The sequence below is a fragment of the Coptis chinensis genome, chromosome 2 (assembly GCF_015680905.1).
Source record: "Coptis chinensis isolate HL-2020 chromosome 2, ASM1568090v1, whole genome shotgun sequence".
In the NCBI taxonomy this organism is placed as follows: Eukaryota; Viridiplantae; Streptophyta; class Magnoliopsida; order Ranunculales; family Ranunculaceae; genus Coptis; species Coptis chinensis.
In genome coordinates this window covers 101,485,431-101,550,231 of record NC_141457.1, presented here as the reverse complement: position 1 = coordinate 101,550,231, position 64,801 = coordinate 101,485,431, and the positions used below count along the sequence as shown (strand labels likewise).

At 35.4% G+C, this 64,801-nt stretch overlaps 4 protein-coding genes across 4 annotated transcripts in view; 2 read left to right on the top strand and 2 right to left on the bottom strand.

Annotated features, from left to right (window-relative positions):
* The first annotated feature begins 4,938 nt into the window (after window positions 1-4,938).
* LOC147519701 (Methylthiotransferase) lies at window positions 4,939-8,395 on the top strand. Its single transcript, XM_086591257.1, has 3 exons — window positions 4,939-5,323; window positions 5,930-6,987; window positions 7,723-8,395. Exons 1-3 carry the CDS (start codon window positions 5,070-5,072, stop codon window positions 8,214-8,216), a joined length of 1,806 nt encoding a protein of 601 aa, XP_086447383.1. The 5' UTR covers window positions 4,939-5,069; the 3' UTR covers window positions 8,217-8,395.
* Window positions 8,396-16,209: 7,814 nt separating this feature from the next.
* Window positions 16,210-21,894, top strand: ROT3 (Cytochrome P450 superfamily protein). Its single transcript, XM_086591256.1, has 9 exons — window positions 16,210-16,904; window positions 17,369-17,693; window positions 18,071-18,220; window positions 18,309-18,560; window positions 20,271-20,360; window positions 20,464-20,542; window positions 20,677-20,783; window positions 21,148-21,281; window positions 21,602-21,894. The coding sequence occupies exons 1-9, from the start codon at window positions 16,678-16,680 to the stop codon at window positions 21,690-21,692; spliced, it is 1,455 nt and encodes a 484-aa protein (XP_086447382.1). The 5' UTR covers window positions 16,210-16,677; the 3' UTR covers window positions 21,693-21,894.
* Window positions 21,895-31,086: 9,192 nt separating this feature from the next.
* DIM1B (Ribosomal RNA adenine dimethylase family protein) lies at window positions 31,087-32,588 on the bottom strand. Its single transcript, XM_086594878.1, has 2 exons — window positions 32,017-32,588; window positions 31,087-31,938 (listed from the first exon to the last, which is right to left on the bottom strand). Exons 1-2 carry the CDS (start codon window positions 32,431-32,433, stop codon window positions 31,195-31,197), a joined length of 1,161 nt encoding a protein of 386 aa, XP_086451004.1. The 5' UTR covers window positions 32,434-32,588; the 3' UTR covers window positions 31,087-31,194.
* Window positions 32,589-63,624: 31,036 nt separating this feature from the next.
* The window catches only part of LOC147519698 (cytokinin dehydrogenase 5-like), a 4,498-nt gene continuing 3,321 nt past the window's right edge, over window positions 63,625-64,801 (bottom strand). The window contains exon 5 of the mRNA XM_086591255.1: window positions 63,625-64,542. Coding sequence (XP_086447381.1) covers window positions 64,206-64,542 — 337 coding nt within the window. The 3' untranslated portion in view covers window positions 63,625-64,205. The remainder of the gene's footprint in view (window positions 64,543-64,801) is intronic.

Below are 64,801 nucleotides of genomic sequence, written 5' to 3'. Positions count from 1 at the left end.
ACCCAAAGGTCCCAGCTCCTTCAGCAAGACACCCATACCCAGAACGGTTCCTATTCCTTTTTTTCCTAGTAACAATTCCACTGTTTCCCATTTCCATTACCAACTCAGTAGACAACTCACTATCAATTTGACCGCGATGCTCGCTTATTTTGGTTCCTTCTCTTCAAACGTATTTCCCGACCTCCCCTCTCCACAAAGTAGTTCGCTACTTCAGGCAGCCTTTTTTGTTTCTGTGCTCAACTTAGCTTAGCGAACTTCTCAATAACCCCACACGAACTCCCCCTTGAAACAACGACCTCTGCAAAACATCAAAGAAATGAATCAAATTCAAAACCAACTACCAAAACATATGAACAACAGACAACAAACCGATACATACCAGCAAAATTACAAACCCTAGTTTCAACACTAAACCTAGGGGCACAATAATTTCCAACCACCAACAACGGTCTCTTTTCCTAGGGTTCGTTACTAACCCCATCCAAGACGCTCGACTTCCTGGTCAGTGTCTGTAAACTAAAATTGTTGGCCCTAGACTGCTTCACAGTAAAGTGTTCCACGATATTAGCGACCTCAATACGATACTCACCACTCTCGTTCAACAGATCAAATACCCTTAACAAATGCCACGTATTGCCAACGAACTGGCAGGGCACTTTCTCATAAAAATTTAAAAAATCACAGGTTAATCTGGAGAACGGTAACCTCATTCCAGCCTTAGCTGTCCCTCACAAACCACCCCATAATCTCTAGGAATGAACTCTGTACTAAAAACGTTCTCTACATACCCCAGCTCGTAAATAGCTAGTTCGCTGACCGTTATACCACAAGTTTTCCTTAACTCTACAAAGCTATTTACAGCATTTCTATCTACAATTCTAGAAGGTAAACCACTAGAAGAAGAAGATGCCATAGTAGAATTGGAATTACTCGCTATAGCTATTACAGATGTTGATCTCATTTCTACCTCCTCACTCTCGAAACCTACCGACTATGCTATTACTTCATCAGATTGTGTGTCATCTGAATCAGACATGTTATGGTTGTTGTTTTTTCTTATGAACAAAGACCTACACAGAACTACTAAGAGAGAAAGAACACAAAGTAGGAGAAACAAAAATGGCAAAGAAACTAACATGGTACTCTAAAACCTTTGCAAAGTTATGAAAAATGAGGGAACGGTGGCTCTTCAGTTCACCAGCAACATTTTTGTGCAAAAAACCTTTCAGTTCCCAAGGCAAGTCATGATTTCACTCAAACCCTAGACGACATGTCACCTTATATAACATCTTTTTGAATTCCACAAAATGAGGTAGTTGCTATTTCTCCTCATACCTATTCGCATCCTCACATGTGCTAAACACATGATATCGTTCTCTTTCAGCAGGTCGCTCCTTTGCAAAAAAACGATCTACTGAGATGGGGCTATGTGAAGGAGTAATATTCACATCCAATGAATATCGCACACGTGTCCAACATATATAGACTACCAACAGACCTCATGTTCTCGTTCTCAGAGCTCGCTTTATAGTGACTCGACTCAGGCAAACAATCTATTCAACTCGCGCCCAGAGCGATGTCACCATCAACCGATCTTACGTACTTGTCCTGCGAGTTTGCTTCGAAGCGACTTGAGTCGAATAAGCGATCTCACCCATTAGTGACTTCCATAGCGCTTAATCCTCTCGTCCACAATGGCTCGTAACATAAGCCTTTAATACAACCATCAAAGCCGAGGTTTCAGGCATGCTTCACAATAAATGTTGTCCTTAACTCGTCGTCATGGCTCGCAACCGACCTAGATCTGACCTAACACAAGAGAGCAAGAGGTGCGGGCACCTTACCTATATAAAGAGGATGAAGAACTACGTCTGACCTTATTCAAGTCTTCCCCCAGTAGAGAGAATTTGATACGTAGGCAGTTCATCCACACGAACTCGGTCAAACCTAATCAAACAATCCTTTCTCCCCCAATATGCCTACATCAGCAAGGTTAAACGAAATATAACCTTTACAATATGATACGATAGTTACATACCAAATTTGTTATATATTTGCCAGTATAATATATGCGAAGAGGATTTCACAACAATAAGCAGTGTTGATATTTTGTCACGTAGGTTTGTAAACATATATTACACATAACAAATGCCTCTTCGGACACAATGTATTAATGTGTCTGTTCTCAGTTATATATTGACATCTTTGTGTTTGAACATGCAAAAAAGAACATAATAGACGAAAAGAAAAGTGGCAAAATAGAGTTTTTATTGTACTCATTAGGTTTGTGTCTCTCGCCACATTATAAAAAAAATATGGAATAGGAATGGGTGACATCAGAAATTAAGTGATTTTTTTTAGAAAACACAATGTTGAATTTGTGATATATTTGCCAGCATAATATATGTGAAAAGGGTTTCACAACAATAAGTAGTGTTGTTATTTTGTCACGTAGGTTTGTAAACATATATTACACATAACAGATGCCTCTTCAGAAACAATGTATTAATGTGTGTCTATTCTCAGTTATATATTGACATCTTTGTGTTTGAACATGCGCAAAAAAGAACATAATAGACGAAAAGAAAAGTGGCAAAATAGAGTTTTTATTGTACTCATTAGGTTTGTGTCTCTCGCCACATTATAAAAAAAATATGGAATAGGAATGGGTGACATCAGAAATTAAGTGATTTTTTTTAGAAAACACAATGTTGAATTTGTGATATATTTGCCAACATAATATATGTGAAAAGGGTTCACAACAATAAGCATTGTTGCTATTTTGTCATGTACATCACGTTGGTTTGTAAACATATTTTTTCGATAATTAAATTTTATTGCTAGAAGAGAAGAGATTACACGAGCCATTACTATAAGTAATGGTATTTTTTTTCCGATAATAATAAATAATGGTATGCTACGGTGAGAGAGAGAGGGTCACCAGCAGCATAGTAATGATACATACAACCTCTTGAAACTCCAAACCACAGTGGTTACACTATGCTCTTGATAATCTCATACTAGTTGAGAACCAAGTCTCTAAACGATTGAACTTGTAAGTATTCCTTTCCGGTGTTATTGAAGACAAATACCACAATAACGCCTTAACCTCCACACAAGCTCTTTCCGCATTGAACACCTTGTTTTTGAAGATTTGGTTATTCCTTGATTTCCATAAAACCCAAATAACTGCATAAGGTGTCATTTTCCATAGCTTAGCACAAAGTCATTCCCTCTAAGTTTGTAAACATATATTACACATAACAAATGCCTCTTCGGAATGAAGCAATGTATTAATGTGTCCATTCTCAAAAGGAAAATAATAGACGAAAAGAAAAGCGAACAAAAATAGAGTTTCTATTGTACTCATTAGGTTTGCGTCTCTCGCTATATATACATAATGAACTAAAAGCTGATTTTATGGGGTTGTGGTCTCCACAACATGGAGATCTGAGATCATCTCCACAAATAATCAGTTCCTTTGAACATGTCTACTCTACTAAAAGTCGAGTTCAAATTAGAAATTTATCTGACGGTCCAGAATTTTAACACTATTTTGACAAGATTAGACACATCCGATTGAGCTTATTTTTAGTAGAGATATTATCCATAGTAGGGAGATAATATCTACCAAAAATCAGCCCTTAGAGTAATGTGTAAGTCCGCTTTTGAATTGCGTATGTCAATTTCGTATGTCATTTTTGTATGTTGACGTAGCCAGCCCGATATATATATGAAATCAAGTGATTTTTTTTTAGAAAACACAACGTTGAATTTACAATACATAAGAATTTACACATAAAGAATTACACTTTTGTACCCAAAGTAATCTATGGTAGCAATAGCATGCAAAGGTAATTTTAGCTGGGTTGACAACCATTATTGAGATAGCAAGAAAAGCTTGGAAATCCATTTTTTGAGGGATATCTTGTTCACCGATCCTCCTCACTGGCATTGTAATAAATGTTTATTTTTTGTTAGTTAAACTCTACTTCTCTCACAGTCTCACTATATGGGAGAGAGTTTTTTTTACTATTTTTAGTGGCGAGTTGTTTCTAATTTCTAATTTCTAATTTCTTCCGCCCACATAGCCAATAGCAATTAGCAAGCCATTTCATAGTGTAAAGCGTAGACATGCTTTGGTTTGCAATCTGTAAGAGATATCCCACTAGACACATAATGTGTACAAGGTCCACATACAACAACTCCTTCAACATAGCTCGACTTCAGACATATGGATACCCGTTATACTCGAAGCAGACTCCAAGCACTCGCCATACTCAAAGACTCGCATACATATTAGCACTAGCGACTTGTCACTCGGCTCCATCTCGTGACATCATCATCTGCCACTGTCATCATTACTACTATTATCTTTAAGTCTCATTCCCGTCGTAATACATAAACCATTATAGTCATTCACCATTATTACGGAGTACTCACCATCATTACACCTTATGCCAGTTCAGACAACCCTGAACACTTACGGCTAATACTCACGTGCCTCTTTTGGAAGCATGCCACTCATCTCGACTATATATTTGTACCTATCAGTACACGTGTTGCATCCAATGCACACTTTTATTGCTTATAAAAGTCACTCAAAAGAACTACGTGTGGCTTGATTCCGGTCTGATTATTGATCGCAATCTGAGTTATTAACTTAAACTTCACCACCACTTTCAATACACAGATTGGATACGTAAGCATATTTATTTTCACCAAGAGCAGCCATTAACAACAACCAAAACTATCTCCTTATTTTATCCTAACTTAAGAGCTAAGTCTTAATTTTGTGTAATGTCCTAATAACCCTTTACGATAAATTTGGACATTTACTGATTTACACAATCCAATTTCTAACAAAAAAAAATTGGAATCCAATTATGAGGGTGCTAAATTGCTAATAATACTCCCGCCGACGGTTTTGCATTCAGGGGTGATGGTTTGGAGTTTCAAGTTTGGACTTCTCTAAGCAGACCCAGGTTTAGCTAGAACCAGACCAAGTGGTGCACCCATTTCCCACCCTATCCAAATCCAATAACACTCTCTCTTCACGCACATCAGTCATGGCACATCTCTTAAACCAACCCCACTCACCATCTCTCTTCGCTAAACTCACAAAATGCTGTTGTCTCAACTTATGCTTTACTTCCAACAGAATCCATTTCCCTTCTTCTCCTTCTTTACGTTCACATAGATTAGCTTCTTCTCTCAGAAACTTGTCTCATTCTCATTCTCCTTTTTTCAACAAGACTGATGTTCCAAGTCTACGTGATTTCATGTCTAAAGCTGTTTCTACTTCGGAAACACAGCAAGTAGAGTGAGTTTCTTATACCCTTCATTGGTATTGTATTGTTACTGTAGTTTTAATGGTTAGAATGACGTTTTATTCAATTTTGTTGATTTTAAGGTAATGGCCATTTTGTTATGCTATAATTAAATTTGTATTATTTCTTTCGCTCATTTATTTACTTACATAATTGTATAAGGCTCATCAAGTTTTATGCCAACGCTAGTACCATTTGATCTGCAGAGGTAGTATTACATTGAAGGCAATGTAATAATAGTCCATGGGAGAAACCATTGCTGGCCATGTCACCACACATTTTGGTAATTGGGGATAGCCACAGCAACTAGTTTTAGTTTGGAGTGAGAAGATTCCTCTTTGCCTTTGCTTGCTTTTTACTGCGGATTCCCCCTATATGCTCTTGACATTTGTACATCCATTTCTCCAAAAAGGCCAACCTAACATAAAATAATTCATAGTTCCAAATGATACGAAACTTTATGGAATGAAACTTGCAATAATTACTGTCCCCTGTAACCATTGCTCACATATAGTTTGCATGTTTAACTTACATGCTTGGATCCTCTACATTTTGTATTGGTTTCCTGGGTATTCAAATCTTTTTGTTTATCTGTGTAGCCCTGTATCAGCTTCAGAGGTTCTTTCAAAAGGCCGCATATACCATGAGACTTATGGATGCCAAATGAATATTAATGACATGGAGATTGTCCTGTCAATCATGAAGAATGCTGGATACAGTGAGGTTGCTGAGGTTCCAGAGAATGCCGAGATCATTTTCATAAACACTTGTGCTATCAGGGACAATGCAGAGCAGAAAGTGTGGCAGAGGCTAAACTATTTTTGGTTTCTTAAAAGACGGTGGAAGAGTAATGTCGCTATTGGAAGATCCCAATCTTTGCATCCTCCTAAAGTAGTAGTTTTGGGATGCATGGCTGAAAGGTTAAAGGATAAGATACTTGATGCAGATAAGATGGTTGATGTTGTCTGTGGGCCTGATGCATATAGGGACTTGCCACGTCTGTTAGCAGAGGTCGATTATGGTCAAAAGGGGATCAATACACTTCTTTCACTTGAAGAAACTTATGCTGATATCAGTCCAGTTAGGATATCAAAGAACTCAGTTACTGCATTTGTTTCTATAATGAGGGGTTGCAATAATATGTGCTCATTTTGCATAGTACCTTTCACCAGAGGCAGAGAACGATCACGTCCGGTGGATTCAATTGTGAAAGAGGTAGGTGAGCTTTGGAAAGAGGGTGTGAAAGAGGTTATGCTTCTTGGTCAAAATGTGAATAGCTATAATGATGATTCTGGGATAGCAAAGGATGTTGAACCAGGAGAGAACTGGAAACTTAGTGAAGGCTTTTCCAGCAAGTGTAAGGTCAAAAAAGTGGGCCTGCGCTTCTCTGACCTACTGGATCGACTTTCTTCTGAATATCCGGAGATGCGGTTTAGATATACATCCCCACACCCAAAAGATTTTCCCACTGATTTACTTTATTTAATGCGAGACAGATACAATATATGCAAGAGCATCCATCTACCTGCACAAACAGGGAGTTCGACTGTACTTGAAAGAATGCGTAGGGGGTATACTCGCGAGGCGTACTTGGATCTTGTACACAAGATACGAAGCATCATACCTGATGTTGGGATTAGCAGTGATTTCATATGTGGTAAGAGCTTGCTCTGTTCTGTTTCTACTTGATATTCCTTGTACGATTGGCATGTTTACATATGTATCTGAGTAACATATAGTTATTATTACTTAAAAGCATATAATACTTCGTTGGGGCATCATTTTTGGGGACCAAGCAGGAACATCTTATTGATAGTACTTCGGAGAGATGATTACAAGCTCGTGATTAATGGACTTTTAATCTGATTCAATTGCATTCTTTTTTTTCCTCATTATATCTTTAGTTATGAACATCCATTTAACTTGATTATTAATGCTGGACATCTTAATTCTTGTTGGATCCATGAATGCTTAAATTTGAATGGTATCTGCTTCGGTACTCCAGATGTATTGGACTAGTGAAGTAGTGATGATATCTATCATAATTTTTCATAAAGTTTTCTTCCCCAGCTTGATTTTTGATATTCAACTTGTCATTTAATTTACTTTTATGTACTTCAGCTGACGATGATTTAATTGCCTCGAGATCATCTCACTTACTGTTTTTCAGAAGTAGTTTATTGTCTTCATCTTGAAGATCAACACCCTTTTTTTTGGATCTTCTAGGTGAGGGCTTTCGCTATTGAACTTGAGTATTACCAAATCTAATTCTAACTCTTTTTATTGGGTTCATCATCTTTTCGTAGGAACTGCCTGCATTTTGCATGCTGTTTGACGATATGAGACAAGTAATCTTGTATAAGTGTATAACACGTGGTGTTACTTTTGACAGGATTTTGTGGAGAAACAGAAGAGGAACATGCTGACACCTTGAGTCTTGTAAAAACTGTTGGTTATGATATGGCATATATGTTTGCGTATAGCATGAGGGAGAAAACACATGCCCATAGAAATTATGTAGATGATGTTCCCGAGGATGTCAAGCAAAGGAGATTGGCCAAGCTCATTGAGGCCTTCCGTGAGACGACTGGTCAGTTTTATGATTCTGAAGTAGGAACTATCCAACTTGTGTTAGTTGAAGGACCCAACAGGAGAGCTCCTGAGACAGAGCTCACTGGTAAGACTGATAGAGGTCATAGAGTATCATTTTTGGATGTACCTGTCCCTCATTTTGAAGAGAATGACAGGAGGTTGAATCCTAAAATTGGTGACTTTGTGGAAGTACGCATACTAAAATCATCGAGGGCATCACTGTTTGGAGAGGCACTTGCTGTAACTAACTTGAGTTCCTTCCATAACAAAGTTGATGCAGCCGTTGCGTGTTGAAACAGAATCTACTAGTTTGTTCGTATTCTTTTTACAATAGCAGTGCAAGGGCATAGGGTATTTTCAGTTTGACATTTAACTATTGTAATTATATCTGTGGTGGGATTAGGGCTGTCAATGTATCGGTCGGATTTTAGAAAATCAGAAACCAAACCGATAATATTATATTTCATCCAAAATTGAACTCACTCGAATCAAAAACTATAAAAATCAATTAAATTTTAAATTAAATTGATTAATTTTTGCAACATAATTGATAAAACCTATGCATAATTAATCGTAAATATTACTAAAAGGTTATCTTATTGGTTCAGTGGAAGGCAAATCTGAAACCAAACCAATATTTTATTGAAACTCAAAATTAAAACCATTACCGAACTGAAACCGAAATTACCAAAATTCAAACCGTTTTTTATTGGTTTGGTTCGGTCGGTTATGAGTTATTGAAATCCATTAACAGCCCTCTGGGTGGGATGTTTAATCCAGGGTGGTAGTTGGTTTGCTTTCAATGCTGGCCAGAAATTTTGGTTGGAGCGTTACTTGGATTTGGACCTGGAGTGCAAATTGGGTTGTTTGGATTTGAACCTGGTAAATACACATACCGTAACATTGAGACATCAATACATGAAGTTTGAGTCTTGTATTTGGTTTCAGTGGTCTTGGGCCAGCCATTTTCGATGTACTGTGTTGGGCAAGCGCGTTACTGTGACGGTGTGACCTCAGTTTCATGCCAAGGCCAGGAGCCTACCTACAGCTGCGCAGGCCCCATGGTTCCGCTGAAGTTATAAATTGCACACTCACCTCCTTGTGAACATGCAAGTTGCTTTATACGTGCACATCTGGTCGTACAGAGTGATTTTAGAAAGGTTCTTTGTGCGCAAGTTGATGTTAGCCTGTTAGGTGCGTAATTCTGTTTCTGCATTAATAATTTAATACGTCCATAAATTGCAATGGTCCAATTGTTGGTGAACCTAAATGTGAGTAGGATCTAGGCCCACAAGTTTAGGGCCCCAGTGGTCTCTAACCGCAGTTACTTAGCCCTTCACCAAAGGTCCTTACCCTACAGACTGGATCAGTACAGCTAGAGTAGGATCTATTATATTAGGGTCCATACCCTACGTCCAAGTTAGAACCTAGTCTTAGGAAGGTCCCATAGCTTCTTGATAGATTATCGAATTCAGTTATATTTTTTTTTTCGATAATATCGAATTCATATATTATTATTTCTTAAGAGCATCTCCAAATGTCAAGAAAAATCTATTCAATGGAGGTGTTAAATCGTAGATAATAGACTATTAGTTAATAGAAAAAATGAAAAATTTTCTATTTCGCTATCAGTTGATAAATAGCCTAGTCGACACTTGAACACACGTCTGAACAAAAAAAACGTTGGGACGTCACTCCCTATCTATTTCTAAAGTTACAATTTGAAAATTAAAGAGAAACATCACTTCAACGTCTTCAAGTGTCATTCGAGTTTAAAATCAAATTTTTTTACACTTTTCCGTTGAAAACAATAGAGAGTGAATATTTATGAACTATACAATAATTTGTAATTATAATTGTAAAATCCTAATAGCACCTAAGTAAAGTCTATGTGGAGGTGTAATTTTACACCCCCATAGAAAATGCCTTAATGATTGTAAAAAAAATTAGATGGAAATACACAAATTAAGGCATCCAAATTATTGGAGGGAACTGATTTTTCCACGCACTAAATTGATGCATCCCCGGATTTATAAGTGACTTGACCCTTGAAAACAAAATTGAAGTACTGAACAAAGAGAGAGAAAGCCTTTTTACTTTTTGCATTTTTCTTCTCTTCCAGAAAACATGGAGAACTAGGGAGAGGAAAGTTTTGCCAAAAACCAAATGAATTCACCGCTGTTTGACATTAGGAATATCCTTTGTGGGATTTCTAACACTAACTTCATTTGAAATATTTGAATATTCTTAGATAACTATTGAATTTTTGATTTAACAGAGAATCAGAGATGACCACCATGATTTGTGGAGGAGCTCAAAAACGTATAATCTTAATTTATTTGGTATTAGAGCAAAAGGAAAGCATATATTTAATTAAAAATTTACCCAAATTACTATTACATATGAATTACCATACTATAATGCTGATATCGAGGTTGGGGTGGTGTTGAAGTTGGTTTGTTCTCCTACCCTGAAGAAGATGGAGTCCAAAGTCCCACCAATTTTCTTTTTATATTTGTCTTTTATTAGGGGTATATATGGCAAACTATTTATAAAATCGGAGAGCTAAAATCAGTCCCTTTTGAGAAATTCAGCATTGAAATTTTTGTAAACAATAATTTTACCAGGCTCTTTGATAATTATGGCACGGAGTGCTGACCATTATATACATTCCTCTCTAGCTTGTCAGGCGCTTAGTTTGGTTACATGCACCATATGACAAACAGGTTGACAACTTTCTTCGGCAGTTCTCAATCAAGTCATAATCAACTAAGCATAATTATCGGAAAAGAAAACGTAATCATCTAAGCATTGGAGTATGCAACAATGCAACATGCAAGTGATGCTGAGGCTCTGAGTAAACATAGCCTCCAAATTCTGAGTAAAAATAAATAAATAAATTAAAATAGCCTCCAAATTGTAGGAATGTCTAATTCTTTCTCAAATTATCTCTAATCCTAAACAAATAGCATATTCGTTGTGACTATTTGGCTATTTGCAACTTTAGAATTACCGACCATTTGATAACTTAACTTCAAAGTTCAAACCTTAATATCTCAAGGATACAAAACTAAAAAGAATAAAATTCTGAAATAATGAACCAAAAAACCCACTCGTATTTCAAAAATATTCTAAAAAACAATAGTTGATTTTTGTCCGAAAAAGACAATAGTATCCTGGTATGCACAGGTGTCGGTGCATACTACCTTAGTATGTTACCTTAGGTATGCACAGATGTCAGTGCATACCAAACATCAGAAAGAAAATATTATGCACAAATATTAGTGCATACTATCCTTGGTATGCGAGGTATGCACAAACGGCAGTGCATACCAAACATTACAAAAAAAATGGTATACACAAATGTCAGTGTATATTATCTCTTGGTATGCACAAACGTCATATGCATACCAAACATCACAAAGAAAATTATATGCACAAGTGTCAGTGCATGCCACTTCTTGGTATGCGCAGTATGCAACTATGCACAGATGTCAGTGCATACCAAACATAGAAAGGTAAAATTGGAAAGAGTAAAAAATAAAAAAATAAAGTCTGTCCTTATTAATAATTAAAACGTAAAATCTGGTTTTTCTAGTAGTTATAAAAAAAAAAAAATATTTTTATCAATAGTTTTAAAACCCAGTTATTCTAGGCTATGATTAAAATTAGAAATTAAACCTTTTGGCTTATTTCTTGATATATCAAACATAACAACATATAAAAAGTCATCCATTCATTCCAAGCAAAAAATGAAGAAAAAGTAGTAGTCATCCACTGATCCACAACTAGGGGGTGGGGGTGGTACTGGTTCTGGCCGTTCTGCTACTCTTGGGGCAATCTAATTGACTAGTTATCATAAACATGGAATTTGAACTTGTCGGGGCGCCGTGGTGCATCTCCTTAGTGTGCGAGAGGAGTTGACATAACTAAATTTCTGGCCATGGTCAAGGCAGAGAACCATAGGTGATATAGTGCTATGCTCATACAACAGGCAGTCTTCCACCTTTTCTCAAGCGAGAACTTAGTGAAAACTAGTCTTGCATTGCAAGATTAACTTGATAAAAAAAAACAGTCTTGCGTTGCAAATTGTCCTTCCAAGTGGTGGTGAACTGGTAATCGATCCAGTCCACTCCAAGACTTCCAAGCGATGGGGATCACACCAATAATTAACACAATCTACTGGCGTATTATAACATCCCGTCTTTTATTTGATTTTCCTATAATAATAATAATAATAATAATAATAATAATAATGAAAATAGATAAAACGGATAGATGATAACTATTAGCTTAGGGATAAAAGTCCCGTAAATAAGTAGATAAGTTTCAACCCTTGTTTTTCAGTGAGGTTTTAAAAACTAGAAAAAAAAAATAGTATTCTCACGTAGAGATTTTGAGGGAAAGACAACGAGAGTTTTAGAAAAAAAAAAGGAGTTTTACTGAAAGAAGAAAAAGTTTTGAACGAAAAGATCGTCCTTTCGCGCAACAGTCGATTTCGGTCTTTCAGGATTTTTATCGTTGTTCGGTTTATAAACAGTGAGTAGTCTAACTATATTTATTTTGTTTAATTATTTGTTTCTACTAAACATATCAGTAATACTGTTTTACATATTTGAGATTTTGTAAACTCTGTAATGGTGCCGATGGTCAGATACAAAACTTTGAAATACTACAGTAAATAAAATTATGGCGAATTTGAGAATTTAAACTGTCGAATCCTTGACACCGGTTGTTAATGGCGTCGCCATCAAAACCAACTCGTCCTATATATATTTTGGTTGTGTTTGACTGATGTGTTTTGTTTGATTGTGTGGTGATGTTAACTGTTGTAGTTATAATTGAATTGAATGGTGGTTGTGGTGGGTTTTACTTGGTTGTTAGTCGTTGGATGGTGAAGAATAGAGTGGGTGCTGGAGAATGAAGTTGAAGCTTCGGAACCGACGCATTAATGGAGGTCAATGTCGATCCAGTTATGAGGGACGAATTTGATAAACAATGATTTGGGTTTTTGGTAGGAATTAAAGTAGTAGGGGTTTTGTTATATGTTAATTTCGGTTAGTGGAGAGTTGATTTTGTTGTGGTTGGGGCTGTTGAAGCTCCAGAGGAGCCATTAATGGAGTCGATCTCGATTTACCTAGTATAAGGGAATCACGATTTGTTAGTATAGATAGGTAGGGGTTTGAAAAAGGAACCAAACTGCTGGGTTCACTTGTGGTGGCGAGTGGCTAATTGGTGGTGGCTGGAGGTGGAGGCACTGGTGAAGGTGTTGTGAGGAAGGAGATGAACAGTAAAGTTCGATTTGGGCTTGGGCCAAATCGTGGGTGGGCTTATGGGTTTTAAATTTTAGATTTTTATTTTTAGACTTAAGTTTAGACTATTGGCCTTAGGCTTTGGGCTTTCGGGGTTAGAGGAGTTTAAGTCTGGTTGACTGCTGTTGACCTGGCTGGTTGACTGTGGTGGACCATTGGCAGGTTGACTTTGACTGTTGACCGGACTTTGATTAGTTGACCCAAATTTGACTTTTACCTCGGATTATGATTCGGTCTATTAGGATAGGTCTAGGACTATTAGTATGTTTGACTTTAAGCTAAGACCTTTCTAAATATACTTGTGTACATGTATTTACTACTCTGTGATAGTTCAGTCTTTTATGATACACAACGTTATGACACTTATATATCCATGAAATTAATAACGCGTAAACCAAAAATACATGAATCAAGATACTCATTCATTCTCTAAAATAATATATGTAATAAATTTCAATAATGCTTAAACAAAATTACCTCACCCTTTTAGAACTCTCCACGCCTCAAGTTTTGGAATTGAGTTTTATGACTGTTGATGTCATATATTAGGTGGGGATTTATTGAATGTGACATAAATGGCCCGTTAGCGTTATATATGGGTATTCATTGAATGTGCCATGAATGACCGTGATTGTTTGGATCGCCACCAAAAGAGGAACTAAGATATTCGCCTTGCGGGTTAGTTGTATTCCTTGAGTGTACGGGAATGTAGGGTTGTGTATTCCTTGAATGTGGCAGGAATGACCCAAGGCATTTATTGAATGTGCCATGAATGACCCGTTAGTAATATGATAGGTATTCCTTTATTCCTTGAATAAGCCATGAATGACCTGAGTTTTGTGCCAAAGAGGTTGTGAAATATGTGTATGAAAGCCCAGAGGTGGCTATGATATGGTGGTATTCGGTGGGAGAGAGGCACACAGGAATGTATGATTTGGCAAATGTGTGGAGTGCAAATCGTGGAGTAGGTACTAAAGGGTGGGTGTATAAGAAAAGTAATTGAGTAATTGATAAGAGAAATTGATTTGATTATGCGAGTGTGTTTGGGCTTAATTTTGAATACATATAGGATATCTACATATGTTATATACAAGTTCTAACTTTCTTTTGCAGGAGGGTAGGACTAAATAATATTTTGTCTTGCGAGGGGCGCCGGTCCTACCCTTATCTGGCAAAGATGGATATCGGTAAGTTGTAATTCAATTATTTAGATATTAAAACGAGTTAATATAATAGAAGTTTTGCTTGGGAAGAAACTATGTCGGTTGAGATGACGGAACTACCTGTCTTCCAAGCTGAGAATGATTATGTTATGATATATTTAAAGTGTTAGTTGGGATAAGTAAAATTGAATATGTTTATATGTGGTTAGTCTACTCATACCAAAGAAATTTCATTTTTTGACCCATGTTTGCTTTGTTTTTTTTAGCGTGGGTGTGTTCTTAGGAACATAGGTGGAAGGCGATGGAACCGTGGGCGTGTGGTGAATGGATTCTTGCACGGAGCAAAATCCGTTAGTTTTGTTAGGTCTGATTCTTATTGAAAAGATGTAATAACGTAGTTATATTTTCAGCATGACATGAGAACATGGTAGTAAGGACTATTTCTTCAGAGAGTCTGTTTGATGTTTTGTTTGGACGGGATGATATCTTAATTATAAAGTAATGGCGGATAATTGTTGGGATTATTTTAATTTAAGTTGATTCTTGTATGATATGGCTGTTAGGGTTTTGTATGTGTAGTATCCCCGTCATAGTCTGGGTTTTTAAACAAGTGAACATAGTGATGTTTGAGATATTTATATTTCAAATATTCACTTTGTATTGTTTAGAAATTCGGGCTGTGACACGTATGGTTGTTCGTCGCATAATATTTTTCGCGTAACAATCATGAGCTCATCGGAGTAGCAGATCACTAGTTTTCCCGAATTCGAATTTATTGACCCAATAATAATACATTCATTAGTTCATATATTTTGGAAAAAAACAAGGGAAAAAAAATAGTTCATATTTAGGATTTACTGAAATAGAAAGTAATTTACGAGATAAGATCTGATGAGATCCTCCACATTAAAACAAGAGCGATAGCAAATTATATGCTCTCTCTCTACCGAGCAAAAGAAAACTCTTGTATTAATAGAATACTACTAATAAATAATAACAAAAAATATAATATTTTTCCATTTTAATTGATTTTTCGGGGAGGGGGGGGGGGGGGTGTGGGGTGGGCTGATCTTAGACACCCATAAAAATACTCCCGTACTCCAACTTTAAAATAAATAAATAAAATTATTTAAGACATATTTAGGTCCCTAATTTTTTTTTATTAGGTGCATGTACCCAAGACAAAACAAGTCATTTCTTATTTTTATATATATATATTATTATATTTATTTATAATATATATATATATATATATATGAATATTTTTTCCATATATTTTTCTTGAATTTTTCTCCAATATTTTACCTCGCTCGATCTCTAGCAGCATTTCTCTCACCAATATTGAATTTTGAAGTGCAAGATTACAAAGTCGTGTGTTGTTGCTGTTGTTGTTATTGTGTTTTTTTTTTTTTTTGCCCCTATTGGAAATACCACAAATAAATTTAGGAGATATTATTGGATTGAAGCGGTTATTGAGGGTATAACAAAAATTTTAGTTAGTTATGGGGTATGTGAGTGGTTTTATGGGTGTGTCCAAGATCACCCCTTTTCGGGAATAATAGTTTATTTATTCGGTGACAATGATATACCACATTGAGAATTATGATGATTATGAGAAACAAATCCAGATTATTCAGATAAGTATAGAAGAAACAAGAAATTGATTTTGTTGCTAATAAAATAGAGGAATGGACTAAAATTAGTCTGGTTTACCAAATACAGTTAAGAAAAAATGAATAAGCGTGGGATGTACACCCAACTCAAAATAGCTTTTTTCCATTAATAAATAGAGGACTTCTCTATATCTTCAGAATCTGTCTCTCTCTCTCTCTCCATAATACCAAGAACATCATAGATTGATTTCCGACTTTCAACTTTCTTGTGGTACGGTACGGTGCATGGAGGTTGTGTGTGTCCCCGGCCTCTTTCTTTGTCACTACTTACACCCTAATATATGATTTGCCGCATAGAAGCATGTTTACTATGAACTCGTGAAGGGGTTCCAAGAATATAATTTTCCAACATCTTTCTCTTTCACTCACGCTCTATCTATGAGAACTTGCATGTAGTGCAGGGAAGTAGGGACAGCGGGGTTTCGTTAAAAACATTTCTTTTTGTTACTTGTTTGATATGTATATATAGTTCTATCTGTACCGTCTCTTTTGCTTAATACAAATTATCCTTAGCAAAAACAAAAAAAAAAGTTCTAAGTTTCTGCGCAGGAAACAAAAATAAGGTTAATTTCTTTACAGGGAAGTTTCCAAAGTAAAAGATTGAGAAATGGATTTTGTTTTAGGAATTTTGGTATTGGTGGTTGTAATAACAGGATGGTGGTATTGTAATCGGAGGAAGAAAAGTCTTTATATGGTGATCAAAACAAGTTCAGAAAGTAGTAGCAAGATTCCTAAAGGAAGTTCGGGTTGGCCTTTTATTGGTGAAACTCTTCATTTCATTGCTTCTGGTTACTCTTCTCAACCTCTTAGCTTCATGGACAAGAGAAAATCTCTGTAAGTTTTTTTCTCTCTTAAATGAAAAAATATTTCTGTTTATTCTTAAATATAAGCCTATTATAAATGGTTTGATTAATTTGTCACTAATGGTTAAGGCATAGCCTTTGGAGTAGTGGAATGTGGAGACTGAAAGTGTTGTTGCTTCTTCAGGCAGTAACCAGAGTCTCTGAACACTGAAAGGACTATTCTTACTTCCCAATATATCTAACCTTCCTTTCTATTTAATGAAAAGGAAGATATCCCAGCAAGAAAGGTCATGTCCAATTAACTAAAAAAGATCTCTGATTCCTTTTACTCTCTTTATCTTCTTTCAAAAACTGAAACTAAAGTTTCCCAGTTTACATTCTCAACAACATTTATTTTTATTTTATATATATATAATATTTTTCTAGCTAGAAATCTGTTTTTTCATACAAAGGGGTCATCGGTTGCTAGCTTTATGATTTTTCTATTTTGATCAGATATGGAAAGGTGTTCAAATCTCACCTGTTGGGCTTACCTATCATAGTATCCATAGATCCTGAAGTCAACAAAGTGGTTTTACAGAATCATGGCAACAGTTTCATTCCTTATTACCCCAAATCAATCCAAGAACTGTTTGGCAAATCATCCATACTTCAAATGAGTGGCAATGTTCATAAGAAAGTTCATGGACTGATAGGAGGGTTCTTAAAATCCCCTCAACTTAAAGCCAGAATAACAAAGGAGATAGAAAGGTGTGTTGGTATCTCTATGGAGTCTTGGAGGGATAAAGAGCTCATTTACATGCAAGAAGAAACTAAAGATGTAGGTGTTCTTCTTCTTCTTCATTTTTTATTTTCATTTGTGGTCAAAATAAACTTAACTTTAAATTTGTACGGAAAGCTTATTGTCACACACGCTTGAGAAGCAAATTTTGCAGCTGACATAACTGCAAACCATAGTACTAGTCTTGCTGTAGGTGTTATGGAATTGTATGAAGGAAACCCCCATGGTTGTATAAATGGGAGGGCCCTGAGTCAATTCTAGATTTGATAACTGAGCGTCTCTGGACAGTCGGATACCTGTAATTTATCTTAATCTCAATACATACACACACATACATGTCATTTAGCAAAAAAATAAAAGAAAAAGGTACGGAAAGCTTGTCCTAATTATTTGTTTTTGTGATTTGGGCATTTCAGATAACATTTCCAGTTTTGGTTAAAGTTTTAATGGGAGTCGACCCAGGTGAAGATTTGGAGTTTTTGAAGAGAGAATTTGGAGAATTCATTAAAGGTTTGGTTTCTTTACCAATAAAGTTACCAGGAACAAGGCTATATAAATCTTTGAAGGTAACTAAGAGAATTAAATTTGTCATTCATTAATTGTTATATATTTGGTGTCGATTTACTTACCATTTCTCTCTCTCTTAACTTTTAGGCAAAGAAGAAGTTGTTGAAGCTGGTGAATAGAATAGTGGAGGAGAAAAAATTGAAGATGGAGGTAATGACAGGTGATGTGATGGATGCCATGGAAATGTTATTAAGTGATGCAGGCGATTATATACCGTTCGATTCCATCGGTGAGAATATCGTAGAGATGATGATCCCAGGAGAAGAATCTGTACCAATGCTAATGACACTTGCCATCAAATACCTCAGTGATTGTCCTCTGGCTCTCCAACAATTAAAGGTAAAATAAATAGATTAAATTGATATTTTTTGGTTTTAATTAAGGATTTAAACTGGCAACTTTTTGAAATATTATCCGAGAGGCTGCAATATTTACATTACACGAATAATGCACCCTTACGAGTACATATTCGGTAGTCCTAATCCTAACTCTTTGGTTAGGAATTAAGAACTCATTGTTAGGAATTAGGAATTATATGGAAGAAATGGGACCGATTTCTTTTTGGATGTGTCCACATCGTGATGGAAAGCCTTGACTTCGGAGTACTTATCATTTAACACATGCACGTGTGGGAAGGAGATGGGGATAGGGATGGGGATGTGAAAGCCCACCACTCCAAGAATGCTTTGGGACCTTTTCCATTCCCGTACAATCTTAAATGTCTGTGAGCCCACATCTAAAACTTTCTAGAAGAGATACGGTATTACAACGGGGGCATTGGGCCCTCCCCTGGACTTTACCATTTTTAACCCGATGGTATAAAATGCAAACACATAATTGCACAGTATCATCTCATAGTTACTCAAAATCATCATATTTTTTTGTGCTTTTAAGATTGTTTAAGATTGATTAGTTTACATCTTAGAATGCTTAAAGGCCTAGAGATTTGGATGGATTACTCGACTTGAATGTAACGTTGCTAGGCCCAGTAGGGCTGTCAATGGATTTTGATAACCTGATAACCGACTCAAACCAAACTAATAAAAAAATAATTTGGGTTTTGGAAATTTAGTTTGTCCTCCACCAAACCGATCCGATAAGATATTGTTTTGGTTTCAGATTTGTCCTCTACCCAACTGATATGAACCAAATCTTAGATAAGATGATATTTTAGTAATATTTATAATTAATTTTGTATAGGTTTTATCAATTATATGTCTAAAATTAATTAATTTGATTTAGGATTTAATTGATTTTGTAGTTTTCTGTTAAGTCGGTTTCGGTTTGTAATACATCTTATCTTATCGGTTTGGTTTCAGATTTAATCATTGACAATCCTAGGCCCAGAGATTTAATCATTGTAAATCCTAACATTGGCACCTAATACATACAAATTCATCATGGTTGGCAAGAGAGTAAGAGACGTTATTTGAACTATGTCCATAATTTGGTCTCGACTTCTCATATGTACGTATGAAAGAATGAAATGCTTCTTTCTTTATTAATGAAAATCAACATTTACAAATCAAATAAATAGGATGGGACTTGATTGTGAGCCAGCCAAAATAAATTCTCAGCCTTATCAAACTGGAATGTGGATATGTTGCCCAAGTCTTATCAAACTGGGCCCTTATAGGGTTGAATCACTGTAGACCGAGAACTGATTGATATTTGGTAAATTATCATCTCTAGCCCTTCACTGCCACCAAAGGACTCAGGGAGGACAGCAAAGATTTCCAGTCCTCGAGTATTTCTAATGTAACTTCGTAGGACACAAAAGCATCCCATGAAGAATTGTATCAAACAAACAACATTGTACAAGTATATTACGACGCAATTTTTTGGTCAGGATAATCCGAGTCTCAACAGCAAGAATTCATAAGGTTTTTACACTAGAAACACTATTTGTTTTGTCCTACATAAAAGTTACAAAAACATTATCGTTGGTAGAGGACTACTCTCCCTACTCTTTGTTTTTCGTTGTCAAGCCAAACGTATTGCATGAAGCACTTCACAAGTGATCTGATCTATTTTGTGTTACAATGGTAGGAGGAGAACATGGATTTGAAGACACAAAAAAGGCATTTGGGTGAAGATTATCTTTGGACAGATTACATGTCCTTGCCATTTACCCAAAATGTGAGTTGCTCGTATATTAATTCTCATAGAGAACTATTATTAAGTTTGTTCTAAATCGCTTAATAAAATATAATAATATTTTCTCTATTATTATACTGTCAAGGTGATTAGTGAAACTCTTAGAATTGCAAACATCATCAATGCTGTTTGGCGAAAGGCTATTAAAGATGTGGAAATTAAAGGTACTGATATAAATTCCTGTTTTGAAGGCTGTGTTTTCCTTTTCAGTGCTAACTACAAGTTGCATAATGGGAAGTAGTGAAGTACTCTTGTAGGTGTTAGTTATTTGAATTGTACGAGTGGTTTTTCCTTTCAGGTTATTTGATCCCCAAGGGATGGTGCATGCAGGCATATTTTAGTTCAGTTCACATGGATGAAGATAATTACGAAAACCCATATCAGTTTGATCCATGGAGATGGCAGGTCTGTCTTATCAATACTGAAAATACTTACAAAAAACCCATAATAAAATTTAATTATCAAAAAATAAAATAAAAATCAATACTGAAAATACTTACAAACTACTATTTATGCATTAGACCAAAAAAAAAAAAAATACAGAATTTCACGTGGAATGAGTGCTATGCATGTTGTATCAAAATATACTACTTGACCATGGATTAACTCTTTTTTGAAAAAAAAAATAATGATAATATCAAAAAGCAGCTTATAGTTGATAGTACTGTTGAAATTAGTTCCATCATCTAAAGCTGTATTCTTATACATAGCAGAGTTTATTGATTTGATTGTTTCCTTCTTTACTGATTCAGTTTGTTTCTATTGGCAGACTAAGGCAGGACATGTTAACAACTATAATACTTGCTTCACACCCTTTGGTGGCGGGCAGAGACTCTGTCCTGGTCTGGAATTCTCAAGGCTCGAAGTTTCGATTTTCCTCCACCATTTTGTCACCAGTTATAGGTATTATTACTTGCTCAAACAAAACTATATCAACATTCATTGACTGCTTAAATAGAAATGAAACCTCCACCATCCATGATCGATCAGTGTTACAAATTTGCTATATTCAAAATGTTTGAACTTAGACTTTGAGACAAAAGACTTACCAGCATTCGACGAGGTAGGTCCTATTGTCAAATGTATATGATTCCATATGTAAATTCATATGGTCATTTTCTAAATACATTAGATGATACAATAATCAATTGTAATGAAATAAGTTTTCCGATTTTACTGTAGAGTTGTTTTTCAACTGGATTTGTGTGTTTGGATGTGTGCAGATGGGTGGCTGAGGAAGATTCTATAGTAAGTTTTCCGACGGTGAAGATGAAGAGGAAACTACCCATCAGAGTGACACCAGTCAAAACTTAATATTGATCAATCACATATTAGGACATTTCGCCCAGCGGAATTTCATAGATTTTTTGGAGTCAACTCTAAAGTTTCAAAGATCATAGAGGTTCAATGAAGTAATGATCAAACAGATACATATGCTCATTATAAGCTAATGATATGATGTTAGTATTTGTCGTATTAGTAACAAAATGAATGGATTCAGAGATTTGTAGTGTTAGTTCTGATGTCATTGTCTTTTTGATTGCTTGGGGTTGTTTCTCCATCCTTGAACTTTGAATGCAAGTGGGTGGATCTTACTAGAGTTATCCTTTGATTTGCTCTCTAAATTTTTGGGAAGTATTGCATTGTTAAAGAGATAAAAGGAGGGTTGGTTTCTGTCCCTGTCTTAAGTTTTTAACACACGTTTGCACAAACGAGAGTCTAATTAGGCCCACCTCCATTCATTTACTTGCAATCTGATTGCTATCTCTCTCCTACAAATCAAAAACCTCTGTGCTTGGTTTGTAGCTCTGAATTCCGTCATGAATTTTTTTTCCAAGTTATTTAGAACCACTGCAAGAGCACATTCAACAACCCGACTTGGGCCTCCTGTGCTCTCTACACAAGATTAAGTATATCTAAAATGTAAAATATTCAATTATAAGCAAACTTTCCAATCATTCAGAAACTGGAATTTAGGATCATTCTCAGCATTTTCTCTCAATTACTTGAACAGTTAAACTTTACACGTGAGAACCATCAAAAGTTCTGAATGAATCAGTTGGTGAATGCAAGCCGCAAGCCGCATTCACCAAACACCAAAAATATGTGGCTTATGCTAGACTGGGTTGACACATTCTTCACCACTCCCACAATACCCATTTTGAGCCAGCAGGGTATAATATGTCGCTTACTGAATAAATTATTTATTGTCATGCGACTAAACATTATACTAGGGTGAAATTTTATCCATCAAGGGGAAGGAAGGAGGAACAGAAGTGCTGTTCCAAATTGTTCTGAAATTTTTACACGTCTGAATCTGATGAAGTGTAGTGAACAAATTGTCATATATTACGACAAACAATCAAATGCAATATGGCAGTCATTGAAGACTATCATCACTAACTCTTTCAAGTTTCTTATGACCAAGGACTAGCTAATTCAAACAAAGAGAAGTTAAAGATTACACATGCAGACTTCATTCAAAGAATAATACAAAAGTTTTCAAAAATCTGACTTCAATATAGAAGCAAAAGCATCGTTACCAGTCACAGATGAAGGTTCTTGTGATTTCTGTTTTATGTGGACTTCAAGGGTCAAGCTGTATTCGCCTTCTCTGTCTCAAGTTTGTGTAGCTCTGCTAGCCTCTGAGCCCAAGCTCTATCCCTTGCAACTGCCGCCATTTTACGCTCTATCCTCAGGTTTCTCTTTTTCTTTTTGGCCTCCTGCACCAGAACTTTCCGTTTCTTTGCTTCTGACTGGTAAAATATAAATATAAAGAAGTTATTTTAAAGGAACACAACCATTTCATAAAAGCCTTACTGAAAACCTGAAGAAGACCATAAACTTAAAAAATAATAATAATAAATAAAGAAATAATGCAAATAATAACCAACAAGGAAGAAAACAAACTTTGATGATTTTAATTGAGTGAAAAACTGTACAAGAATTGGAAATCAACATTTCTAGTAAGTATGGTACTCATCCTCTTTCGAAATACTAGTGAAAGTTATCATCATGCCAATGTAGCTGCCTCAGGTTAGGTTCCTGTATCATCTACATGGGGCCATAAAGAGCGTTTGTCCACACACAAAATACTGCCACTCACCTAGACAGACAATCAAGCATGTAATCCATTTATTCAGTGTAGAGCTACGCTACAGAATAGGTGGGCTGAACAGGTGGTCTCTGTTCCTGTCGCAAGTGCAGGAGCGGTGTCGGCCCAAGCAGAAAGTAAGTGGAGTGCTATATTACACTAAAATGTGAATGTGGTTGCAGACAAATTAGTCTATTTCAACCTTTGTTTGGTAGCTTCTCTACTCCTCTTAGTGGAGTAGGATACTCTGTATTTACCAGGGAAAAAGGGGATTGGTTTTAACATCTCTTCTTGCAATATGGTAGTAGAGGTTTGGAAAGATAATTATGGAAGTAAGATATGGCTTGCAGATTCGGTGAGAAATATGTATGCAATATACATGGTGAATTTTAACAAGGAGCTGTAAAACAGAAAGAAGAACGCTACCCTATCTTCCCTGACTATAATTCGGTTGAAGGTAATCATTAAAAGTAAGTGTTTCTGACTATATTTGCAACTTCAGGGGACAAAACAACACTGATCAGCAATGAATCCATTCAAAATTGTCTCAGCGAATATAAGGTTGCAGTTACAAAAACTTAGGAGTTGGGATTAATTTTTATAGAGCTAGAAAGCCAACTACATGACCCCCTGGAGTAAATCATGGAACACGAGATCACACATAAATCTACATAATGCCGAAACAAAAAAGACATTGAGAACCACCTAAGAAGAAGAAGAAGGAAATATAGCTTTATAAACGCCTTTCTCTGCGCAATTCGTTTCTTCTCATTTGCATTCCGCCTGGTCTTCTTTTGGGATATCGAGTTTCAGTTAAGATATGAAGACCTCTATTATAACTGAAGAGCAATGATTGACTCGGTTGACGAATTGAGTCGAGCCATGATCGAAACTCGGATGCCATTGGAAAACGAATGGGGTTGTGGGTAAAAATTGATCGGGTTAATGGTCGAACAATATTTCTAAATGCTCCCCATCCCGTTCTCTCTCTCGAAAACGAAAATTTTGGAATGGTCGTATTTGTGATGTTGGGCTTCAAAAACATGATAAAAAGCCTACGGGCTCAACAGGAAAAGAAAAATATTTTTGACACATGACCGCAAGATATCTCCGTGGCGAGAACTAATAGGAAAAGTGGAAAACTGACGGAGACTGCTTTTAAGAAACGCCTACCAGTTCTAATGTTTTCGGGCAAGACGTAGTTCTGTTACATGATCAGTGGTCCGTTGTAACTTGATTCAGTGGTCGATATTTGGAGATATTTATCTAAATTTTAAAAATATATATAAATACATATATATAAACCGCAAATTTATGATATTTTGAGATATTTTTGATATTTTGTATATATATAATAATTTTATTTAATATTTATCATTATATTTCAAATAAATATTTCATGATATAGTTCAATGTCAAATTTCAAAAAGGGATATATCCACGATACATATATCCCTGAATTCTCAATTTGATATTTTTACGACTTGATTAACTAAACATTGCATTCTAGTGTTTTATAGGCATAAAACGCACTGAGCTAATTCTCGGGCTGTAGTCTGGCTGTCCGAATAGTTTGGTGGTATAGCTAGCAGTTCATCTGGGAAATAAACAATTATCATACATGCCAAACACATTCTATATATGCAAGGTTGGCTAGGCCTTCGGAGAGAGACAGTACATTTGTTATGTGGGTAAAGGTTTCTTGGGTTTGGTTAACTCCCAAGGAAAACCATGATCATTCCAGTTTGAACTTTGAACTACTAGAAACTGTTAGAGCAGTTTTTAGGAGAGCAACAAAAAAAATACCAAAATTTTGAACCAAACCAAACACCAAACCAAAAAAACACCAACCATCTTTAGGAGCAACATCAAATTTTCGACATCAAATGACGCGGTTTTGGATAAACTGCGTTATATAGCCCACGCGGTTTTCCCAACACCGCACCAGTGAAGCCTATCTTAAAAGCCCAAGCCCATGCGGTTTTTCAAAAACCGTGCGATCCACTTTCTTATTCTTTTTCTTTCCCAACAAAACCGCGTGACCACAATCTAGCCCAAGCCCACATGGTGTTGGCAAAACCGCGCGGTTAAAAACCACGTGAGTGATTTGATACAGCATCAAAGCTAGAACTGTTTGGTTTGGTGTTTTCATCAACACGTGACTCTCCTGAAGTTGAAAAAACACCAAATTGTTGAAAATTTGGTGTTTGATGCTAGGTTGGTATCACTCCTAAAGATGCTCTTAGATGATCCTTAGATATATATTATAGCTATACCATCTTGGCTTTATTTTTCAAGGCTTTACAGAGTCTCCAACTTTTTCTAAACTCTAATACTAATTACGGAAAAAAAAATCCAAATCTTTAGATATATATTATAGTTATACCCTCACCAATATATTTTTTGGAGCACTTTAGAGACTCCAATTTTTTCTAAACTCTATTACTAATTATAAAAAAATATGATATAAATAAATAAACAATCTCATATAGAGTTTCACAGAATGTCCAACTTTTTCTAAAATATATAGCTAATTACAGAAGAAAAAAAAACTAAATTGCAAAAAATAATATTTTCAACCAAAAACGATTTTCCTAAAATCCTTACACTACAAAGAATAGTTTCCACACTAATCTCAGACGAAATTTAACATAACAAAGTTTCTTTCTAGAAAATGATAATGAAACAATGAAAGAACAAAGGAAAAAATGAATTGAGTTGCTTGAACATTACTTTATGCATTTGTTAACCACATATATAACTGGAAAAAAGGAAAAAAAAAACTAATCATAAAATAAGTAATAGTGTACACCAAAAACAAATAAAATTGTATTGTATGCAAATAAAGTTGAATCAATTTGAGGTGTAAAATTTAGTCATAGTTAAGGATTTCAAAAACCACATGCCACAATAATTATGATATATTCTAATTAAATTTATGAATTTTATAATTTCCAATTTTAGCAGAATAACGAGATTCAGTTAAAACGGACGTTAGCTTAAATAAATTATATAACTATTGATTTAGTTAAAATAGACGTTGGGATTAAATAAATTATATACCAAACCAAACCAAACCAAAACAAATTACATGTGAAAAATTAAATTATATAAAAAATAACATCACAAAATATATAATAGCAATTGGAAAAAAAAGAAAAAAAAACCCCAATAATAACAAATATTTTCAAATATATATATCTTGCATGAAACTAACGTCAAAGAACAATTACCGAGAAACAGAAAACTAGATGCAAATGCATTGAACTAACCTCAAATAATATTTAACAGGAAATCGAAAATTGGATGCACATGCAAACATTAAACTAATAAACTAATCTTAAAAATTAATTAATGGACAATCAGAATATTGATACAAGTGCATTAAACTAACCTCAAAAAATAATTAACGGAAAATCAAAACTTGGATGCAAATACATCAAACTAACACCAACAAATAATTGTCGGGAAATCGAAAACTGGATGCAAATGCATTGAACTAACCCTCAGAGATTAAATTATCGGGAAATTGGAAATTGGATTCAACTAACCTAAAAAAAAATAACTAAATTGCAAAAAACAATATTTTCAACCAAAAACGATTTTCCTAAAACCCTTACGCCACAAAGAATAGTTTCCACACTAATCTCAGGTGAAGTTTAACATAACAAAGTTTCTTTCTAGAAAATGATAATGAAACTATGAAATAACAAATGAAAAAAATGAATTGAGTTGCTTGAACATTTACTTTATGCATTTGTTAACCACACATGTGACTGGGAAAAAAAAAAAAAAAAGTAAACTAATCATAAAATAAGTAATAGTGTACACCAAAAACAAATAAAATTGTATTGTATGCACTATATATATGGGTCTAACAAATAAAGTTGAATCAATTTGAGGTGTAAAATTTAGTCATAGTTAAGGATTTCAGAAACCACAAGCCACAATAATTACGACATATTCTAATTAAATTTATAAATTTTATAATTTTCAATTTTAGCGAATAACGAGATTGATTAAAAGCGGACGTTGACTTAAATAATGTATATAAATATTGATTTAGTTAAAGTAGACGTTGGGCTTAAATAAATTATATACCAAACCAAACCAAAACAAATTACATATGGAAAATTAAATTATACAAAAAATAACATCACAAAATATATAATAGCAACTGGAAAAAAAAACCCCCAATAATAACAAATATTTTCAAATATATATAATACTGCATGAAACTAATGTTAAAGAACAATTAATGAGAAACAGAAAACTAGATGCAAATATATCGAACTAACCTCAAATAATATTTAACGGAAAATTGAAAATTGGATGCACATGCAAGCACTAAACTAATCTTAAAAATTAATTAATAAACAATTAGAATATTGATACAACTGCATTAAACTAACCTCAAAGAATAAATATCGGGGAATCAAAACTTGAATGCACATACATCAAACTAACACCAACAAATAATTATCGGGAAATCGGAAACTGGATGCAAATGCATTGAACTAATCCTCATAGATTAAATTACCGGGAAATCAGAAACTGGATACAACTGTATTGAACTAACCTAAAAAAAATAACTATAAATTAGAAACAGAATGCAAATGCGTGAAACTAATCTTTACAAATAATTAACGAGAAATTGAAAACTGGATGCAACTACACTAAACTAATTTCAAAAAAGAAATTTGATGCAAATGCATTGAACTAACCTCAAGAAATAATTAACGAAAAATCAGAAATTGGATGCAAATTCATTGAACTAACCTCAAACAATAATTAATGGGAAATCAGAAACTATATGCAAATACAACCTCATTGAATAATAAACGAGAAATCGAAAATTGGCCGGATGCAAATGTATTAAACTAATCTAAAAAAATGATTAACGGAAAATCGGAAACTAGATGCAAATGCATTTAACTGAGCTCGAAAAATAATTAGCAGTAAATTGGAAATTGGATGCAAATGCATTAAACTACAACAAAGAATAATTAACAAGAAATCGAAAACTGGATGCAACTGCATTGAACTAACCTAAAAAAATAAATAACAGAAAATCAGAAATTGGATGCAAATGCATTGAACTAACCTCAAAATATAGTTGTGTTATATGTTGTGGGAATGTCTCGATAAGTATAGTTTTGCATTTAAAAGCGGTGTTTATCTAATCTTTTTTTTTAGATAATTGGGAACACCTTCCTATTCAAGTAGCTTCAATATGAACTTTATCTTATTAGACAATTTCATAAAACTTAAATCAAACTTCTATTATTAAACAACAAATGAAGTTGAAGGGTTTTATCAATGGCGAGTTATTTTTTTTAAATAGAGAGCACGTGAGGTTTTCATATTATAAGAAATTTGGATGAGTGAGCAATATAATATCTGTATATAATAGTTATGCATATATAGTTGAATATATTTTTCAGAATAATTAATATGACAGGACTTGTTCGTAGATAATCTTTGAAGATCCCACATAGTGAGTCAAGTATATAATTTAAAGAATAATTAACGGAAAATTGGAAACTGGATAATGTTTGATGATCCAATATAGTAAATCAAGCATAATTTATTTTTATGTCATGCTTGCAAAGACACTACATATGGATAAGTAGAAAGTTGGTATTACACATCACATTGGATAATTAAAAGGAAATCGAAAACTGGATTCAAATACATTGAACTGAGCTCAAAGAGTAATTAACGGAAAATTAAAATTTTTATGCAAATGCAATAAACTAAACTCAAAAAATAATTAATTAGAAATCGGAAACTGGATGCAACTGTATTAAACTAACGTCAGAGAATAACTAATGAGAAATTAAAATTGGATGCAAATACTTGAAAAATATTTAACAGTAAATCGGAAACGGTATGCAAAAATGCATCAAACAAACCTCAAATAATAATTAACGATGAATCAGAAACTGGATGTAAATGCATTGAACTAATCTTAAAATATAATTAACCGGAAATCAAAAACCAAATGCAACTGCATTGAACTAACCTCATTAAATAATTGACGGGAAATCAGAAACTACATGCAAATATATTAAAATAACCTCAAAGAATAGTTAACGGGAAATTAGAAATCGGATGAAATTGCATCGAACTAATTAAAATCTCAAAGCATAAATAATCATAAATCATAAACTAGATGCAGATGTATTGAATTAACCTTAAAGAGTTATAAATGAAAAATCGAAAGTTGTATGCAAATATAATGAACTAATCTAAAGACTAATTAACGAATATATAAACATAAAAAAATGGATGCAAATGCACTGAACTAACCTCAATGAATAATTAACGGAAAATCATAAATTTGATGCAACTGCATTGAACAAACCTCAAAAAATAATTAACAGGAAATCGAAAACTTGTTGCAAATGCATTAAACTAACCTCGAAAAATAATTAATGGAAAATCGAAATTGGATGCAAAACCGCATTGAACTAATCTCAAAAAGAATAATTAACGAAAAATAAAAACCTGGATATAAGCGCATTAAACTAAAATCATATATTAACTAACGTGCCGGAAATCGAAATTGGATGCAATATCCTTGATGAATATTTAACGGAAAATCGTAAACCGAATGCAAATGCATTAAAATAACCTTAAAGAATAGTTAACTATAAATCGAAAACCGGATGTAACTACATCGAACTACCCTCAAAGCATAAATAACCGGAAATTGATTGGAAACTAGATGCGAACTAACTTCGAAAAGTAATTAATGGGAAATCAGAAACTGGATGCAGATGTATTAAACTAACCTCAAAGAGTAATTAATGGAAAATTAGAACCTTAATGCAAATGCAATTAACTAATCTCAAAGAGTCATTAACGAAACATTGAAAACTAGATGGAACTGCACTGAATTAATTTTAATGAATAACTAACGAAAAATCGTAAACTTGGTGCAACTGCACTAAATTAACCTCAAATAATAATTAACGGAAAATAAAAAAACTTGATACAACTACATTGAATTAACCTCAAAGAATAATTAATGAAAAATCGGAAACTAGATACAACTACATACATTGAACTAGCCTCAAAAAATAATTAACGTAAAATTAGAAACTTGATGCAAATGCATTGAACTAACCTCGAAATATAGTTATATTATATATAGGGAGAATATAATATCTCGACAAGTATAGTTTTACATTTTAAGTAGTACTTATTATAATTATTTTATTATGATTGAGAATGCCTTGCTATTTAAGTAGCTTCAATATCATCTTCGCCACATTGAGCACTCTCACAAAATTTTAATCAAACTTCTATTATTAAACATAACAACCAAAATAAATTGACGGATTTTACCAAGATTTGGTGCTTTCGTTTGATAGAGAGTGGTGCAAAAAATTTAAACAAGTGATTAATATAATTTTCATATCTCATAACTATGAATAGTTGTTAATATTTTTTAGAATAATTTAATATAACGACATCCGTTCGTAAGACGGGTTCGAAAGCTAGTATATACCAATAGATAAACCTACTAACTAACTGGTTGCTATTCTGTTTCCTCCTATATCCAAACAGCCCCAAAAACATAACACTCTAGTACTATAACAAACACTGTAACATCTCAATGAATAGTCATCTATTGCATGCCATTGACAAATATAGTTACTTTCGTAGGTGACATAGTTTGACAGTGATTTCCAACTAGTAGGTGTTGCTCTACATTCAAGTTGTTGCATATGTTACAACAAATTCGTCTTTTCTCTTTGCCTGATGATGAAAATGAATTCCAGCTTGGTTGAACAGAGTGAGCAATCGCAATAGTTCCTCATTAGACAACTTGGACGGCCTCTTATCTTCAAACTCACCCGCTTTCAGAACTCCAACAATCTTATCTTTGAACAGACTCATCGCCATTTCCAAACAGACTAGGGAACATTCTCCTTCATCATCTTTCTCGTCTTCCTCATCTCTATCATCAAAAGAGTACTGCTCCACACCATTTTCTTCAAATACATCAATCATTTGAGACCTCTTGAACAATTCCACTACCTTTCTCTTCTGCTTAAACGTAGCACCGAGCGTCTTATTCTTCTTACTAAAACACGTCCGTGTGAAAGCCCACCACTCATTAATATCCACGCCTGGAACTTCACCTTTCCGATGGATTTTGACAACTGAAGAATCAACTTTCGGACAGGGAACAAAATCTCTCTTACTTACATCCATGACGAACTTCACATCAGCAACCAGCTTCACATTCACTGCCAAACGATTATACTCGGAATCCCCAGGGTTAGCGAGAAGCCGACGAGCAAACTCTTTTTGTAATAACAGTGTGCAACTTCGAAATGTATTAGTTCCAAACACAATTTTCGCAATTAAAGGTGAAGATATTCCGTATGGAATATTGGCAACAATAATATCAAAATGTGGAAATTCCGCCTTCAATGCATCTTTACATATAACCTACAAAAACAAACCAGCATTTTAAGGCATGAAAAAATTTCAGTAATGCATTTTATCAAACAATATTAAGTTCCTTACTGTGACCCGGTCTTGAAGTCCGTGTTCAGATAAGCGAGTGTTAAGAATCTGAATCATTCTCGGGTCAATTTCAATAGCAACAACCTTTTGAGCTACCTCCAAAAGTTTAAGAGTAAGATTACCAGTACCAGGACCAATTTCGAGTACTGTATCAGTTGGTCTTAGTTCTGCTTTTCTAACAATAGCATCGAGAACTCGAGGGTTTGTTAGAATGTGTTGGCCCCTACTCTTGTGTAAGTAAATGCTACATTCTGCACCTACATTCTTGGTCTTTTGCTTCCTTTCGTATGGGTTGTCATTGTCATTGTCACTGTAGTTTTTGTGATTATAGCGGTGGGGTGATTTCGTGACGAGTAAGCGAAGAGATTGTTTGAAAGGGAGGAGCGCTAGTGAAAGAGGCTTAATTCGGCGGAGCATTAATTTTGGTTGAGTTTTTGAGGATTGAAGTTTTTATTTTTCCCTCCCCTACGAAGAGATTGTTTTTTTTCCCCGTTCAGGAATGTCGGAATTCCGGGCAGCTTCAAAAACCGGGCTTACACTTGGAATGTATAATCTAAAATACTTTAAAGATTACGCCTCTTATCTACAGTGGGGCAATAGTATTTTATTATTTTTTTAATGTATCTCTTGGTTACTTGGTCATTTGTTATTTGCCCATCTATTTTTTGATATTTACCTAATTTATCCTATTTAAAAGAGAGAGAGAACAGTTGTTAGGCATAAAAGAGAGAAAGATATGGTTGGATGAAGAGATCTCTTGGTTACTTGGAATGTATAATGTATATTAACCATTTCGATTCCGTTTCGTTTGTTCAGGAAAACAGAAATAATTCGTCCCGGAATGACGAACACTACTCAAAATTCCGTTAATTTAAATGTCGAAATTATTGCAAATAAAATAACTAATTCTCGAAATTTGTGCATTTCGAGAAACTGCGACCCATACAGAAATCTGCGGTAAACTCTTTGGTATAAGTGTCGTGTTTGAAATTCGGTGAGAAATGGAGGTAAGTGTTAAACACTTTATAAATAGTGTTACAAATTGATGGATGGGGCGGGACAAGTAGGCAGTGGTCACCCCCAAAGCTAAGATTTCAGATTTTCAAGCTCTATCTAATTAATTAACTATTAGATTTTGATTCGCCCGAGATCTTTCAGAATATTATTTATGTATTGAAACACTATTAAAGATTAAATGTGTTTCATGTTCCAATACGTACTCTATCAATTTATCACATATGTCCTATGTAGTCTAGGTAAGATATAATTTCTTTAATTGACTCTTATTTTGTATAAATTTAAGTAAACAAATAAACTAATAATTGAAATAATGTAAATCTTCAATAATCATGAATTCTTTTTTGTCGTCGGTTATGCATTACCACTCAAGATAAATAAAAAAATTCTGAAGAGTTAAGGTCAACAATTTCTGAGGATCCCAATAGACGTTTATGTATACTCTCTCATGTAAAAGTTTATATCAAAAAGTTTTCAGCTCATAAACATTGCCTCTAAAAAAAAATATAACCAATGACTTCTGTGTTTGATGGACTATTCATATTTACTTCAGGGCCAGGAGGACCAATTGTTTGCCTATTCCCATGGTTGACCTCCAAGTTGGCTGGAGTTATTGTTTGAAGTTAAGGCAGTTCTAGTGCCTTACTTGGAGTCCTTATGCTTATTTGGAGAGTTAAGTTAGATGATTCTTGCGACAACAAAAGGGGATAATATTGAGATCTCTCAGCGGGTTCAGGGAATCGGAAAAGCTAATTTTGTCCCAACTCTAAGCCATCATCTATGCCTAAACTATAATATATGAGAAATTTTTAATAACTGTTCGTTTTGTTGATGGTAGATTATGAAAGATTTCTTAGGGAGTCCAAAGATTCAAGTTAAAATTCTACTGTTACACAAACTATCTTTTAACAAAAACCCCATTCAAAGTGTTGATGTTCTTGAATACTTATCGACTATCTATAGACAATATATAGCTTGCAAATTCAAGGATCTTCTTATCTTACCTTTGCAGGAGCAAGTTGCAATTTCTTACTATATATTACAATCTATAACTCACACATTCAAGGATCTTATATAGTTTATTATCTCACCTATGCAAGAGCAAATTATCATTTTTTAGAGTATAGATGGGAAAATCCAAGTAAAGAACTTGATCGTGTGGGGAATTATGAGAACCAAGACTAAAAATATATATAGAAATTCCAATTGTATTATTTTGTTTGTTAATGAATCCGGAAAAGAGATTAGATTTGTACAGAAGCAAAATTGGAAATACCGAAATACACTCGAACCCCTCGGCTATGTGTTCCAAAGAGAAATTGGACTTGTACATAACCTATTTTTATGGAAAGTGGAAATACCAAAATATCGTAATACACTCAAACTCTTCAAATAAGTTATATGTGTTGTGTTGTACAGTCAAAGTGGAGTTAGATATTGACTTGTTGTGGACTCTGTAAAGATTATGTATATTTACTGATGTTGCATATGGAGCAGACTTATATAATTTTCCGAGTGAAATTGAAGACTCCCTACTTTTTGTCAGGCCCCGAGTCTCTAGAATGTCACCTGTTTGCTCTGGATGATATACCATTTGATTCTCTGGCATTTTCATCAATGTTGATTACCTTGAATCTGGTATGTATGGTTTAGATGCATGACTATATTATGGTAGTTTTAGATAGTACATATATTTAAGTTATATTATGGTAGTTTCACACAGTACACATACTTGGTATCAATTGAATCTTCGATTTTATATTGTCTCTGAAAAAAAAACTCAATGTATTAAATATTTTATGCCCCCTCAAGAAAATATATATAAGTCGAGACTCGAGAGAGAGATAATAAGCAGATGTAGTATAGAAAGTTTTGCCAATTTGGAGGTATTTAGGTTTCTCAATAAGTCAAGAGTTTTAATTGAGAGAGAAGTCTACATGGCATTATAGGGTTTCTCAAGAAGTCAAAAGTTAAATTGAGAGAGAAGTCTACGTAGCATTGTAGGGGCTATTAGAAAAGGCTAACTCTCATATTAGAGTGACACCTAGGATAAAGAAAATTCTTCATTAGATGTCTCTACTTTAGTATATAGATAATAGATATTGGAGAATGGTATAGTCAAGTTCTAGCATGTTTACTGCAAAAGTTGTACCATACGAGTGATTTTTTGCTCCCAGTATTGGTTCCTCCAAGCGCTCCAAGGGAATTATCAGCCACACACATCTTATTTTTTCCACAAAAAAAGGGTAGTTACACCTAGCACAAAATTCTCAAAATTCCCAATTTTACTAGTTTGTCCCTCATAAGTCATAACTAATAATTAAAAAGTAAATAAAAAGGAAAAGGAAACAAAACAAAAAATAGGAATCAAAATATGAAAAACACGATGGATGTATTAAGAACAAGCTAACAAGAAGATGATATTATTATTATTTACACGTTTTTGCAGGAAGAAGATGAAGAAGAAATACACACATTTGTTGGTTTATTCCACTTGACATTTATTTTTTTTTTTTTTATTTTTATTTCCTTTATGAAGGACAAACTAGTAAAATTGAAAATTTTGAAGATTTTGTGCAAGTTGTAACTTCTATTTTTTTGTGGAAAAGATGAGAAGTGTAGGACTCAAAATCTCCTTGGAGCGCTTGGAGGAACCAAGGTTGGGAGCAAAAAATCACTCGTACCATACTACTAGAATAACTGTGATGTAATGGGGGTGTGGGGAGTGTTGGAGTTATCCCTCACATGAGGAGAGGATTCAGTTCAGTTTGTGTGGAAAAGCAAGAGCGCACCCCGCACCCTCCACAAGCTATTTTGAAGCCCCCACGCGTGCTCAAGCGCCTAGACATCGACTCAGGCAAGAGCGCGCTCCGCACCTTCTATAGGCAAATCTGAAGCGCGCCCCCGCCCGTTGTAGAACAATTTTGAGCGCGCCACACGCCCATGCATAATTTGGCAGGATTCTATTTTTGCAGAATCGCGAAGTTTTGCATGATATGTTGGGGTTTTTGACAAAACCTAACACATGAAAGACAACACACAAGAGAGAGAAACTCAATCTTGAAAGCAATCAAGATTGAGAGATAACTTTTACAGAAAAACTATCATATAAAGAGATATGAGTGATCTAGTAAGGTGAGAGACTGCAAGGAGTAATTGTAATCTTTCTTTCCACTTTATAAAAATGATTAGCTCTTGTGGAAGTAGACACCATTGACCGAACCACGGTATATTTTTGTGTTGTAGTATACTTTTACTACTTTACATTATTATCTGTTGTTTTTAGTTATTTAGCGAGTTGGGCATGTTAGTTTAGTTGTAGGGAATATTGAGATTGTTGTCTGGAGTTGTTATTGTTCAAATATAAGTTATCTGTATAGTGGAAAATCGATTGGTATTTGTATAAACCCCAACAGAGAGAGTGAAGAAGAGAGAGAGAGTGAGAGATGGGGAGAGAGAGAGAGAGATGGATTTGATTGAGAATGAGGATTATGAGCAAATGAGATTAATGAGAGGAGCAAGTGAAGAAGAACGACGGGGGTATACTGTAATACAGACATACAGTAACCAAGTAACATTTCACCGGTCTTTTCCAAAGTGAATGCCAAATACGGCCGCTCACTTGACTCTGTGCAAGTAATCCTTTCGGAGAACATACAAAATCAATTATTCTTTATGGAAGATGCATATTCTAAAATCTAAAATTAAGCAGTCTAGCCGTCTAGCTTCCTGGCTATGTAATCTAAAAACCATTTCAGGACAAAATCAACTTGGAGCCATGTATAGCAAAAAGTTGATCTCTATCTCCCAAATTCTGTACTTGGCTGTTACATCAATTGATTCCTCCAAATCTCTTCAAAGTTTACTAAGGAGACAAAAGGAAAAAGATCGAGACAAGCACCAAGATTTTGTCACCTTAAAGTTTAGACATGGGCAGATGCCCGGTGATGGGCACGACTCATTAGGTCACAGCACTTGCACAACACCATGAGTGCTCCTAAAGTTAAGAGCTGTACGGGTACCTGACTACCTGGAAAGTGGAAACACATGGGCACCATATCCGTGAAGCAACTCTTCTTTTAGGCTGCACACAGAATCAAATCAAAATGGTATATGTTTGCACATTCCACCTTTTACCTAGCTTCTTCAATCCCACACTACCGCCCCATATACGGTTCTCATTTTGATATGAGTATTTTGATATGAGTGGTGATATAAAAAGATCGATCTGTTGGAAGTACAGCACATTACAAAACAATTCCGTAGGATCTTTTTGAGATATCCGTTATCTCTTTGACTATCCCATAATAAAAAAGAAAACCTCTAATAAAAACTAAACAAAATACAAAATAACTAAAAAAAAAAAAAACTTAAAAAAAAAAAAAAAAAACAAACAAACAAACAAAAGAGAAACAAATTGTTCCTTCTCCAAAAAGTCTGACGAAAATGAACCAAAACTCTCATTCACTTCTCTTTGCCCTTTCTTCTTAAGATCTCTTTTGGAATTGTATTATTGCCACGTTGCTGTTTTTGATATTCGTTGTTGTTGTTACAAATAGGTGATTTTCTAAAATTGATTTCTAGTATTTTCAATCATTTTTTCTTTTTTCTTTTCCCCTTACAATTAAATTTTTAATCCATTTCTAAAGTTTGCATTGTTTATTTTTTCTTATTTACACAACCCAATTTTGTTGTTGTCTAGTGTGCCATAACAAATTATTTTTGTATGCTATAACATATTTATTTAATGGAGCACCAGATCAAATAACTAGCGAAATATGTAGCGATTTCATAGATTGTTGTTATCAGGAAGACATTATCAAATATGCTAGTGACAAGGAAGAAGACCATGGTCTATATGAAGGAGATGTGAATCCTAATTTTGGAAAAATTATTGAAGGTGATGATAGTAATGTTGAAAACAATGAAAATAGTTGTGGAGGAGTTGAAATGGATGAAGGTAATGAAGATATGATAAATGGAGTACGACCTTATGTTGGCATGCAGTTCGATTCTCCTATCGAGGCCTATAATTTTATAATTATTATGCACGAAGGATGAGATTCAGTATCAGAAGAAACTCTATAGCTAAATCTCAGTGCACCAATGAAATCATTGCTTGGTCGTTCTGTTGTTCCCTCGAAGGTTTTCACAACACTGCTAGATCAATATCTGTTGGGCGAAGACAAAGGAATAGATCTGATACAAGAATTGGTTGCAAGGCAGTCATGTTTATTAGAAGAAAAAAGAATGAGAAAATTTGGGTTGTTACTCGAGTTAGAGAGGAGCACAATCACAAACTTGCAACTCCAAGCAAGAGGCACAAGCTTCAGTCTTCGAGGAAGGTACCAGAAGCACAAGAAAATATGTTGGTGAATGCAAAATTAGCCGGGATTAAAACCAATCTTATGTTACGTTTTATGGGTGTTGAAACTGATGGAATTCGCAACATTGGTTTCATTGAAAGAGATGCTCAAAATGTTTTTGGTAAAATTCAGCAACATGAACTTCGAGTTGGAGATGTAGAATTTGTTCTTGAATTCTTTGAGCGACAACAAATGGATAACCCCTCATTCTTTTACTCAATCCAAATGGATACAGAAGGCCAAACGAAGAACTTCTTTTGGGTTGATGCATGGTCAAGAATGGATTATCACTATTTTGGAGATGTTGTTTGCTTTGACTCTACGTACGGGACGAATCAATATGGCATGCAATTCATCCCAATTGTAGGTGTCAACCATCATTACCAAACAACAATATTTGGTGGTGCGTTGCTTTTCAATGAATGCATGGAGTCTTTTGAATGGGTCATCAGAACATGGTTGAGGGCAATGAACGGTAAACAACCAAAAGTGACTCTGACAGATCAAGAATCAGCAATTGGGGAGCTATTGCAAAAGAGTTGCAAGGTATGCGTCATCATTTTTGTATATGACATATTACTAGAAATGCAGTCCAAAATATAGCTTATGTGATTAATTCAAATGAGAATTTTTGGTGTTTATATGGATACGAGACTATTGAAAAGTTTAAGTTTGGTTGGAAAAAGATGATTGCCAGGTATGAGTTATAAGAAAATAAGTGGTTGAGCAGGCTATATGAAAAGCAAGAGAAATGGGCGTCTGTTTATGCACGTGACATTTTTTGTGCATCCATGTATACCACCCAACGAAGTAAAAGTATTAATGCACACTTTGATGGCTACTTGCAAAGATCTTTGCCTTTATCCACATTTATGAAACAGTTTGAAATAGCTGTAATAGCTAGGCAAGAGGCGGAAATTGATGAAGACTACGAAAGTAACTATACAAATAGTCTTTTGAGATTTTCAATGGTAATTGAGAAGGAAACAACAAATGTTTACACAAAAGAAATGTTTGCAAGTTTTCAGAAAGAACTTCTTGATGGTTTTTCATACCATTAAAAGAAAGTTGAGGAAATTGGTTCAATGTCCACTTTTCATGTGTGGAGGGAAGAGCATGAGCAAGCTTTTCGAACTGTTACATTGGATTCTAGTGATAATTCTGTCAGGTGTAGTTATTTGTTGTTTGAATTTGTGGTACTTGTGCAGACATATCATGAAGATATTTATAGTTATGGACATTTTGCACCTTCCACCTAGGTATATACTGAAAGAGATGGACTAAAGATGCCAAAGTCTGGAACAGATACGAACAAAGATGGAGATGAAATGGTGGGTGATTGTCATGAGATAGTTATAGTAAGATTTAGCCAACTCCATTTGTCATGAAGCCGTCAATGTAGCAACTAAAAGTGCATCCTCTATCAAAGTTTACAAGATTGCGATGGAAGGATTTTATAAGATTTTAAAAGAAGTTGAAGTTGTGCTAAAAAATGTGGAAATCAACCCTACGAAGCAAATTGGAGTGCACCTATTGAAGATTCTTGCCAAAAGAAATCAGGAATCAGTGTGGGCAGAATGAAACCATTGATTGATCCACCTATCGTAAAGCATAAAGGTCGACCTGGAAGAAAAAAATCATGGGTTGACAATATCGGGAAGAAGACAAGTAGTGCGAAACCCAAACAATAAAAAATTGCTAAGAAAGTCACCAGGTTTAACCTGTAGATTTTCTTATATGTTGCTATGTTTAGTTAATTTATTATCTTAATACTTAAGTAATTTGTATTGCTGATTTGTGCAATGATCATGAGCTCCTTCAGGTTCAAAATCCAATGACATACCTATTGGTAAACCTAAAAGGAGAAGGAAAGTTAGTAAGTGATTAAGACTTTGGACCAACCATCCTTTTTTCTCTATGACATTATGTGGTTCATTTATACTAAAGTACTGTCAACTTGTTTTAGGCCAAAATGTTAATGATTCTGCTACAACAACAAACAATCAACTTGGGAGAGGTTGCAAACACAAGATCTTCTAGCTCAATTGGTTGTGTACCCCTCTCCTCATGGGAGAGGTTGCAAGTTCGAATCCCACCAAGTGTTGGTTGGGATTTATTTCTTGTGTAATTATGTAATGGGCTTTTGGGCCAAGTGAGCCTGCGGGTTAGAGACAAAGTGTTGCTACGATGGGTGGACCGAGGAGCGAAAGCAAGTCTTCATGGACCAGGTGGAGGCGGTTGGGTCTACTCAAAATGGCGCATCGGCGAGAGCCTTCGGGCTAGGTTCCCTTCGGGGTTGATGAGCCTTTGTGCAATGTAGCCTTCAGGCTAGCTAGGGCCTTTCAATGTAATTGGTGTGGGTCTACCTTAACCGTGTAAATATTTCAAAAAAAAACAAACAAACAAACAATCAACTTGAGACTTCTATGCAACATATTGGTTCGTCTGGTCCAATAAAAAATATGCATGTTAGTGGCGGTTCCAATGTGAAAATCCATCAATCTGGGCAGGTATGGGGCTAGGAATTTAATTGGGTTATTTTTGTGATGTTTTATTAAATTTTTATAAACATATCTTTTAAGTGCTTTGTATGTTTAGGAATTAACATCAACTAATGATATCATAAACATCGACCTTAATGATCTTGTTGAGGTGATACACTTACGTACTGCCTTACCAAACTTATTATTTTTACTTGTTTTATAAGTATATAAGGAATTTTCCACCGTAATACACTTATAATATTACACTCATGACCAATAATATTTGCAGGTTTTATGGACCTGAGTTGGTGAAAAAAGACATCGTCCACATACAATATTTTGGCTTTGTGTAGTGGGAAGAACGATAATTGCATTTATGTTCCTCATCATTTTGTAATTGTGATATATGTAAAAGAAGATAGCAATGGGAGGTGTTCTAAACATTTTTTTGCTAACATTGTGATATATGTAAATGATTTCTTGTAAGAAGCCAACAAATGGTGTGTATCTGTTTCATAGATATGCTGGAATACAAAAGTTGATTAGCATCGTTTTTGTTCCTGCCTTCTTTTTGTACAATTAAATTAAAGTAAGTGTTATCTATGAATTAAGAGTGCTTACAGATAAAGATTTAACTAGCGAGCAACATATGTACATTGTTGTAAGAACATAATACAGTGTCACAATAATTACATTTGGTCTCATAGAACGTGCCACTCAGTGCAAGTGGAATTCCGCCACATACTACCACTACAATATATGTTTGTGTTCCACTACTATTACCATCATTTTCTTGTGTTTTATTACATTCTACCATTTTAATATTCTATTGAACCTTTAATATCGCTTCTGCTACGTCAATTTCTCTAACTTAGACCTTAGTCTCCTCTATCGACTTCCACCACCACATCCCCCATTCCAATTACTTCTACCACCGTGACGTTAGCTTTGTCGCCTTGTTTGGCTTTGTGAATTAGGGAGAACAATAGTTGCATTTATTTTTTCCTCATTATTTGTAATTCTAAATGTGTAATAGAATATAATATAGCCGTGAGAAGTGTTTTATAACTCCAACTTTGGTAACTAGGCCATTTTTGAAAGACCCTATTTTGATGACTGCCTTTTGCCCTAAACTCATTGTTTTTTATCAATTGAACTAATCAATAGTACTTAAAGATACATACTTAACTAGTGAGCAACTCTAGGAGAATAATTATATACAGGACTAGTTGTACTTGGCAATTTGGGATTAAAATTAGATGTTAGCAAGTATAAATGTTGAACATAATACAATGTTATAAAAAAATTCATATGTAACAACACCAGTTTTACTACCATGCGAACATAACACACTGTCGTAAAAATAAATTATGCATCTGACGAACTCATATGCTTAAATTGCCATAATCTAAAATTACAATGTCACATCAACATCTAATGTCGTAGACAGTGTCACTCAGTGCAATTGAAATTCCACCATCACTACCCCATTTTACCACTATTTCGACCATTTTTTGTGTTGCACTATCATGATAAATATTTTCCTCACTTATTATACGACTCTCTAGACTTCCATTTCTCTGACTTTGACCTCGGTCTACTCAACTCCCACCACCACATCCACCATTTCAGTGTCTTTTGCCACCGTCACATTATTATCTATACCTTGTGATCCAATTCCACAGTGAGCTATTCTACAACACCAATAAAATGTCATCTTTATAATCCTAAAAGAAAATAAGAATGTTAGTTATTTTGTATTATATGAACAATGCTTAAAATTGCTACAGATGATTTTACCTAAGAAATTAGTATAGTCGATTTAGTGATGAAATACCACCACCACTATTGGTATTTTCTTGTTCCACCACCATTACCATCAATTTCTTGTGTTCCACTATCATACCAAGCTTTTTCTTGAATTCTACCACAATTCCCTTAAAATATGACTCTCACTTTAACTCTTGGATATGATGTAATTATTTTCCTAATATCTACAAAAGCCTCACAATTTCAAGCAAAGGATCTCAGTGGATTCAAACTACCATCTTCTTGGAATATATGCATGCAAAAATTGATTTCTAATTCCAAGAGCTCTACCATTTTGAGCTAAAGATCCACTTTGGAGTGGTGTTTTTTCCCCCAACAACACACTGTTTTATATACAACAACACCAGTTTTATTGTCGTGAGAACATAACACACTGTCGTAAAAAGAAATTATACATCCGATGAACTCATACGCTTAAATTGCCACAATAAAAAATAATTACATTGTCACAACAACATCTAATGTCATAGACACTGCCACTGGGTGCAATTAAAATTCCACCAACACTACCCTATTTTGTGTTGAGAACACTTGCCAAAATTTTCATTACACCAATTATAAGAAACAAATTTTACCTCACCAAAGGCAATTTAACTAATAAAATAGACAGTAACAAGACCAATAATACCAGTGTTTTGACCCCCACCTACGTGGCAAACGTCCATTAGTAGGGGTCTCTATTTTATTCGTTTAATCGACAGGACTAAAACCCAATTTGCAATACCATGGATCAATGTACATGCCCATTAACTCATGTGTCTAAGGCTGAACCTTAGTCACATAGCTTGCCACTAATGTACATTAATTTATGTCCAAATTCGTTTCTTATCAAAGAGATAATTATCATTTGAGAGTTATGTTCAATTACAATTACTTAAGCTACAAGAATACTTGAGCTACAAGGAGTCTCTACTCTACTTATATAAATATCAAACTATTTTTTATCAGAACTACATTTTTGAGACTTGATCCCATCGATAATTTGAGTATGTAGGCAACCGTAAGGTACAATCTCATCATTCTCCCGATCACCATCACTTTTCTAACTACTTTTCTACGTTCTTCATCTCGTTCGTCACCACTTAGTGTTTTGATCATATTTGGTCGAAACATAATTGGAGCCGTATGCGGTTCTTATTCCACACCCTCGATCACGTTCTGCAAAAGTTATGATGCATACTCGAAGAGCTCAAGGTCCCGATACAATTACTGACGATCATCACGACCATGATGGTCATGACCAACTTGGCGATAACGGATTAATACCTCTTAATACTGTCGTTCGACTAATGCGCCAGATTATTCAGCGCGAGGTTATTGGCTCTGACAATTCTCCATCATCTAATGCGGATAATGTCAGTCAACTGTCTCGCGAAACACTTCTTAAAAAATTCAAGAATGTCCAAAAAACGTAACAACTACTGGCAAAATGCCCGAAGCGATCCACTCCACTCACAGATGATGTTGTATCTGTCATACCACAATGTAACACACGCCAACGACATGACAGTGTGTGGGATCATTTAAATGGTGATGATGAGATTCACGATATTCGCAACAGCCATCAACGAGTTCCAAGTAATGGGAACAGAATTCCCCGACCTCCGCCGAGACTCGGTCACATTCTCGGTAGGCAAGGTAATTTAATAACCGTCCGCCTGCACCCTAAGGTCCTACGGATTATCGGCCAGTCCCGAGGAATTTGGGTGACGAACAGAATAATGGTCGCACTCATGATCAAAATAACCAATTTCGAGAAATACCTCAGCGACATGATTCTTATCATTTTGAAGGATATCATACTGCAGTCACACCATACCGTTCACAATCATCTCGACATAGTCACGATGAATCTTCATCATTTTCTTCTAGTTCCCATAAGCGTCATCGCGACTATGATTACGAGCCAGCAGATATGGATCTGATGACTCCTCAACATGTCAGAGAAATTATTAAAAAATCTCTTTTAGATAGCGATCCTTTTGAATCGACACTAGAAAATCTGACAGTTGAAGATTGTATTTTGGACAAATTTTCTCTCGCCGTCCAACGAGCTACTCATAACAAAGACTTCAAACAACCAGAGTTTGATCAATATGATGATGTCAAGGGCTGCTCTATGCTTCATGTGATTAATTTCACGAACAAACTGGTTTTATCGAGAGGTGATGCTGCTTTAAAATGCAAACTTTCTCCTTCTACATTAAAAGGGGAAGCGTTGGTATGGTTTAGTGAGTTACCCCCACGATCTATTCATCGGTTCAAGGACTTAACCGAAAAGTTTTCAAAATATTTTCATCATAATCTAAAACGTCCAAATGGTGTCTGAGTTCTTTTCAACATCAAGCAACAACGTGATGAAACTCTCCGTAGTTTTGTCACTCGTTTCCGCCAAAGCTGTAGCTAAGATTTCCGAGCAGTCTGATCTAATGGTGGTCTACACTTTTAAATAAGCTATCTTATTTGATAAAGATGGGTTGTACAACTCTCTTGTTCGAAATATTCCATCTTTTAGACGTGCATTATACCAGCGAGTTCAACAATTTATCAATGTTGAGGACGACACGACTGCTCAAACTTCTCGTGATAATGATAAGAAAGGAAAAAATTTCAACGATCAACGAAACAAACAAAAGAATCCGACTTTTGATCAACAACAACCCAGTTAGAAGCCTTCGTATAAGAAAGAAGACTCCACGAGTAGGACCAGAAAGCCTTTTACTGATTTTGAATTAACTTCGGTTAATACTAAATATGCGGTAGTTTACAACAAAATCAATGATAAAAGTCTGCTCACTCTGCCATTTCTCTTGCGCGACGACACTAAAACAACTCACGATAAATCGTTATGGTGAAAATTTCATAATGATTATGGTCATGAGACTGAGAATTTTCGGTCTTTGTAGGGAAGAATTGAAAAGCTTGTGCAGAATGGGAAACTTGATCAATATGTGCAGAAAAAAGTGACTACTCAAGCTTTAACTGTAACCGATCACAATGTCATTAAGGTTGGACATGCCGTCATTGATTCATTGTCTAATACTCAGCAAAAAAATGCTCATCGTTCTAAAGTCAAATATCTTTATAATTTTTACAAAGTTAACGGGATCAATTTCGTGGAAGGTTTTACACAGAGACTATTGAAGACGAACCATTGTGTTTCACTGACCAATATCTAATGGGAGTGCATGTTCCTCATTATGATGCTGTCGTGATAACTGCATATATCAGCTGTATGCGCATACAACGTATAATGATCGACACTGGTAGTTCAGCTAGCGTCATATTTTCTGGGTGTTATCACAATATTTCTTTTATTGATAACTTGGTCACTCCTGAAAATGCACCTATCGTTGGTTTTGATGGTACCGCTACTCATTGCGTTGGAAATGTTTCTCTCTCGGTCACTCTTATGCAAAAGGAGGTCAATATTAATTTCCTATTGATGGATTGTAAATCCCCTTATAATGTTATTCTTGGCCGCGATTGGATTCATTATATGGAAGCTGTTGTCTCAACATATCATCAAGCCATCAAGTTCCCATTCAATAGTAAAGTCTGCAAAGTGCGCAACGATCAACTTACATCTCTAATTTGCCACGATAATGTTCTCGATGATTATAAGAAGTCTGAAGTTGTTGGACGAACTATTCTGAGTTCCAACGCCGTCAAATAGAAATTACAGCATCTGCGACCTTCAGTTTACTCTGCCAATAGAAATATTGAAGGACCTCCGACCATCGATCCACTTTTAGAAGTTCAAATTAGCTAACTCCCTGAAGAGACAACTTTTATTTTAGCCGAACTTTCAGAAGCAGAGAGACAAGAGCTTATTTTGTTATTGAGGAAGAATAATCATGTTTTTGCTTGGCGAATAGAGCAAATGTCTGGTATAGATCCTTCTGTGGCTTGTCATAAACTCGACATTGATCCAAATGCAAAGCCGGTTAGACAAAAGCCCCGAAGGATGGCCCCCGATAGAAAGATGAAAGTGAAAGAAGAAATCAATCGTCTCTTGTTTGTTAATTTTATAAGGCCTGTGACTTATCCAACATGGCTGTCAAATGTAGTCACAGTGCCTAAAAAGAATGGCAAATTACGTGTTTGTATCGATTTCACAAATCTCAATAAAACATGTCCGATTCATCCGTATCCGTTGCCTTGTATATCTAAAATGGTCGATGCCACATCTGGTTTTCAGTGTTTGTCTTTTTTGGATGCTTATTGTGGTTATCATCAGATTCTGTTATTCATTGAGGACCAGGAGTTTACTGCATTCATTACAGACCAAGGAATTTACTGTTACTAGGTAATGCCTTTCGGTCTGAAAAATGTTGGAGCCACATATCAAAAACTAGTCAACACCATTTTTTTGATCTACTAGGAAAGACAGTCGAAGCATACATTGACGACATGATTGTCAAATCTAAAGAAGCACCTGATTATCTTACTGATTTGCAAGCTATTTTCAACAGACTCTCCAATGTCAACATACGTTTAAATCCGGCTAAGTGTTTTTTTGGTTTATCGTCTGGTAAATTCTTAGGATACATGATGACTAGACGCATAATTAAAGCAAATCCAGATCAGATTCGGGCTATCCTTGAAATGTCTTCTCCGACGTCAAAGAAAGAGATTCAACGACTTACTAGACGCTTAGCTGCCCTAAATCGCTTTATCTCTCGGTATTCTAATCGATGTCATCCTTTTTTCCAAACATTGAAAGACGGATCAATTTGGACAGAGGACTGTGAACTTGCATTTCGTCACTTGAAAGCATACTTAGTCCAACCTCCAGTTCTTGCCAGTCCAACAATGGGGCAGCCTATAGGTCTGTATTTAGTCGTTACTGATCATACCGATGATGATCATGAAGCAGACAATGCTTCAGAAGTTCCTAATATAGAGCTAAGTTTTCGCTTACGCCTTATGATGAGGATGATTGGCTTCTTCCTTATATCACATATTTACATGATCACATCTTGCCTCCCGATCATAAAGTGGGTGATCGTGTTAAACGTGATGCTTGGAAATATTGTCTCATCTCGACTTTAGACGATCTTTTGCAACTTTATCGCAAAGGCACAAGTCTTAACCCTATGCTTCATTGTCTCAGCAGAGCTGAAGGTTTACTTGTCCTCGTGGAAATTCATTTAGGCATATGTGGGAACCACTCCCGGGGGCGAAGTCTTGCTCATAGAGCAATGACACAACGGTACTGGTGGCCATATATATAAAAAGATGCTAAGCATTTGTCTGAGAAGTGTGTTCCTTGTCAGAAATATGCTAATATGGGAACTCTTCCAGCAACGGAACATCATCCAATCTTGAGCCCTTGGCCATTTGCAAAGTGAGCTCTTAACATTGTCGGTCCTCTTTCGAAAGCTTTTGGCAGTGTTCATTTCTTACTCATCGCAACTGATTATTTTACCAAGTGGGCTGAAGTTGTGCCCTTAGCACATATCCATGCTTCAGATGTTAAAAAGTTTTTATGGTGTGACATTGTTTGTCGTTTCAGTATTCCAACATCATTGACTTCCGACAATGGCAAACAATTTGATGCTAAAGAAATTTGACAATTTTGTTTTGACTTGAAGATTAGTCATAATTTCTCAGCACCATACCGTCCTCAAGCTAATGGACAAGCTGAAGCTACTAACAAATCCATTCTTGTAATGCTCAAGCGACGACTTCAACAGGCCAAATGAAATTGGGTTAAGGAACTTCCTGCGGTTATGTGGGCTTATCGAACCACACCTAAGCATTCAACGGGATTTTCTCCATTTAATCTTGTTTACGGTACGGAAGCGGTCTTGGCTATAGAGTTGATGACTCTAACCACATGAACTTCTGCCGTGGAATTGGAGTCGAATGATCAAGCACTTGCTCAAGCCAAAGCCTTGATAGATGAGACGAGAGATGTTGGTCTTCAACAGTTAATTCGTTATCAGGCTGATATGAAACGAAAATATGATAAAAAAAAATTTCAACTTAAAGTGTTTGAGAAAGATGACTGGGTATTCTATCGAAAGACGAGGTTGATAGATTCTGGTAAATTTGGAGAAAACTGGATAGTTCCATACATCATTGATCGCCCCGCCACCAAAGAATATTATTTTCTCCGAGATTTAGCTGGGACTGTTCTCGATAAGCCATGGAATGCGTTTCATCTGCGCAAGTTCTATAAGTAAATTTTAGTTGTTGTTTTCCCGTTATCCTGGAAAAAAAATACAATCTTTAGTTTGTTTCCAGTCCAGTCATTTATTTTTCGTTATTATCTTTGCATTTTTCAAGACTCGGTCATCAATAAAGAAATAGTTCTTTCACTTCAGTTCCAATAGTATTATTTTGGTTCTAGCGAACCTTACTATCGCTACGACAAAATCTGACGAAGTTACCACGTTTAGCTTTGTCAGTCTATGTTTGAACGCTTTTATGCTCGCTTAGTCCATTATTATCGTTACGACTAAAATTTGATGACGTTATCACGTTTAATTTCGTCAGTATAAGTTTGAACATTTTTATGCTCGCTTAGTCCGTTACTCTCGCTATGACAACATCTGACGAAGTTATCCCGTTTCGTTTTGTCAGTTTGAGTTCGAATGTTTTATGCTCGCTTAGTCTCATTTTGCCAAGTTAAAGTTAGCATTGGGAGCGTTTCATTCTATTTCGTTTCATCTACATAACTTAACAACATTATCAGTTTTCCACATGGATGTTATCTGACATTGCAACGATATTCAATTGCTAACACATACTTTATTTTTATTTTCATTAACAGAATTTTTAGCTCTTTGGTATTACATTTACACAATCACATAATAATTGGTTTGGGAAAATCCAATGGTTCCTTACCAGTTCTTCACTTATACAACTCGTACAAATATTTGTAATATATCTTTTCACGTTCTAGTCCATCTCCTGTTTCTGTTAGGTTCTTTGTCAATTGTCTTACGGTCGATTCACAATGTGCCATTTGCACGAGATCTTGGCCGAGCCACTCGTTTATATCTATCATCCGCTTGTTAATTTCCTCCACTTCTTTTTGTGCATGTTTAAGTTCCTGATCTTTGGTTGCCACGAGTGACTTCAATTCTATCACCTTTGCTTTTAAGTGTTTGTGTTCTTCCATTATCTCATAGGACTTCCCGAATTCTTCGTACGATATCCGCTCTGCTTCTTCCGTCCACTCGATTAAGTCTTTGTTTTTGTCCTCTAACTCTCTGTTGGTTCTGCTTAACGCTTTGTTTGTTTCTTCCAATTTTCGGTTGAGTATCTTCCACTTTCTTTATTTCTTCTAGGGCATTGACTTTATTCGGAACGAAACTTTTCTTCATGGCCTTTTCGTGAATTTCTTTCGCTCGTACTACCGCCGTTTTAACCTGCGGTAGGAAGATATCTAGTTTTTCATCCATCTTTCAGACTTAATCACAAGTTTACAATAACTGATAAAAAATACTGACATACCTGGTTCATACTGTCGAAAATCATTGACACTGCTCTGTCATATTCTCCGATATTCTCCGTATTTTGGTCACATTTTCGATATTTTTTGAGCCCCTCCATTGGGCACGGCACATTGTCTTTATCCCATATTCTTTGGTTTGTCTGCCTCACATTCTCCCACAATATCTTGCTCGTTTCATCGTTCTTTTTTTTTTACCACGATTCTTGATTTTCTTTTGGCTTGGACAGATTCTTTTCATTGTGTTTTTTCTTTTTTTGAGTTTCTGCCAGTGTCCTTGGTACTTGGCGTGGTCCCTGGCGATACCTTCGCTTCGTCTTCCAAACTTGAGCATCTCTGCTTCATCTACCAATTTCATTGGATTAGTGTTGGACACGAATTTCTTTACCGTCCAAACACAATAATAAAATTCAACGGTCAACTTACTGTTAACAGATTATGTGGTTTTCCACCGTGAGTAGTATTACCCCTGATAGTAGTTGCCAATAGTCGTGGGATTCTTTGCTCCTGCATTTTGCTATGTCGTTTGTTTTCTCTCACCAACTTTGTGTTCTTCGCTGCACTATCTTTTGCAAGTATCACTGTTTCATTCTCTTCCAAACTATTCTTTTCCTGCATATACCAAAGCAGAATGATATATTACATCTCCACGGCCATTTTACATATCTATGTTTTTCTACGGTACATACCTTTTCTTCTTTGTGTTGAGAACGTCTTATATTTTGTATGGGCTGTTTTGTGCATTATAGTCTTGTCCCTCGGGGCATCATACATTGTCGCATCGTTTATCTCTCTTGGTCTTCGTTCATCATGTTTCTTGTGACACATTTTCTTTTGTACAATTTGCTATTTGTGCTTGGCAAGCTCAACACTAATTCTCGCTTTGTTAATTCTGTTACATCTTCTTTTTCACTATCGCTATCGCTGCCAAATATTGCATTTTTGAGTCTCTTACGCTTTGTTCTCCATTTCACTATGTCTTTCCCTTGACCTATCAAGGCTGTCGTTCGATACCCCTATAGTTTCTGAAATCAACAATATCATCAAAGTAGCTCAGATCTACCAATCTTTCGTCGGAATATTTATTAAAGAAAAAGCGAAGGTTATTCTCTACTTCTTTGTCCAATTCAATTTCTAGTAGTATACTCACGTTTTCTGTTAGACACAAAATAACTCATATTAGTCAACAATTTACTCGTAGTACAATTTTCAATACTAATGTTTTGGCTTACCTCGAAATTTGTTATGCACTTTAAACTCTGTCGGATTACAATTCCCTCGCAAGCAATACAAAAATCTATCCCATCCGGTATATATTTTCGGGAACCCTTTAAATCTTCTGTTTGGATTCTTGAATTCAACTTCAAATTTTATATACCTTTTCGTAAGTATGGCTTTCGGTTGTATCAACGCAAAGAATTCTTGAACCTCGAACCTTCTGTTAAATTTATTTGTAAATGGTGCGCTCTAGCTCGTAAAGATTAACCAGAACGAAATTAGCAGTTGTCCCGGTGCAATTTGCCACCACTCCAATAATTGCGCAATTTCTTTTCTCAACGGAATTGTATTCCCGCAACTTAATTGTGAGTAGGCCATTACTACTTCATCTTCTTCAACTTTCGTTTTAAATTCATACACTTCGTCCATCTCAAATCTTTCGAGTACTAATATTTTTTGTATTTCCTTAAGTGACCATCGCCGCGGCTTCGTATATTCGCTGTATCTGTCACCTTCTTTCCACCTCACAAAGTCTATGATCGTCATTGAGTCTTCCTCTTCTCGATTATCTTTCGCCCGTATAATACTGTCGTTTCTACCTGCGAAAAAAAAAAAAAAAAATGGGTCAGATATCTCAAAAACCGGGTTCACTAATTCCACAAGGGTGCACTGAGCCAGATCAATGCGACACATGTACGGTGCCCTTCCTTTGCTGGCACTGCACCATATCGTGTTTGTTAATTTCAGTTTTGAATAATGGCGTCATCATTAGTATTGCCATCATAGCATGTTTCCTCCACAACCTTCACAAAGAAGAGTGGCCTTATCGCAAATCTAAAGAGGGACACCACTTTACAGCCAAACTGATACTACCAAACTCACCAGATTTCAAAGACTTGAGATAAAAAAAGATAATCAGCACCGACAAGAAAGAGCTTCCTCTTCAAGAAACTTTCTGTTTCGATAAGATGACGGTGGAGAATAGTTAAGGGAAAGGGTAAACACAATAACAACGTTCATAACTCACCCAAAACTTAATCGGTTTTCTTGGTTTTTGGCAAATGCTTCCTTGTGAGAGTAATCAACCTCTGTCGTCACCAAGCTCACAACCATCTGACTACAAATTTCGTCAATTTTGTTGGATAGACATGTAGGAATCGTTATTTCAGAATGACTATTTCTACAAACCGCGAACACCACACGCAGCGGAATTAATGGGTGTCCACGATTTGTGATTGGAAAACTTACCTTTTAGATCCGGTTTTGATAACTCTGAGAATCCAAGCTTTATGAATCCGAATCAACAATCAACCCCTTGATCTTCTCTTGTATTCCTTTAGAATAGATTGGACGTTGTGTGGACAACGATCTACCAATCCCATTCTTTCTCACAAAGCTAGATCCAATTTTGGATCTATCTTTCCTTGCCTCTTTTTTTTGTTTAGATGAATAGTGAATTTTGGCCAGAGAGAGAGTATTCTATTTGTAGGCTACAACAGGGACCATGAGGATAAATTAGGGTTGGGCCTCCTGACGGGATTGGGCTTCCCATGTTCACTCAGAACACACGGCCTAAGTCCGTCAACAAATGACTTATTCCATTAAAACCATTATTGCACTACCGCCCTAATCCCAAATTACATGTCAGCGTTTATGGGCTCCATATTATATGCTCGTTGATCTCCCCGTGTTTAAGATATCGAATGTCCGTTGATTAAGTCAAGTTACTGACAACTACATTAATCAACTTCTTATGTCCTTGAGTAGTACCACTCAACCTCATTGTCATGTCGGAATAAATCCACCTGTAGGGTTTACATGACAATCTTTTTGAGCTCCTCAAGGGGACATCATCAACCCAACTTCTTGCGGGACACAAATTCCTTCTATAATCAACAACACACCTTACATACAATGTCATTACCCAATCCATCGAGTTTGTTGATTCACATATGAATCTCACTCGTTAATGATTTAAAGCAATATACAATGCATGTAAGTGCCCGTTATTAAATCCGGATTAGGAGGACAAACATCCATAATAACAGAGGCATTTGTTCTCTTATATAGTCAGTATAAGGAGAAACAACCTCACTTGGTCCTGTTCAATACACACAAAGTGTACTAGTGTAATCCTATAGTCAAGATAGACTAATACCAGATTATACTACAACCGTACTAATGGTTTGTCCAAATCTATCTAGGTTGTGAACGATTACTTATACTTTATAAGGTACTGATGATATGATCTTCTGTGTGTTCACACCATATCATCTACAACATAAAGTATTAGACACATGCATATAACTAATAACATATATAATATGCATATAACTAATAACATATATAATATGCATAACATTTGCCCATATAATTCTCATTCAAAAAATGAAGAATTAGAGTTAATACAAAAGTAATGATTTTAGTATATAACCCTATCAAGGCATAGATCGGTTCCTAGTTTGAAAGTGTAATATATTAGAAAGGATAGAGAGCGATAGCTACTTGTGTAGTTTATTGCGTTCCAACACGGCATCATGTACAACACAACTAAGTCATACTCGTTAACTGTATGTATGATTGAGATTTCTTTTGCAATTCATGCAAGAGTTATGGCACTTACTCTAACAAAACAATCGTGAAAGGCATGCGACGAAGGGCTGCTGTAAAAGATCGATCACCGTTAAATCTTCTTTTCACTGCTGCTGCGAACTTGAAGCCCTCTCAAGACTTCGTCACCCAAACCTTGTTTCTCTACTGGGTTGCTGATCTGAAAACATCAAACTTTATCTCGTTTACAAGTACTGTTATATTCTTAGATCTAGTCTAGTATACGAGTACAGTTATATAATATTTCGTAGGTAAAGTTTTACATTGCGGGTTTAGTTAAATTCTTATCTAATTCGGGGTGGCATACAGTTTTAGTCGCTCAAGTCTTCACCTTCGAGTCCAATTCGTATTTCATTTCTTTTTCTTCCTATTCTTACTAAACTGCTCCTACAGTTAATTTTAACTGTCTAATCCTAATATCGCTATTCCGCTGGCATGCGTCGTCGAATTCAATTTTCGTATTATTATGTAATGCGTTCTGTACAGTTTTGGCCATCAATTTCTTTTGCAATTTTTTTTGTGTATCTTTTATTTTTTCTGTGCATTTTCAGCCATCTTTTATTTTAACTACATTGCGGCCCGTATACGTTAGTTTGACATTATTTTGTTCCCGATAATTCATGACTTTTTCCCGACTGTCCATTTTCCTATTGTTTACGTTCACACGACACTTTGTTATACATTCCGCTCACTCTTTTCTTATTCCATTTTTTTCCTTGATTTTTTTTCTATTCTTTGCCATATGAACTTTGTTCGCATGCCAAAGAGTGGGCGGTGTTTCGACCCCCACCTACGTGGCAAACGTCCATTAGTAGGGGTCTCTATTTTATTCGTTTAATCGACAGGGTTAAAGCCCAATTTACAATACCATGGATCAATGTACATGCCCATTAACTCATGTGTTTAAGGCTGAACCTTAGCCACATGACTTGCCATTAATGTACATTAATTTATGTCCAGTTTCGTTTCTTATCAAAGAGATAATTTTCATTTGAGAGTTATATTTAATTACAATTACTTAAGCTACAAGAATACTTGAGTTACAAAGAGTCTCTACTCTACCTATATAAATACCAAACTATTTTTCATACAGAACTACGTTCTTGAGACTTGATCCCATCGATAATTTGGGTACATAGGCAACTGTCAAGGTACAGTCTCATTATTCTCCTGATCACCATCACTTTTCTAACTACTTTTCTATGTTCTTCATCTCGTTCGTCACCACTTAATGTTTTGATCATATTTGGTCGAAACAACCAGTATTAATTATGTACTCCAATTTGAAACAATATCACAAATGGAGTTTATTTAGAGTACTCATTTATTTATATGATATGGAATAAGAAAATAAACAAAAAAAAAAAAAAAAATCCAACAAATTATATACCATTTTAATAGTTTCATACTAAGGAAAATTACGTACCTGGTACAACATCAAAAGCAACCACCAATGAGATTCTTACAACAACAAGATCAATCAACTAAGGAGATTATTACATAGCGGTAGTTACACAACTAAGAAATTTAATCATACAAAGGAATAAATTACCTCGCAATTGCAATTTAAGTTTCTGAGTATACTTGCTAGCTAGAATTTCAATTACGCCAGCCATAAGAATCGAATCATACAAACCTTACATTTCGAATTTAGCTTTAAAATTGACAATAACAAGAGCATCGTCATTATTCACCAATAAATAATATATGTACCCTAATTTAAAACAATACACCAAATACAACTAATTGATATGATATAGAATAAGGGAGTAAATAAAGAAAATATAACCAAATTCAGAGACCCAAATTGAATTTTAATAGATTCAATTCATACTAAGAAAAAATGTGTTTAATTGAACATGTGTAATGAATAAAATCCACTCACAATTAGAAATTGCACACCTGATACAAAGTCTGCAGCAACTAACCAATTGGATTCTTACAACAACAACATTGATTAAGTAGATTTTTAAACAGTGGCAGAAAGAAACAACTAAAGGGAGTCAACAAATATTTTTAGAAATGAAAATAATCATAGAGAAAGAGAGAGGAGAGAGTCTCGATCTTTCTTCTTTATTTTTTTAGGACACTGGTGCATCTTCTTCTTCGTTGATCTTTCTATTTTTTTTTTTCAGAGCATGTGTTTTTTTAAAGTTCGCCCCTATTTCTTTCTTTCGGTTTTATTAGTTTTTATATTTTAGAATAATCTTTTTCTTTTTATTATTTCCTTTGTTTGTTTTGTTTTTATTGTTAAGTGTTTATTTAGTCAACAAAGATGATTTAAGGGTCTGTGCCTTTTTTTTTTGGTCAGGAGAGAGATTGGTGGCTCCTACTTGAGTGGATATCTGAAACAGATCCAAGGGTGTTAGTTTAGATTGTGCTGTATTACCAACAGATCGGTCTATTGATATCAAGACTCTTTTGATATTATGTTTTTAGGGCTGAATTTTTCGCACACTTAGAACCATTTGGAGGTGCCCTAGATAGACAAATTATATTACACTTGATTTGGAACAATCACGATCAAAATTTTGAGACCTAAATTGAGAATGTTTACTCAGAACGTCCCAAGTACATCCCTAGCTTCAATTATTCGTTTTGAGCAAAAAATCTAGAACATAATTCCATTTTTTATTATTTTATTATTTTTTTGACAGTTGGAACATGATTCCCCAGTTTGTCCTTATGACCCAGAACTAGCTGGACAGTAATTTGCCGTTAGTATAATAGTATGTACTATGTATGTGATTTTTTTTTTTTTTACTATGTACGTGATTTTTATTTTTATTTTTATTTTTCGATAAAACCACCTTATATTAAATTAAAGAATAAATGGAATACAATTGAAGTTCAAACAACATCTGGGTAGCTCATCCATGTAAGTGGATCTACTAGCCCATTTTGCTAACTCATGACCTTTTCCATTACAGATTCCGTTGATCCGCCCAAAGCATACATAATTAAAAGAACTGGCTATCATATGGATGCCTTCCACAATGTTAAGTTCTGTAAGAACCAGTTGAGAGCATAATATTCTCGTGACAGACTTTTGATCACCGTATTATTATCTCCTTCAAACACAAAATGTCATCATCCTAAACTTGTTGCCAACTTGACAGCTACTTCAGTAGCACAAAGTTCACTTTCCTCAGCAGACCTTGCCTTGAAACGACTGACCGCAACAGCTACTAGTATCTCATGTTCATTCCAAGCTATATCAAAGCAGCTCCTGTCATAGTTTGCTTCTCTTTATTGAAAGCTTCATAAAACCTAATATTCACAAAATCAACTGGATGAGATATAGAATGAATTGCATGTGAAATATTACTCACATTGTAGTTATATACTTATATGTATGACTGTTGAAGCTAGAAGAGGATGAATTATCATTGGAGTTAGTATTCCTTCTTAAAGATAAAGATTCCTCCCTTTCAAAATCTTTGAGCATTCTCTTGCCATTATATTGTGGATGAGTAGTGACTATGTACGTGATTGAAGTCACTGAACTCATCCCTTTTTATTTGGTCATCTACCCTAGTATATCTTCAATGTGAGTCTGGTTCCATTACCAAGTCCATTTTTAATTTTTTTTGTTGTAAATGTTAGGTGGTCCCTCACCCAGCACCAGCTCTGAGTTTATGGTGGCCCGAAGCCAACGATTAAAATATGGCTCTATATGTGTCTATTCACATGTCAAAAACAAAAATTGACGCACTTTTTGCCTCGCGTTATTATTTGTTTTCTCTTATTTTTAGTCAAATTATTTTTTGTTTTACATAACAAATAAGATTTTATGCAACTTTTGATGTGATGTGGTAATCTATGAGTAAAAAGTGGATTTAATATTTTCATTAGCCATAGTTTCAATTAAGCCTATAATCATATTGTTAGTTCTTAATAGTAAGTGTATCTTTCAAAGTGTGTTAAATTGTTTTGAGGACTATAGTGGTGGCCTTTTACTTTGCCAAAATAATGGGGCCCCAAAATACTTGCTTGTGTGGCTTTGCCTCAGGGCCGACACTGCCCTCACCATGTGAATTCGGTACTGACTTGTTGAGATTACACAAGGGGTGCATGCAATTGGATTTGCCTTGTGTGAGGGGCACGTACACGCCTTCATGAGGTGAGTATGCCAAGACATGAATATTGACATACTAATTGTTCACAAGGGGAAGACGCTCTCGAATATGCCTGGCAAGAAGGGTGCACGCCCCCATGCCCTTGTATAGGTAGAGTTCCGGTTTTTCACAAATAAACCGAGATTATTCAGAATTTCGTTTCACACTGAAATTTTATAATACTATATAAAAGAAGTTAGGGTTTCGACCTATAACATAAAAGAGAGAGAAACCAAAATTAAGAGAAAACCCTTGCAAAGAGATAAAACTTGTAAGGAGAGAGATTATTGAAGAGAAATCTAGTAAGTGTGGAGATACTTTAGAAAAGTGATTGCAATCTTTCTTCCCATTTTTATAAAAGAATTTAATTGCTTTTGCAGAAGTAAGCATTATTGGCCGAACCATGGTATATCTTGTGTCTTTGTGTATTGTTATTGCTTGTTTGTAATAGTTAATTTCATAGCTTAGATTTGTGGTTATTGGTTGTAGTGAAAGCTTAGATTTTGATGTGAATTTAGAGTGTCCATATACAAGCTATCTTAGTAATGATCAATTGGTACCGTTTTCCCCAACAAGTGGTATAAGAGCCGTGGTTAGATCAATCACAAAAGACGTTGTTCCAAACTTTGCTCGACAGGTATTTGATTAAATTCCTAAGAGAAGATTTTAGTTGAAATAGTTTGTTGAGATAAATCATTCTATAAACACTCACATGACTAGTCTAAATAGAAGTAACTACACCATTTGGAAAGCCAAGATGGAAAACTTGCTTAATTTATTGCAAAGACTTAACACAACCCATTGAGAATATATGAGTAAAACTAGGTGCAATATCTGTAGCCGATTAGAACGCAAGCTTGATAGAAAAGCTATTTGGTACATTCGATAGTGGATTGACGATAATGTATTCCACCATGTATCTTAAGAAACTACCATTTTTAGCTTGTGGAAGAAATTGGAAGACCTCTATGAGAGAAATTTTGCGGGAAACAAATCATTAAGAAGTTTGCTAACTCAAAGTACAATGGAGGTTCTTCAATGTCTGAGTATCTTAATGAAAGTACATAATACCATCAATTAGTTGCATTTGATGAAGATTGATATGGGTGATGAAGTTGAGGCTTTGTTACTATTGAACTATCTACACGATAGTTAGGAAATTTTAGCAGTTTCTCTTGGCGGAGCCGCTAAGGATGAAATTATTTCAATGGAAATAGTTACCGATGCATTATTGAATGAGGAGACAAGAAGGGGATCACGGAGTAGCTCCTCTCCCTCAAAGATCTTTGTCACAGAAACTGGGGGAGAGATAAGAGTAGAAAACCACCTCATTTTAGAGGTGATGACAAAAGCAAATCTAGAGGTGAATCTAGAACTCCAAAGAAAAATAGACAATGTTACTACTGTGCCACTAAGGGTCACTTTAAATATGAGTGTAGATCACTAAAGAAGGATGAGAAAAATAATTGTGTACACGAAGACATGGTAAAAAGGAATGGAAGCACAAGCCGAGATACTATTATAGTAGTTTTAGATGATGATTTATTGAGAATTATGTCAGATTGTGGTAAGCGTTGTGTTAGTACCTCATGTCAGGGTACAGAGTGGGTGGTATATATCGGAGCGTCCTATCATGTCACACCACACACGAGTTTCTTCACTGCCTACAATTGTGGTGATTTTGGTGAGGTGAAGATGGGTAACAGTGGAGTCTCAAGGATTACAGGGATTGGTGATATGATGTTCATGTGGAAACTAGTGCTGGTTACACATTGACACTCAAGGATGTAAGACATGTCCCCGATCTTTGACTAAGCCTAATTTCCACTGGGAATTAGATGGTGATGGTTTCCAAAGCTCGTTTAGTAGTGGGGTATGGAAACTAAGCCGAGGTTCCTTTGTGGTAGCTAAAGGGAAGAAGTGTTGTTCGTTTTACAAGATATAAACTAGTTTGTGTAAAACAGAGTTAAATGCGGCACAAGAAGAAGCTTCCACCGAACTATGACATAAGAGATTGTGTTATATGGGAGAGAGACATGAAAGTTTTTGCCAAGCAAAAAATGTTCTCAAACATCAAAGGTACATATTTAAATAGATGTGCTAATTGTAGTTTAGTTGAAAAATAACATAGAGTATGTTTCCAAAGACTCCCCTCTCAACGAAAGGAGAATGTCCTTGAGCTAGTACACTCGGATTTATATGGTCCCATGAAAGTGAAGTCCCACGGGAGAGCTTTGTACTTATTGACTTTCATTAATGATGCGTTAAGAAAGATATGAGCATATAGTTTGAAGACCAAGGATGAGGTTCTTGGTGTGTTCAAGATCTACTTTCCATAACACGGTAGACAGAGAGACTGGAAAACCATTAAAGTGTATCCATACAGACAATGAAAGAGAGTACATTAGGCCATTTGAGGAGTATTGCAAGAGTTCTGAGATTTGTCATGAACATACAGTACCCAAGATACCACAACACAGTGGTATAGCCGAGAGGATGAACCGTATCATTGTAAAGAAGATGAGGTGCATGTTGTCTCACTCTAAGTTACCAAGGAGTTACTGGGTAGAAACAATGCACACAGCCGTACATGTGACAATCTATCGCGTTCGAAGTCTCTGAATAGTGATTATCCAGAGAGAGAGTATAGTCATGCAAAAATATTGATTATGGATACTTAAAGGTATTTGGGTGCAGAGCATTTTTTTCATATTCCCAAGGATGAGAGGTCTAAGTTTGATGACAAAACCAAACAATACATTTTTCTTGGTTATGGGGATGACAAGTTTAGTTATAAGTTTTATGATACGATTAACAAGAAAGTAATCCGAAGTCGAGATGTTGTGTTTTTGGAAGATCACACAAAATTGATAGAAAATCCTTGCAAATAGATAAAACTTATAAGGAAAGAGATTATTGAAAAGAGATGGGTTATTTAGACTTTGGTACCACTTTTTACATCGATATTAGGAAATAGTACCAGATTTCAAAAAAATTAGGAAATAGTACCATTTCTATCAGTTGACCGTCAGTTGACTGAGTTGATCGAAGTCAAACTGTTTCAATCTGTTCTGATTTTCATAATGTCCACAATACTCTCAGGGTTTTTTAGACTTTGGTACCACTTTTTAGACTGATATTAGGAAATAGTACCAAATTTCAAAAAAATTAGGAAATAGTACCACTTCTGTCAGTTGACCAAGTTGACCGAAGTCGCACTGTTCACAAAACATGCATGCCCGAGTTAAATAATTTCACCTCCGGTATTTCGTCCTTTATACTTTCGATATTTACCATGCCAACACTGCCAAATGTTCATTCCGAGAGAGATCAGCATCAAGCGGTACTGATGGAAATCCTTTGAAGGTGTTTCCAGCTCCCTCAAGACCACCAACTATGACTTGCCGAAAAACTTGAAAAATTAAAATTGAAAGACAAAGACATGAATACTTACATTGCAAAGCAATCAGAGACATCGACAAAACCTTTGAGGAAATAGTAATCGCAGCAGTCAACAACAACATGCAAGCAACCATCTCTGTCGTTGACATGAAACTTCAAACAATGAATATGATAATATTCAACACAATTCACATCATACGAAGAGAAAGTCCCTACAAGCCAGACCATGCATATCACTCTGTTTCCCAAAATGAAACATACGTATGTATCCTGCTTGACGATCGTGAAGATTTATTGACTCGACGGCCTTTTCTAAACCATGCATGCACCAGAATGAAGTATTGCCCTCCCTGGACTATATCATAGGCATACAATTCCTTTTTAGGCAAACAGAACATGTATAGACGGTCATCTACAATAACACTTCCACCCCGGTTCATATAGCAGTCCTTTCTTATAGGCAAGGTTAAATCATATTTCCATAAATGAGTAGATACATCAAAATAACACTCACAAACGCCATTGTAGAACACAAGAATCTTTTTCTATTTTTCATAAACTACGGGCATACCAACCCTACTCTTTAAAAGGTTAATAACCTTTCCAGAAGGAGAAGATAAACCTTCCCACCTATTCATAGCCGGATCAAAACCTCTGCCCACGGCTCCCCAGTAGAACCGAATACATAAATTTTCCCATCCAAAACAGTCGTTAAAGCCGAAGACTTGCCACCGTACATTGCAGTGCCCACACTACTAGCAGTCTTGCCAAAAGAGGGAGTGTCAATGACCTGGACATTCGATGACGGAATATGATGATATTCAGGCACCTGAGAATCACAGTCAAGACCTCCAATAATATAAACTTTAGAGTCTACTGAAGCACATCTAATTCCATAAAGGAAGAAGCTCCCATAATAAACAAGGGACATATTTAATTTTACTTTTACTACTACCAATATCAAAGGTCGGATTTAACTCGTACAAGCGGTAATTACCTTTCATAAACACAACAAAGCACACGGTCATCTCCTCCTCCGCTACGTTGCCAGTTGGGTAGTTAACTACGCGAGGACGACGTTTCTTGGTTTCACTATTTATATTTAATTTTCTCTGCTTCATAAACTTTGATCCTATTCTCAACATCCCAAGTTTTGCTCATAATCTAAACATCTCGTCTCCTTTTGTAACTAAAATGTTTCATCTTGATTTAAAAATTCAATTCTTTTGGGAAAAATAAATAAATAGTTTAGAAAGCCCGTGTTCCGGTTGTATCAAGGTTTAGGCCCGGCCCAAAACGATAATACGGCATGTCAATTACACATTTACACGACTACTTTGTCTCTTGATGTTTTGGCCCAAATCTTTTTGTGAAAATGGCAACAGTAGATTCGGAATGAACATTTGGCAGTGTTGGCATGGTAAATATCGAAAGTATAAAAGACAAAATACCGAAGGTGAAATTATTTAACTCGGGCATGCATGTTTTGTGAATAGTGCGACTTCGGTCAACTGACAGAAGTGGTATTATTTCCTAATTTTTTTGAAATTTGGTACTATTTCCTAATATCGGTCTAAAAAGTAGTACCAAAGTCTAAAAAACCCTAAGGGTATTGTAGACATTATGAAAATCTGAACAGATTGAAACAGTTTGACTTCGGTCAACTGACAGAAGTGGTACTATTTCCTAATTTTTTTGAAATCTGGTACTATTTCTTAATATCGGTATAAAATGTGGTACCAAAGTCTAAATAACCCAAAAGGGATATAGTAAGTGTGGATATTTGAGATGAGTGATTGTAATCTTCCTTCCCACTCTTATAAAAGAATTTGCTCTTGTGAAAGTAAGCATTATTAGCCGAACCACGATATATCTTGTGTCTTTGTGTATTGTTATTGTTTGTTTGTGATAGTTAATTCCATAATTTAAGTTTATAGTTGTTAGTTGTAGTGAAAGTTTATATTTTGATTAGAGTTTAAAGTGTTCATATACAAACAACAATTTCTCATTGATCCAAACCATTTGCGGGCACATGAACAGTTTTTGGGTTAAAATAAACAGTTTTCTCGAGCAATAACACTACCAATCAGTACTCGCGGTTTTGTTTGTGGACAGCAAATAGTAGCCTGTCCACAAATTTATTCTGATTGCATAACGCACAAAATATCCTTGGTGAAATTATTAGCAACTACAGCGGCCAGAGTATATTTAAATTGAAAAGGCTGAAAGAAACAAGATATCTTTCAATGTTGTCAATCCATGATGGCTGGAGGGTGAAACACAAACATTGTAAGCTTTGGTTGAAGATTCAAACAACAAAGTTTTTAGAGATTAGGATGTGAGTTGGGCGGTCGGATCACGGGTGTGCAAGTTGCTTCCACGACAACGTAACATGTGAAATAGACCCCATCAGTCACCATCACCTTCACCGACGACCTTGAATTCTCTTTGAATGCATTCACATCAATCTCTCAGCTCCTACCCACCATAGATTTCCTCCAAATATTTCTCAGTTGTTTCATTCGTTTCCTGTACAAATACTTCTTCCTCGTGTCGTCGGCCACGTCTACACATGTAAACCTGTGACTACGGGCACGAGTACATGTGTCCAAGATGGACATTAAAAGACAACGCTATAGTGCGCGCTGTTGAGATTTATCCCGTAAGGCACTACTGCTTTTCACCGATAAGATGCAGATGAAGAACCAAACAAAGGCTGGAATATATGTTGTCCGGTTGCTAAAATGTACTTGGGGTCGAATTCCATTTTCCTTTTTAAAAATAAATTCCACCTATCTCCAAAATGAATTTTCCATTCTTCTTGTGTACTGTAATTTGGAAGGTACTGCTTCACATTGATCCCTGCTTCATCACAAAACTCAAGAATCCTCTGGTTCTGATTTCTTAAGTGGTCCAATGATTGTGTCTCATCAGCAGAATCCAAAGCTGATCTCAATAGAGCAACTAGATAAAATGTATCCTCGTCTGGTATAACAACTGAGCTTCTATGGTCCCAACTACATTAAAAACATCAACAAATTTTTAGGCTAAAATCAATGGTGGTTGCAACTTTGAAGCTGTATTTCAAGTATTGGGGCCAAATGCCGCATATCTGATCAACTATCACAAATATTAAAACTTTATATTATACTATACTTTTAGTTCATAATATGGTGATATTCCGGCACTAAAAGCTGCATTGTTGTAGCTATTTGATTATTTTGTTGGACTTGGAAGAACTATGTAGGTCGACAACATCGATGTGGTCCAAAAATT

Bases quoted from the DNA above. Each gene is read 5' to 3' on its own strand.
- ROT3 (XM_086591256.1), top strand. From the start codon at position 16,678: ATGGATTTTGTTTTAGGAATTTTGGTATTGGTGGTTGTAATAACAGGA. The intron at 18,561-20,270 runs GTAAAATAAATA...TTACAATGGTAG, and splicing joins TGGCTCTCCAACAATTAAAG to GAGGAGAACATGGATTTGAA. The intron at 21,282-21,601 runs GTATTATTACTT...GGATGTGTGCAG, and splicing joins CATTTTGTCACCAGTTATAG to ATGGGTGGCTGAGGAAGATT.
- DIM1B (XM_086594878.1), bottom strand. From the start codon at position 32,433: ATGCTCCGCCGAATTAAGCCTCTTTCACTAGCGCTCCTCCCTTTCAAA. The intron at 31,939-32,016 runs GTAAGGAACTTA...TTGTTTTTGTAG, and splicing joins GACTTCAAGACCGGGTCACA to GTTATATGTAAAGATGCATT.
- LOC147519701 (XM_086591257.1), top strand. From the start codon at position 5,070: ATGGCACATCTCTTAAACCAACCCCACTCACCATCTCTCTTCGCTAAA. The intron at 5,324-5,929 runs GTGAGTTTCTTA...TTATCTGTGTAG, and splicing joins TCGGAAACACAGCAAGTAGA to CCCTGTATCAGCTTCAGAGG. The intron at 6,988-7,722 runs GTAAGAGCTTGC...TACTTTTGACAG, and splicing joins TAGCAGTGATTTCATATGTG to GATTTTGTGGAGAAACAGAA.